This window comes from Myotis nattereri, assembly GCF_964212035.1.
Source record: "Myotis nattereri genome assembly, chromosome: 10".
In the NCBI taxonomy this organism is placed as follows: Eukaryota; Metazoa; Chordata; class Mammalia; order Chiroptera; family Vespertilionidae; genus Myotis; species Myotis nattereri.
The window spans coordinates 81998014-82068500 of NC_138085.1; the positions used below are offsets into that span (position 1 = coordinate 81998014).

At 53.5% G+C, this 70487-nt stretch overlaps 2 protein-coding genes across 2 annotated transcripts in view; both read right to left on the reverse strand.

Moving 5' to 3' along the window:
• Positions 1–3298: 3298 nt before the first annotated feature.
• GRHL1 (grainyhead like transcription factor 1) lies at positions 3299–40864 on the reverse strand. Its single transcript, XM_081101582.1, has 16 exons — positions 40724–40864; positions 37252–37438; positions 34406–34476; positions 32358–32748; positions 31257–31333; positions 29635–29791; positions 29337–29448; positions 28355–28449; positions 15043–15201; positions 12284–12335; positions 9960–10099; positions 8735–8772; positions 7065–7156; positions 6676–6761; positions 5940–6004; positions 3299–4951 (listed from the first exon to the last, which is right to left on the reverse strand). Exons 1-16 carry the CDS (start codon positions 40741–40743, stop codon positions 4837–4839), a joined length of 1857 nt encoding a protein of 618 aa, XP_080957708.1. The 5' UTR covers positions 40744–40864; the 3' UTR covers positions 3299–4836.
• A 7377-nt stretch (positions 40865–48241) lies between these two features.
• TAF1B (TATA-box binding protein associated factor, RNA polymerase I subunit B) overlaps positions 48242–70487 on the reverse strand; it is a 37660-nt gene continuing 15414 nt past the window's right edge. The window contains exons 9-15 of the mRNA XM_081101606.1: positions 59758–59905; positions 57119–57296; positions 56545–56591; positions 54128–54218; positions 52448–52518; positions 51714–51936; positions 48242–49833 (exon numbers count right to left, since the gene is read on the reverse strand). Of these exons, the coding sequence (XP_080957732.1) occupies positions 49632–49833; positions 51714–51936; positions 52448–52518; positions 54128–54218; positions 56545–56591; positions 57119–57296; positions 59758–59905 (960 nt within the window). The 3' untranslated portion in view covers positions 48242–49631. The remainder of the gene's footprint in view (positions 49834–51713; positions 51937–52447; positions 52519–54127; positions 54219–56544; positions 56592–57118; positions 57297–59757; positions 59906–70487) is intronic.

The following is a 70487-nucleotide window of genomic DNA, read 5'->3' on the forward strand; positions in this document are numbered from 1 at the left end:
CTCTGAGCGGGGCACACTCTGCTTGAGGAGAGACTGCACTGAGAATGAAGGTGGAAGGGAGTCAGCTACTGGGAGTGGGTGGAACTGGGAGGGATAACCTGTCTTCAGGCAGCCAATGCCCTGCGGCGCTGAGATGGCTTCCAGGCGGCCAGCTCGGCCTCTGCTGCTGTGTGATCTGGGGCAGCCGCAGAGCCTCTCTGAGCCGTTGGCTTTTTTTGAAGGGGAGATAATGACCCCAGCCCTCCCACTTCACACAGTGAATCACAAGAGCAGAACCTCCTCTCCCACGGCCGCTCCCCAGGGTCCTCCTGAAGAGGGGCCACCCCACTCCAGTCCTGCATGGCTTGCAGGATGTTTGCTTACTCTGATCACAGCCGACAGGCAGCCAGAGCTGAAGGGCTCCGTGTGGCACCTGGTAACCGGCCTGCGTGGCTGCCAGGCTCACCTCGTGCTCCCTCTGCAGCCGAGGGACAAGGCGTCCACTGCCCGCTCTGTTCTGGGACACGGACGGGGGAGGGTGAGATGGGGAAACCTGGCCTCTGGAAGTGGGGGCTGCAGCGTGAGCCCGGCTGGCCTCTGTGCCCACCTGGGCCACCCTCCCTGCACGGCTGAGTCCAAGCTCTGGGCAAGCAGGCCCCCCACATCGCCCAGCTTGGGAATAGGGTCACCCCCAGACGCTGCCCAGAGCTGGGGAGCTGGACAGGCGGCCTGCACCCCACCCCCAAAAGGAGCACTCTTTGATCTTGGGCTCAGATACCCCAGTCAGGAGGGGAGGGCGGCTGGGCTCCCAGGCCCCCAGCCGTTCCCAGGGGCCTCAGACAGGAGAGAGTGAGTCTGTGTCTTAGTGTGAGAACAAACATTTTTATCAGGATTCACTTTCCTAGAGTCGTTTTAGGTTCATAGAGAAGCACAGTCTACACCCCGCGGCCCCCACCCGTGCACATTCTCCCCCAGGAGCACCCCGCGCCACAGTCGGCGTCTGGCACGACACCCAAAGCCGAGTTCACACCAGGGCTCATGGGGTGCTGCGCGGTCTCCGGTGTGGGGACCTGAGATGGTCAGAGACAGAGCTCGGTGAACGCGGTGGGAGGCCGGTTCGCCTGGCCTGCGGCGCTTAAGACACGGGACATTGGGACCACGAACAGGTGACTTCTTCAAGGATATAAACCCAGCGCTCGCAGAAAATCGAGTACAAACGGCCCCTGCTCGCAAAGTCTCACTTCCCATCACCAGAGACGCTCAGGTCCAGGCAGGACGTGGAGGACGGCGCCTGCTCGGTGGGTAGGATTGTGAGCCGGTTTGCTTTGGACGGCCATGTGGCCCCGTCTGCGAAATCCGTACTGAGTGTGTTCCGACGCGGCCTTCTCCCCCCGGGGAGCTCGCCCGTGCTTTTCCGGGACAAACAGGTAGGACAGCGCCACCGGCCCCCGCCCGCCCGCATCGGCGGCAGGGTCAGAAGATGCTATCGACATGATGGTCGCGTTCAAAGCAGTCGTTCAAAAGCAAGCCCGCCTGGAGGACAGAGAGAAGTGACAACATCGCAAAGATAAAAACCAGCAGGCCCCGGCTTGCCAAACAGGGTCCTCAGAGGCTCCGCCCGCAGGAAGGCCTCGGTGTCTGAGACCCTGCCCGGGGTGACCCGTGGGGAGGCCGTGGGGGAGGAGGGTCCTCTGCGGACTCGTCTGGAGCCCTCGCTCTTACCCCAAAGGCTACGCTTTTGCCTTCGCGTGGGTCACCGTCACAATAAAATCAACAGAACCTGACTCGGAGGTTTGAAGGAGGTGATGGCTAAAGGAGTTCAGGACCGTGTGTGTGTGTGTGTGTGTGTGTGTGCGCGCGCATGTGTGTGCGTGGTGTGTATGTGTGCGCGTGTGGTGCATGTGCAGTGTGCATGGTGTGTATGGTGTGCGGAGTGTGGGGTGTGTGTGCGGAGCGTGGGGTGTGTGTGCGGAGTGTGGTGTGTATGCGCGTGCATGGTGTGTGCGTGCGGTGTGTGCGTGCATGTGTGTATGTGTAAGGCAGAACCTGAACCGAGGAGAAACCCATGGCTATTCCGACCTGTGGTGACCGTCCCTGGGCGAGGGGCTGGGAGGCAGGGGGAGGGGGTGTGATGCCACTGACTGAGGACGGCGGCCCCGGTGCTGCTGGTTGGTGGGAGACGCGGATCTTGCTGCGATTGGAGGACACGGCCACGCGCCCTCACTGGGAAGTCACGGAGGTGAGGGGCGCGCACCCTGCGGTCCCACGAGGCTTCCTGGCCCCGGAACCAGCCTTTGTGAGCGGCGTCTGAGGGACTGCGCCGGACCCACCGCTGCCAAGTGAAACAGGCCTCGGTCCAGCCAAGACTCATCTCTGAGCTTCTCACAGACGACCCCCTGGCCGAGGCCTCGCAAGTGCCCGGTCTCCTCCCTGGCACCCGCTGGTCGCCTACGGCGAAGTCGCTAACAGCCTTGGCTCTGGAACCGGCTCTGGGCTGGGCCGGGGAGACGGGTGGGAGGGGTGGAGGGGCTGGAGATGGGTGGGAGGGGGCTGGCAGGGTTCCTTGCGGGGCTGGAGGGGCTGGCAGGGTTTGGATCACACCTGGAGCACAGTGCTGGCTGGAGAAGGAAGCTGGGGTCACCCACCGGGGAGACCGCGGGAGCCCTCACTCAGGGGAGCCAAGTGCTGCGACAGAAGGAAAAGCCGCAGCACGTGGGGGCAGAGGGCCTGAGGGACCCCGGAGCGCCCTGCGGCCGTGGCAGCGGCAGAGTCCAGGCCCTGGAGGTGGAGTCGGCCCTAAGGATCCCGACTGGAGGCCGAGGATGAGGGTGAAGGTGCAGTGTCGCGGGACTGTACTGGGAGCGTCCGTCATTCACGTGACGGCGTGGCTGTTCGAGTGTATTTCTGCGTTTGTCACAGGGAGGCCCAGCTACTGGAATATGCGCACAGCAGCTGTTTGATTTAGGAATCCTGAAGAACTGAAACGTTACTGGTAGATTTTAAGCCAAACCCTTTCTGTGCCGCTTTTAAAAACCAAGAACACTAAAATCTTAGGCCTAAAGGCTCACCTGCGGCTCTCGCGCTGACACCTGGTTCACAGGTTAAACTTATTGTTACTTAGGGCCTCACGGAACCATTACTGGGACTGTCGCAGAGCCTGGAGGGACATGCAGACGGGGACGAGGCCGAGGACGCGCGCTGGGCACCAGCAGAAACTGCGCGGGAGGCGCCCCGGCTCTGCCGCTAAGATCTCCCGTCCTGCCGGCTGCCTGCCTCAGGACAGGCACAGTCAAACGGAAGAACAGGAAGTGACGTCATATGAGAGAGGCACAGACATTTAATCCCGTTGGCTTAAAACACATCTTCAATGATACAATTAAAACAGTAAACAAGACAAAATCAATGTCATAAAACACAATAGAAAATATCGCCATATGACCCGTGTCCCTTATCTTATTTTAGAAAACCAGCAATTCAGTTCACATACTTCATTAGGATATTTTAACGCAAGAATGCAACTACCCATCCTACTTCTACAAACTAGTTCCCTGACCCGACAGATACCCGTGATTTTATCTGTTGTAAAACGACTGTGTAGTCTTCCCAGATACTTAAACATGTACAGGACGTCCCCTGCCCGTGAGTCTCATAAACCCGTGACCGCTTCTACACGGCGGGTGCACAGGTAATCGAGGCGCGAGGCTCTGGACGCCGTAGGACGCCCTCCCGCTGGCAGGGAGGCCGGAAGGTCAGAGCTGCGCCGGCCGCATCGCTGTCTGTCGCGCCGAGGCCACGGGGCTGACGTTCGCACACACCACGCGCGGAGGAGCCACCGCGGGCGTCTTCCCTTTACTTCATGTGTAAACAGTGCAGATCCGATGACAGCAGCTCGAGGGCGAGCCGCGGCCGAGCAGGCCTGTTCGCTCGGGAAGACTGCGTGCTCTGGATTCCGCCGAGCAGGGTTCTGTCCGCTCGGCTGACGTGAATGATCAAAATAACTCAGCCTCCCGTCAGGCCAAGTCTCTCGGGCCGCCGTCATCGCATCTCTCCGTGTATGCCCACGGCGCCGCGTGCATATATTACCTATCTGTATAGACACGTATGTACACATTTACAGACGCGGGCTTGGGAACTGTATTGCACTCACGCACACTGTGGCGCTAGCTTGCCACCGCCCCCCGGGCCCCCGGTCTTCATGAGAAAGGCAGCGGGTGCTTCAAGTGAGTCGAGACGGGCGGTTCCTGTAACGCGCTCTGCAGGAGTAAACATGAACGGGGGGGGGGGGGGGGGCGCGGGGGGGAGGCCACGGGAGAGGGTGGATCCTTTGTTCTTGAGACGGGGCTCCCACTACCCTGAGGCAGGTAGTGACACCGAAGCCTTAAGCCACACCCACCGCCTTTTCTGACTTGCACTGGGCAGGCCGCTAACACTGAAGACGCAGGGGGAGAGCCCAACAGTTGTATAGTCTGGCCACTGCTACACACCTGGAACTAATACCACATAATATTGAATTGAACCTGTAATAAAAAATACTTTTATAAATAACATAGCAGATATCCTAAAGGTTCCCAGAGAGTATTAGATCTTGGAACAGAGTTCTCACTTTTATCCTTAAGTATTTATATCAGAAAAGGCAAGCGTAATAATAGTATATGGATTCCTCATCTGAGAAGCGCTGGTGCAATATACTCCACGCCACCTCCAAGCCGCGTGCGGCCCCATCTCCAACGCGAAAGGAGTCCCTTCCACCGACATCGCGCGTGGTTGGCAGGAGGCTGGCCAGCGGCCTGCGGCTCGGCAGGCAGCAAGGCCGAGGCAACGCCTTCGTTGAGCTGCGGGGCTGGGGGCCAGGGCGCCTCAGAGCTCAGTGAGGGTGAGCCTGTACGACCCCCCCACCTCCTCCATCTGCAGCTGGAAGGTGTCCTCATTGGAGTAGTGCTTCACGATGTTGTCGTCCATGTTCACCAGGATCCTGGGGGGAGGGCGAGACGGACGCTCAGGCTGCCCCTGAGATCGGGGCGTCCGAGTGCAGCCGGCTCTGCCGCTTACTCGCTGTGGCACGCGAGGCCAATCGCTTAAGGCCCTAACCCTAGACCCCCCAGCTGTGCGACGGGATGACAGTGCCCGTCTCGGCTCAGTGGGCACTCAAGCAAAGCACTCGTCACAGTGCAGGGCACGCGCTCCACAGAACACGCGCTTCTTTCTTGTTACCTCAGCGTGCAGTGACCACGCGATCAACTGTTCTAACGCACACAGCAAGGCCACGGCAGGGCCCTGCACGGTCTGGCCTCAGCGAGCAGACCAGTCAGGTCACCTGCGGGAGCTGAAGCCACAGTCCTGACGAAGGCTCTCCCCGGCCAGTTACCCTCAGCGTTTAACGGCATCAGCAGTAAGTCCGCCCTCCCCGCCGGGCCCCTCTGCACAGTTCCCATGGGGGTGTGCTTTAGAATTCTCTGCCCCGCTGACCCTGCCCAGCAACAGACACTCCAACTAAAATACCGCTTTCTGGACAAGGACGCCCTGCTCTGTGGTTGCAAGCACGGCCCAGGGCAGGGAGGGAGGGGCAGCAGCAAAGGCGGGGCCTCGGTCAACACTCACGGGGACCCCTGGCCTTGGTCAGGGCAGGTCTCCCGCTCTGTGCCTCTAACCTGCACAGGAACAGCCAGCTCAGAGGGTCACGTGAACAGTGAGCCACATGGGAAGCGCCCGACCCAGCCTGGCCCTTGACGGGCTCTGCAATGGAGCAGGAACCCTCAGTGGGCTCTGCTCCAAGGAGAAGAGCAGAACCCCACGAGGAGGTCGAGAAAGGGAGCTGGGCTGCATGTGGGTCATTTCAGGAAAAGCACATCCTGCCAGTCATGCTTCTGTAAGGTTTCTGGACTGGGCCCGAGTGCGCGTGAGCAGCAGTCACGCTGAATAAATTATCTCAGGCGCTGGAATGCCAGGGAATGAATGCTCACCCTTTTTTACATTTCTTGAATATTTTTCCAATCTTGTCATGGGGAACATCATATTTGTCTGAGATCTAAAAGAGAAGAGCAGTGAAAAAGAATAAAATGGCATTTTCTGGCTTTAAGAAACAACTATGTAAATAGTGGGACAATCACTCAACTTTGATTTTCAAAATGCTTATGTCTTTACAGCCGGGAGGGAGGGAGGGGGGCGCCTCCCTGTGGAGGGAGCTGGGACAGGAGCTCTATTCCCTGAGCGTACAGATGTCCGTAAATGTATTATGTGTCAGTTCTTTTATTATTGAAGTTTCTGATTGCTGACGGGTCAGTGTTTAAGATTTCACAGAGCAGTTTTCAGCCCGGAGAAAAGCTGGCAGAAACAGAGTTGCTCCCCCAGGTACCAGCTATGAATTAACCTCTCACATCAGTGCCTGCACTTGTCACAGGCAACGAGCTACAAGGTTACGAATTCAAGTCCACCGTGTTCACTGCGTCCCGTGTTGTACACTCACGGGTTTTGACAAATGCACAGAGACACACACCCACACACCCACACATATTCCGAGCAAGTGTACAAAGGCCTTGCTTTGGGGTCAGACGATTCGAATCAGTTGCAAGCCCCACACTGGGGATCTAGCCTGGGAATGTGACCCCCTGGTTCCTAAGTTGATGCCCAACTACTGAGCCACGCCGGCCAGGCAGCTTTCCCTTGTTAAGGAGCATTATTGCAAAGCACACTACTCACGGCCTCCATCAAGCCCTTCAAGGATGGAGTCTTGAGCATCAGGGCGTCAAAGACTTCCTCTGCCTCCTTCCGCACGTAGAGCAGCACTAGCCCCCATTGGGAGGTGAGAGAGGAAAAAGGGCACGGTTCATGCATATGCGCAAAATGGGAAAGCAGAGCCTGGCACCGGCTAAAATAAAGAGGCGTCCACACCCCGGACACCAGCAGGAACCAGCCCACCACGCCCTGAGGGCACAGCTTCCGGCTGCTCTTAACCCGCCGTTCCTTTAAGCTCACGCCAGGACCAGGATGTCAAACCGGACAAGGCTGGTTTGAGCGCCTGATGCTTTTGGTGGACTGAGACCTCACTTCCCATGTAAAACTCCCGCTAAGACATGAGGCCAACACACCTCTCTTCGGCTCTTCGATCCGGGTCAGCTTAGCAGGCGGGGGGACCACAAAATCGTCCTCGGATCCGTACGGCCCCCTCTTCAAGCTCGAGCTGCGGAAACGAAGGGACAGTGAGTGACTTCCACCCCAGGCGCCTGCGAAACCAGCCGGCCTCAGGCAGGGCCCCGAGCTCAGACTTGGGGTGACCTTCACTCCTGAAGCTCCAGCCTCCTTATCTTGTGGACACAAACAGGAGGCTCCGGAAAGAGACGGACTGAACAGGTGTGTGTGGGAGGCAGCCAGTCTCTGTGTTTCTCTCACATGGATGTCTCTCTGTGTCTCTCCCCTTCCTCTGCCTCTCTCTAAAAATCAATGGAAAACTATCCTTAGGTGAGATTAACAACAACAAAAAATAAAGGGGGAATAAGGGGGGAAGCCAGAGAAAGAAGTGAAAAGGTTGGCGGGACTGGCTGTCAAAAGCATGTTATGGGTGTGAACATTGTGAGGTTCAGAGTGGGTGAGCGAAAAACCAGTAAAGTGACTGGAAATGAAGAGAGCGAGTGCTTGGCTTTGAGCAGAATCATCGCTTCAAGAACAGGGTTGGGTTTTAAACCGTCTGTCCCAGCGTCAGGAACCTACGAGGCCTCCTAGGAAAGCAGGCGCAGCGCTAGGTCTGAGCACAGCAGAGGCAGAGAGGCCACCGCAGGCACCATGGGCGGGGCCCAGAGAGGGCCCCCCCCCACGAGGAGCACCGGGCAGGAGGCTGCCAGGTGGCAGTCAGGACCCAGAGGCTCAGGAGGTGCCCACTGTGGGGGGGCGGCCACACCTCAATGGCTGCGCGCACACCCAGCGCCCAGCCGGGTCTGAGCCATTCACCACGCGGAGCGGGGTCCGGGGAGCAGGGAAGCACGGTGCCCGGAACAGCTGCCCGAGGTGGGGGAGTGCCAGGCCCCGGGGATGGGGGGTGGGGAGGGCCTGTCGGAGGGTCTGGGAGCAACTGGGGGCCTTTGCTGGCCTTGGGGACAAGCTGAGCAGATAAGCGACAGTGCTGGGCTACAGCTTACTGAACACAACGGGAAACCGCGAGCCATGCTGACAGAAATAAGGGAGTGAGTTGAAAGTGTGATGAGGGAGGAGGGGCTTACAAAGCTACAAAGCGCCTTCCCCACAAAGCACTTATCACAGGAGAGAGGAGCCTGGTGACACCCCTGCGTCAGGCAGCAGCAGGCTGTGTGCCGCCGGACGGCCTCCGGGGAAGGCAGCAGGGTCGGGCCTTCCTGCCCAGGGGCACGATCCCGTCTAACCAGGAGGCCACACTGGGGGCAGTCCACCGAACAGCTGGAACCTGCCAGGGTGTTGGCTCAGGGACTGGAGGAGAGATGGGTGCCGGACTGTGGGCGTGGAGGAATGACAGCTAAGGGCACCGGTCCAAAGGCCGGACTGCAACACCTGGCGAGACCCGAGTGGGGCGAGTGCCGCCTGGGCCCGTGTCTGTGTCACTGTCCTGTCACGCGGGGGCAGGTCCTCGTCCCCAGATGCAGGAGGCACACTCGGTGCTGAGCAGTGACGGTCACCAGGTCAAAGGGCTCAGGAAAACCTGAGTTCTTTCTATCAGACTTGCAATTTTTCTCGACGTTTGAGATTGTTCCAAAATAAAGAGAACTTATTAGAACAGAACACATAATCTTACCCTTCCCCCTCCAGTTCTTCCGAGGCCATGGAAAGGACCTGCAGACAAGACAACGGGTGCTTTTCAAGGACCTGCGCACAGCAGTTCAGACCACAAGTAAGTTATTCCTCAAATGGACGCGACCTTGAATCTGACCCAGCGAACACACAACCTTTCGCCTCATTTTTCATCGACCAGATTCTCGGAGACATGCGGGGCTCCTCCACCTCGGGCGGCAGCGAGCCTGGCCCGCGGGCGAGGACAGAAAGCGCTTGCTGGCCCGCGGCCTGCGGGGCTGTGACGCCTGCCGGGGCTCTACAAGCCGCGGTGCCGTCGTCCCAGCAGAGACCGGACGGCCACAAACACCTACATGTTTATCACTTGGCCCTTGTCAGAAAACGTTTGCCAAAGCTTCTCATTAGAACCGAATACACTAGCAATGGCTTCCCCCGAGACTCTAAAAACCACGAGTCCGCACGAACCTAAGTGTGCCTGCCACGCGCGCAGAGCGCCTTCCCGCGTGCATCTGAGCTCAGGGCGGACAGCGCGCTCCACTCTGCTCACGCTCTCGCCACCAGCCTCTGGCCGCCGAGACACGGCTGTCCGCGCACAATGGCAACCCAGTGCCCGAAACCGTGCTCTTCATGCCGTGAGGCTGCCTGACCCCATGAACCCCCTGGCTCCTCCCTCCTGTCCAGACCCACAGAAGTTAAGTCCACGAGATCAAAGACTCCAACTCCAACTTATGTGACTATGCTAGCACCTTGGAAATGAGCTAAAATCGGAATAAACAGAACCTGGCCCTCGCTTGGCTCTGTGTATGGAGTGTTGGCTCGCAGACAGGAGGATCCCGGGTTTGATTCCAATCGAGGATGCATACCTGAGATAAGGCTCGAGCCCCAGCCCTGGCCTGGGCGTGTGTGGCAACCAATGGATGTGTCTCTCACATCGATGTTTCTGTCTCTCCCCCTCCCTCCCACTCTCCCTAAAAAATCAATGGGAAAATATCCTCGGGTGAGGATCACCAACCACCACCACCACCAAGCGGATTTAGGTGACGGGTCTGGCACTGCGTGTCCAACGGCGCTCACACAGCCCAACTGCGAGGGCATCCCGTCACCCACGGACACTCCTTGCGCCGACCTGGGCGCGGGCACGCCTCACTCAGTTTTGGCTTCTGTTTACAAAGCCTTCCTTGCGGTTGAGCCTCCCGTCCCTGCAGCCGCCCTGGGACCCTGCTACGTACGTGAGTGCCCCGCTGAAGGTTGGCGAAGTGCACGTCAGGAATGAAGAGCACAGGCTGCGTGTCCAGGTCCACAAAGGGCTTGAAGACCGTGATATCCATGCGTTTGTGAGTGGGAAGCAGCGGCACCTTAACATCAGAAACTGAAAGAGGAGGACACCAGTCAGCAGCTCGTGTGCGCGGACCGGGCGCAGGGAGCAGGCTCCTCAGTGGTCAGAAGCTTCAGCCGTGGCACCGAGGGCGGCAGGCCCCGCCCCGGACCTTGGAGGAGGCGGTTTGTGTGAGGGAGTGTGCTGCTGGGGTGTCGCACACTAAAAGCAATCGAACGTCTTATCAAAATCAGAGGAGAAGGCACCTGTAAACACACACACACACACACACACACACAGACATAGACACACACATAGACACGCGCGCACACAGACACACACACACACACAGACACACACATAGACAGACACGCGCGCACACACACAGACACGCGCGCGCACACACAGACACACACACAGACACACACAGACATAGACAGACACGCGCGCACACACACAGACACGCGCGCACACAGACACACACACAGACACACAGACATAGACACACACAGACATAGACACACACAGACACATGCTCACACACAGACACACACACAGACACGCACACACAATCAGGAACAGACGCAAAGCACTGCTCTGTCTGGAAGGCTCAAAGATGGGAAGTGCATGGACAGAACTCAGTGGGATTCACCATAGCTGCCCAAATGGAGGAATTCACATTCTAACACAAGCCTCTTCGACACCCCTCCCTGCTCCTTCCTTTCAGCGAGGCTGGGCACCACGGTCCGACTTCTCCTTTATGAGGCTGTAGGGTGCCCCTCCCCGCCCTGGAGGCCTCAGCGACAGCTTTCCCAGCCAGCAGCTGCTCCCGGGAGGGGCGTCGGGCACCCCGAGGCTGCAGGGGCCCCTGTCTAGTGCGCCAAGGGGCGAATGTCCGCCGAGCCATGCTGGGGTCCAACCCCAGCAGGTCCAGGGGTCCCCAAAGGCGTGGACGGAGTCGGCGAAGAAGGAAGGACACGGAGACAGTGTTCAGTTGATCAGCAGCCTAGCCAGGATCTCCAGCCAAGTTCTGGTCTGGATCTCCAGAGAGGTTCTGTTCAGGATCTCCAGCCAGGTTCTGTGTCCATGTTCTCTTGCTAGGTTCTCCAGGTTCTCCAGTCAGGTTCTGTAGCCATGTTCCCTCGCTAGGTTCTCCAGCCAGGTTCAGTCACCAGGTTCTAGTCAGGTTCTCTTGCCAATTTCTGTAGTCAGGTTCAGTCCAGGATCTTTTGCCATGTTCTCTCCAGCGAAGTTCTTCTATCTGTAGGTTCTGTGTAGGTTCTGTCTTCTTAGTTCTGTGTTCTAAACTCTGTCTTCTAAGTTCTGAGTCTTGCTGTCTTGTTACATCTGTATTTATACCAGTTGATTCAATCCTATCAATCTCTATTCCAAAGGTTAGGGCGTTTCTTATCTCCATTCCAGGGAGTAAAGATTATGTAGCTTAAGCATGATTGTTCGTAGTTAAAGTGATTAATTACCCGCCTGGCACTTAGTTGAGGGGTTTTATTCCCTCCCTAACTTCAGGGGAAAATCCCTACCTGGGGAAACAACCTTTCTCAGAGACCTTGGTTAAAACACATAGTGCCAAGAAGGTGAGCAAACATATTAAGAACAGTATGCCATATATGCCAGGTCCTTTGAAACAGCAAGGATGGACCGGCTCCCGGCAGAGCCAGCCACCGCTCGGAGAACAGGTGCAGCGCCCACGCCCTGCGGAGGGAACCGCTGGCAAAGAGCAGTTTTCCCTCATGGCGAGAGAGGGTTTTGTGAGTGTGAATATCGGTCACATTAAAAAGAGAAAGGCTTTCCTGGCGAGATGTCCAAACTGAGGCTCTGTAGATTCTGCAAACGTTAGAATGAGAGAGGAAAGCTGCTCATCTGGAATGAAGACACCCTGAGCTCTCAGGGGTGTTATTATTCATAAAAACCCAGGCAAGTCCCGAGTTTGTCATCAGCTATTCACCAGGCTGGCACCAGCGGCTGCGCAGGAAGTGACAGCCAAAACGCGGGCAGAGTCAGGAGCCCGCCTGCGCCCTCCATCGCCCCTGGGGAGACCACCCTGAGCCACCCTCCGCCTCAGCTGGTGGTGGGAGCCGGGCCTCCATCACAGCAGGGAAGCAGCCAGCTGGCTCCCGCGTGAAAGCCCAGGCTGGCTGGGCTCCGAAAGGAAAGGGGCTGAGCCCGGAGGCCGCGTCCTGCTCACGGGCATTCACCTGGGAGCGGGGCCAGGGCACTTGCCTTTTCTTTTGCTTTGTTTTCGTTCTTCGTCCCTGATTTTCCGTTCGGCTCCCTGTAGGTCAAGACAAAACAAGAGAAAACATGATCCTATTTATCTGATCCTCTTTAAATATGTGACTCTCCCCCGCAGCGGTGGGGGTGGGGACAGCTCCTCTTGGAAATGGGCCCATTGCCTCTTACGTTCCTAGAGCTTATCACGCAGTTTCCTCTAAAAAGCCTATTTTTTTAAAAAATATTTTTATTGATTTCAGAGGGAAGGGAGAGGGATAGAAACACCAACGATGAGAGAGAATCATGGATCGGCTGCCTCCTGCACGTCCCCACTGGGGATCGAGCCCACAACCCGGGCATGTACCCTGACTCAGAATCGAACCGTGACCTCCTGGTTCCTAGGTCGATGCTCAACCACTGAGCCACACCCGCCGGGCTGAAAAGCCTATTCTTAAAACGATGTTTAACTCTATGGAATCACAGGGAAACAGCAGTAACTTCCCCTCCACAGTGGCTGTGGCCAGGCTGCATGAAGCTGGCAAGCCGCTGGCCTGTCACTGCCTTCACGGACGCAGTGAGCCCAGTCACAGCCACAGTGGCCGAGACGCGGGTGAGGGAGCAAACTGACGTGGGAAGCAGTGTCAGGACAGACTGCGTGTGCCTGAGCTCAGAGAGGGGGGATGCCAGGCTTCCACCGTCAGCCACCCAACTTGTCCCCATTTTCTCTGAAAAAGCACTAAATTGTTGCTGTTTCTGAAATAAGAGAAAATTCTATTTGCCAAACTAATTAAGCAACTCACAGTAAAGTACTGATAACACTTCTTGGGAGACCTGCAAGCGCCTCTGAAGGGTACAAAAGGCGCCTTCGCTTTAGTGTCTGATTAAAGGTCGACCAAACTCCTAGATGTGAGAGCTTGAGAGCCAGCAGCGGGACATGAGCAGACCGGCGCCAAGTGCCACGGGAATCGAACCTCAGAAAGAGGAGAATCAGGAGGCAGGCGGGATGCTGCACAGAGAGAGGAGCAGAGGATGAACCCAGACGAGAAGAGCCACCTCGACTGTAAGCAAGGACAGACCTAGGACCACGATGGGGGTGGCACACAGGAGGTGGCATGTGGCTGAAAAGTTCAAAGACTGAAAATTAACGACACAAAACACATACATAATATTTTCTTCTCGTGCAGGATTTTTATATGATCCATGACAGCCCTGAGATTAAAAACGGGATGATTTAAAAAAAAACAAATCAACAAAAACAAAAACAGAAAGTGGGGATGAGAACGAACAGTGTGTAACTGCACCTTCCGTGTCCCCGGGCACCCGGCTATGATACGACGCTTCTGACCACCCGTGTGTCACAGGTCTGAACGCAGGAGGACGCAGCAACTCCCGCCTGCACGGTCGCTGCCCCGGCAAGCAGGGCAACCAGAGGGTGTTTGTAAGGGATTTACAGAGGCAGCCCCCGCCATGAAGGCCGAGGGGATCCGGCAGAGCCCGTCTCTCCGTGCTGTGGGGCTGCCTTTCTCACCGCACAGCGCTTACACCCATCATGGACCAGCACCCGACTCGGCCTGAGCACCTGACCTGCGATCCAGGACCCGGGACAGATGCTGCCTTGCAGGTGACCTACACGAACACACAGGCAGCAGTGACACCGGAAGAGGGTTCGGTGTTGTCCCAACCACTCCCAGTTCCGCAGCCTCGGGGAAAAGGCCTCTGCTCCCCAAACCCGTCAGCACGCACTCACACGGCAGAGCGGCCGCTGATTCATAAAATAACCGGGCAGTTCGTGAGCTTCTCTGCGTTTCCGTCTCTAAGTCAGCTACCGACACAGGAGCTTCCTTCAAGGTCTTGATGTTGAAACCAAATGTGTTTAAGAGCATGAATTGGTCCTGGCCTTTCTCCCGGCAGCTGCCTGCTCAGTTTTTACTGCCGGACACGGAAACCTTCAGTTCGTGCTAACTCGTGCTGACGCCTCTAATACAGCAAAACCCAAAGTGTGACCGTGGACGAGCCTCAGTCCACAGCCTGCTGTGGTCTGCGTGAAAACACACCAGAAATTGAGAAGGCATTTGGGAAGCAATTAGATAGGACACGTTCAAGTCTGCTGAGTCAGTCATTAAAAATGGGGCTTGCAGCTTGTATAACTTTGTTTCATTTTCCCAGCAATTCATATGCATTGTTATTGTCATTTACAGAAGTGTAAGTTCATGCGGATTAGAAATAGAAATCATGGTCCGTCACCAAAGGTAAAGTGAGACACGGCTTTAAGAGAGCGGCACTGCCTACAAACCGGTAGGCTGGGGGGCCACCGAGGATGGAGCACAGCCCGCGTGACTCTATCAGACACACCCAATTAAATGCCATTTTTCCGCCCAGCCAGTGTGGCTCTGTGGTTTAGCTTTGACCCATGAACCAGGAGGTCATGGTTCAATTCCCCGTCAGGGCACATGCCCAGGGTTGCGGGCTGGATCCCCAGTAGGGGGCGTGCAGGAGGCAGCCGATCGATGATTCTCTCTCATTGATGTTTCTCTCTCTCTCCCTCCTCCCCCTGAAATCAATAAAAACATATTTTTAGAAAAGCAATTTTCCATAAAAACAAGATTCTTCTCTTCCCTCTCTAATGTGTCCCTGACGGCTGAAACAGTGACTGCTACCCCTCCTTTACATGAACAGCAGTACGTGACACCAAGCTTAACATGGGAAGGCCCTGCCCTTCTCCCGAGGGTGGCCTGCCCTTGCCGTGCTCCTGCCCCGCCGCAGCCCACCTTGTCGCAGAAGACCTTGATCTGGCAGTAGGCCCGGTGCACGGGCTTGTTGCTGCGGTTGTTGTAGCTGTAGGTGTCGATCTGGATGTTCAGCGGCAGGCCCTTCACGCCCTTCTGGGAGGAGAAGTCCGTGCTCAGGCAGTTCACAGAGATGAACACCTGCAAGGAAAGGCCCGTGAGCTACGGCCCCGACGGCAACCGCAGCTCAGCCGGCGAGACGCCGACGGCACGGAAACGACCAGGTTGTTCTAAATGAGAGCGCAGCTTCTCACCAAAAAGAAATTTTTAAAAAAGGGTTTATTTTAGAACCACCTTTGGTCAGAGCAACGGCAGCCTCCGACGGGAAAGGCAGCCCGGAGCTCTGACCACCTGTCGGAACACGTACTTAACGTCGCACAGGGACGAGCTGGCGTCTTGCTGTCACTTTAGACGTCACCAACAGCACAGGTTTGCTCTGCAGCTGCCAGACAGCTTCGTACGAGCGCTCTGGGACCCTGCCTGCATGTCTGTCCGCACCTCGCTGAGGACAGCCTGCAGCACCTGACGCCTGAATGTTCTGGAATGTGTGACATCAGTGAGTGGCATCTGAAAGTGGTACTTAGCGAGTCCCAGGCAAAGCTTCTTCGACACATGAGCATGCTCCCTTTCCCTCCTGTTTTTGTGATTCTGGATTCTAGCCTCCCACACGTGGTCACCACGTTTCCTGAGCTCTCTTTCCACAAGTCTTAGAATTCATTTCTGATGCGTGAGCACCACACAGTGGATGTTACTGGAATGACAGGTTTTAAAAACCAGGCACATTTCAAAGACCAAAGACCCTGGCCTGTGTTCCTTCCAGTCCACAGGTGACAGTCCCTCAGCCCCAACCACCAAGAGCAGGTCTACCCGGTACGGTGGGCGCCTGGCTGCACCCAGGCCCAGACAGGGATAAGAGGAAGCTAGGAAAGGGGAAACCCTATGAGAACGGAGGTGAGAGAAGGGAGTGGGGAGACGGCAAAGAGAGAGAAAAATGACAGCCCCCATGACCAAGAATGCTCCCCAGAAAGTACCCAAAACGCTGAGATAGAGTCTTTATTCTCCCTCGAGTCCATATACTGGTCCTAAGTAGGACAAGACCAAAGCATCCTAGAAGACTGAGAGCTTGTCCAAGGTAACAGGTTTAAAGCCACCGCCCATCCTGTCCCCCCACCAGCTCTCCACGCGGACTGGTCTCCTCGCCGTACCCCGAGCACCTTGGGGAGCTGGCTCCGGCCTCACCTCCCTGTGCTTGTCCTTCCTCCCCGTCCTGCTCCCCTCGGGGCCTCCACGGGGCTCTGCCCGTCCACATGTGAGTCCCACCTCCACGGAGGCTGCGCCACAGCAGTGACGCCACTCGCTGAGCACCGATGCGTCAGACGGGGCTGGCACGTCTCCCACGGGGTCTCCTTCCTTCGTCCCCACAGCCCGGAGAGGCAGTCCTAGCCTCTTGTTTACAAGGAAAGGGGAGACTTTCAAATTGTCCCCCAGGCAGAGGGCACGGGACTGGGGCTCATAGTCAGGACGCCCCTCTACATGCTGCCTCTGTCCCAAACCAGCTGTGTGTGTGTGTGTGTGTGTGTGAGTTTTTTCTATTGCTTTTCAGAGAGTGTGGACGGGAGGGAGGAGGAAGAGAGGGAGAGAGAAACATTGATGTGAGAGACACATCGACTGGCTGCCTCCTGCATGCGCCCCAACCAGGGCCAGGGATCGAACCTGCAGCCCTTTGGTGTGCGGGCCAGCCTGCTGGCCAGGGCCCAAATGGACTTTTATCCCAATCCCCTGGCTTTTCTCCACCACCTGAAACGCCTGCCATTTCCCCATGTGCCCGTTCCCGTCCCCAACTGGACTGTAAATACGTGGTGGCGGGTCCACGTTCTCTGCCGTGTGCCTCTCGGTACTGAGCACCGTGCCTGGCCTGGGACGGCCCTGCCTTGCCCACTGTGACTTTCCTTTCCATTCTGCTCATTCTTAGCAAACAAGCAAACAGATTTAACTTTAAATACCTAAATCCAGACATACAGGCAGAAAGCGGTACACAGGAATTTCAAGTCCATTATGGAAACTTCGTGCTCTGACTGTGTATTTTTGGAAAACACTGCATATACAATCCATAAGTTCGAGTTAAGGAGGCAGTCTCTGGAACCGGTGAGAGAAAAACAGACGCAGACAGAAACACACAGGCAGGACAGCGACAGAAAGACAGCAGTCTATGAAACAATGGAGCACATAGAGGAATGAAACCACTGTCTTCTTCTTCTCACAACCCATGGAAAACCTTAACTTTTCCCTGTCATCCCAGGCTGCGGCAGCTCACCTACTCACAGAACGAGGCAAAACCCGGTACAATGTGCTGACTGTCTCCTCTAACGACAGCAGTCAGACCTGTGAGCTCTGGCAAGTCAGCCTCACTTGTGGGGAAACCACCATCTCACTCACGGAAAGAGCAAGAGCCAAGCTCTTGGAGCCCAGCCCTGGTAAGGAAGGGTGCATGTGGGAGGCAACTAATTGAGGTGTCTTTCTCACCTCAATGTTTCTCCCTCCCTCCCTCCCTCCCTTCCACTCCCTGGAAATCATTGGGAAAAATATCCTCAGGTGAGGATTAAAAACAAACAAAAACAAAGCACCTGGAATTTGTCAGTCAAGTTACCAAAATTACAAGTAGTTGGGTCAGAAGCTAAATGATGAACCTGACTAACTTACGTACACAACACTAGGTTACTTTTCAAGAACTAAAAGGCTGATCCTTTTAAAAATTTATCAAGACAGTAATAGTCGTGCTATATTATTATCCATGTACACAAGAGAAGAACCCAACATCCAGATACAGTCTTAATTTGTTTTCCCACTGAGAGATTTAGGTAGAATTTCGCATGTTTTCATGACATCGCTACTATAATACTGAAAATGACTTCTTTTGTCTTTCATATGGGTTTTTCAATGAGTAGAATAAAATTATTTCAAAATGTGCACCTTTAGCCCAGCTGGCATGGCTCAGTGATTGAGCATCGACCTATGAACCAGGAGGTCAGGGTTCAATTCCCGGTCAGAGCACAAGCCCGGGTTGCAGGCTTGATCTCCAGTGTGGGGCGTGCAGGAGGCAGCCGATTGGTGATTCTCTCTCATCGTTGATGTTTCTGTCTCTCTCTCTCTCCCCCACTCCCTTCCTCTCGGAAATCAATAAAAAAAAATATTTTTAAAAGACGTGAACCTTTAGACCCTCTAAGAATAATATGAACCACCCTTATGACAGTTTGGATAAATTTTTCTTTTTAATTGAGTTTTTAATTAAGGGATGAAGCGTTCTTCTTAAGGGATTTGGTTTTTAAACTAAAATAGAGTAACAAAGTGATTCGCTCCTAAGAGTGGCAGACTCTGAGCTTCTACTTCAAGTGAAGGGCCACACCACCCACGTCCGAGGTCAGGGGAGGGAGCCAATGAGCGCCCGGACACACCACCTGTGCATCACCTGTCCCTGTCACACTGCCTCCCTTGATGGCAGCGGTTACATGTTACTTTACTTCTTAAGTTTCTTCCAGTGTTGAGTACATTTCCCCCCAATGCCTAGGACTAAATGGTGCTGAATTAAAGGCTGGTAATAAGAGACAGGAAAACGATGGCTATAAAAAAACCTACATGTTATCTCCAAATATTTTTTAATATGTTTTTATTGATTTTTAGAGAGAGAAGGAGGGAGAGGGATAGAGGTAGAAACATCGATGGAAGAGAAACATCACTAATCGGCTGCTATTGGGGGATCGAGCCAGGACCCCGGGCATGTGCCCAGACTGGGGATCAAACCAGCAACCTCCTCAGAGCATTTGCTATGGCCGGTATCCTTACATAGAGAGAAAAATCTTTTCTGAGGACAGGCTTTCTGTTTGAATCATTTTTTTTTATTCTCAGTGAGAAGTCCAGTGAGTAATTTGCTGAATGAATGAAGAGTTAAGGAAGTCAGCTCCTTGCAACATGACTTCTTAAGCCAGTCCTTCCACATAACTGAACTAACAGATTAATTTCCTTGCATACAATTTCCTACAAAGATGTTAGAATGAGTTAAATTGATCAATAACGACAGAAAGACACAATACACCGACGACAACGGAGACAAAGCCAGGTCCCGTGCCTCCCGCTCTAAGCTCAATGCTCTCGAAACCACACAAAGCAGCACGTCAGCCGGAGAAGCACCCAACGGACAAGCTATTCAGTGAAGCAGGAAAATGGGAAGGAGGGACCACCCGCACCCCGGCCCACCCCACCCACCCCCGCCCATGGCTGTGAGCAGGAGGGGGTCTGACCATGAGGCATGAAATGGAGTAGGGCGTGTACATCAAGTTCGTTTAACTTCACTCAGGTCACGGGCTCAGGTGACGACGGGACCTCACAGGGACGGTGGTGGCATCTCGGACACAGGCCCAGCTGCCTCTGGGAGTCCTCAGCCTTTCAACCCATTTGGCATTAGATGCGACTTAGTGGCATGCAGATATAACTGCCACAACGTCACTCCTAGAATGTAACTGATCTACTGAACTGAAAGCAGAAACCCCAGAACAAATTTTAACTTAACTCTCTTCTGCATCAGACAGAAAGGTCATCTAACCACTTCTAAGTAGCTCTGCTTCGTCAGAAACCTCCTGAAGAACGAAAAATGCGAGGTCGGTAACACAGCTTCTTCTCCCCACAAATCCATCCCCATGAGGTAAACAGAAGGAAATCACCATTTTCCAATGTGTTTATATGAAGTGATAAGTGTCAACGGAAGCCAATGGAAAACAGCTTTTTTAATATATTATTTTTATTATTATTATTGATTTCAGAGAGGGAGAGGGAGAGAGAGATAGAAACATCAATGATGAGAGAGAATCATGGATCAGCTGCCTCCTGCACGCCCCACACTGGGGATCAGGCATGTGCCCTGACCGGGAATCGACCGTGACCTCTTGGTTCATAGATCGGTGCTCAACCCCTGAGCCATGCCAGCAGGTGGTGGGAAACAGTTTAAGAACTCAAGATCCAGCTCTTGGCTGAAGTCTCCCAGACAGGAACAGTGACCGAGCACTGCACAGCAGACACCTAGTCCTGACCAGTATTCCTCCCCCGTCCCCCGCCAAAACGTAACCCTGGTCACATCAGTTCTGTAGGAGCCGTGTGCTCACTCCATATGCACGGGCCTGACACAGGAATTAAGCCCCACAGATACCAAAGGCTGAGTCAGACACAGGAGGAGGATCCAGTTTCGCACTAACTCATCGGACAATCCGAGGGGTCACGCCTCCCGCAGCTCAGGTGGCGGGAGGTGATTAAGAAACCCCACCGCAGCCCTAGCTGGTCTGGCTCAGTGGATAGAGCGTTGGCCTGAGGACTGAAGGGGTTCGATTCCAGTCAAGGGCACTGGGTTCAATTCCTGTCAAGGGCACATGCCTGGGTTATGGGCTCAATCTCCAGTAGGGGGCGTGCAGGAGGCAACAAGTGATTCTCTCTCATCATTGATGTTTCTTTCTCTCTCTCTTCCTCTCTGGGATCAGTAAAAACATATCAGAAAGGAAAAGGCAGCCCCACCCCAGAGAGATGTCAGCACGGACTGAAAGCCTTCAATGTGCAACTAGGACTTGTGTCATTTCTCTCACGAGCCAATGACCGGCCGAAGAGGAAAGATAAAGAGCTGGCAGGCGGGGGCGGGCGGGGAGGGGTGTGGGAAAGGCAAAGCCCTAACTCGGGATCTTCTCACATCGCCGTGGGCGTTTCCCTGAAGAAGAAACAAGGACGGAGTCATGCCCTCGCTGTTGCCACAGTGCCGCCTGCCCACACGGCCCCCGCCCTCCCGCCCCGGTTTCTGCACCGGCTGCAGAGCCAGGGGGAGCCACGGCGAGAGGGGCGGGCGAGGAGCGGGCAGACACTGACTGGCTGGCGCTGGAGGCCCTGCGGGGCCTTCCCGGTCACACCCGATGAGCAGGGCCCCGTGAACTTGAGGACACTTGGCAGATGCAGGGAGCCGGCACCTGTTGGCCCACATAAGTATCATGTTTGTTCTGAAATATGCAGAACGGGGTGCAGGTGCCACCGGCCGGCACAGACCACATTCCAAGCCCGGCCCCGAGGACAGGGGAGCGCCCGCATCACACGGGGCCTCGGCAGGCACGCTGACTTCCAATCAGCACGTCTACATGTGAGAGGGTTTCCACTCTAAAAAGGGCAAGAAAAAGCCCTACGTGGGTGGTGAAGGTAGAGTGCGCTTCCATTTTTCCTAAAGGGTCTGCAGTCGGGGTGCCATCTGCAAGAAGCCTGGCCGTCAGCCCGCACAGCCCTGCCATCTCCATTCCGGGGACATTCGGTTACTACGGAAACTGTCAGGCCAAAGGGAAAGCTCTGGGTTTAGCTCACAAGCAGCAAAACTGGTTGAAATGACTGATTCAGAAAGCCACTCGGAGGGCATTTCCAGGAAGGAGGAGGAGGGGGAGGAGGGGGAGGGGGAGGAGGGGGAGGAGGGGGAGGAGAGGGGGGAGGGGGAGGAGGGCACCATGACAGGCTGTCAAGGACCGAGCTCCACAGAGCAGCCATTGTTTGACGGTGGCGGGTGGAGGAAGGAGAATTTCACACAAAAAGAATGAAAAGAGAATTGAAGTGACAGCACACGTCGTGGCTAAATGGACAGGGCGCTTCAAACCCGTTTCACAAGACGCCGGTTTCACTACCACCCAGGCTCTCTTCCTGCCAAGTCTCCCGTCCAATCGGGGCCGGGCCTCCCCCTCGGGCTGAGCCGAGATAAATGGGCGCTATTGTTGCCTCGAGCGGAGGCTCCGGTCGGTGCATTTATTTTACATCTGGACGAACCTCCTGCGTAGACACGCAAGCATATTCCCTGTGAAGTGCTTTAACACCAACGTCTAACAAATCTTGCTAAAAAAGTAAGAAGTTTCAACGAGAAACTTTCTCGCAATCAGAACTGGAACAGGTTTTTCAATTTCCAAGGAAAGCATGTATTCCTGCCAGCGGAGTAGAGGCATTCTCCACGAATTTCCCATCAAGAAAAATATCTTCCATTTCCGATACGCACCCAACTATTCCTAGAAGGAATATGACTATCGTCTGGCACCAAGCTATTGTCTTATTTTTCACTTGGATAAACTGCACGAAGGGAAACCCCAGGAGTGGAACGAGTGTCATCCGGAAGCCTCCAGGGCCACCCGAGCGTCCATCCCGAGGGGTCCAGCTCATCAAGTGAGCCGCGCCCGCCTCCGTGACCGTCTCTCCTCCTGGGCTTAAAGGAACAAAGCTCCCTGACTTCTCTTCCACTGCGGCAGGGAGTAAACACTTTTGTTTTAAATTCAATCTGCCCACACTTAATTGCAATGACAAGATGCCTGACTCACCGCTCTCCCTCCGCCCCCCAGTCACACTGGAAACTTCAGGTTGGGAAGCAAACCCGCCCTGCCCCCGCCTCCTGCGCCCAGACAGGCCACACCCGCCTCCCTGCGCTTGGCGGATGCTCCCCAGGACGGAATCCCTGCAGAGGCCCGCGATGCGCTCAGTCCAAACTGGAAACTCCTCTCACCATGAGCTCCAAATAGGACGTGCGGACCAGACAGCAAACTCTGTTCAACAAGTACACCTGCCTCCCGCACGCGCGCACACACACACACGCGCACACACACACACGCACACACGCACACACACACATAGAGTCTTCCGTTCCAGTCGCAGGAGGGGCCCCGCCCCCGCCCGAATGAGCCCTGGGCGCCCGGGAGCCCTCAGCGACCACCCCTCAGCGACAGGCCTGTGCCTCCCTGCGACAAGAGGGCGAAGGCTCCATCCAGACACCACCTGCCAGTGGCGAGGCTTCTGGGCCCCGAGAGGCTCTGCACTGTTCTAACCTCTTTCCTTCTGAAACAAGCGCCTCAAGGCGACAGGTGAGACAGGGGCTCAGGGGCCAGCCTCAGCGCTGACAGAGCAGAGGAAAAGGGGAGGAGAGCTCTCTGCCGGGCTGGCCTCTGGGGACAGACGCTCTGGTTTGGTCACATCTCTGCCTGCCCCTCCCCCTCGCCACGGGCCAAGCACCAGGCTGAAGGCGAAAAGCGAAAAGCGAGAGGAGCCACCAGGACACACAGTGTGAGGAGCCGGCTGTCAGCCCCGGGGAGAAGAGCACGCCCCCAGGAAGGGACGCAGGGCCACCTGTCTGCCAGGGGATCACATCATCGCGTCTCCCTGCTGAGGGCCGTGAGGTCAGAGAGCAAGCGGTTCCTCTCAGCCCCATCTCGCTCCTCGGACGGACGGACGGACGGACAGACGGGCGGACAGATGGACGGCGCGGGAGCCAGCAGGCGCTTTAATGTATGAACGAGCTGTGTGGACGGCAGTGGGCAGTGCACAGTGGCCAGCGTTCTAGCCCAGCCGTGGGCAAACTACGGCCCGCGGGCCGGATCGGGGCCCGTTTGAAATGAATAAAACTAAAAAAAAAAAGACCGTACCCTTTTATGTAATGATGTTTACTTTGAATTTATGTTAGTTCACACAAACACTCCATCCATGCGTTTGTTCCGGCCCTCCGGTCCAGTTTAAGAGCCCACTGTGGCCCTCGAGTCAAAAAGTTTGCCCTCCCCTGGTCCAGCCTAAGGACTTAGCCGTCTCTATGGGGAAGCCGTGGGGTAGTTATACCCTAGGGGTCAGCACATCTTTAAAAGGTCTGCTTAGCCGGAACCGGTTTGGCTCAGTGGATAGAGCGTCGGCCTGCGGACTGCAGGGTCCTGGGTTCGATTCCGGTCAAGGGCATGTACCTTGGTTGAGGGCACACCCCCAGTAGGGGGCATGCAGGAGGCAGCTGATCCATGTTTCTCTCTCATCGATGTTTCTAACTCTCTATCCCTCTTCCTTCCTCTCTGTAAAAAATCAATAAAAAATATATAAATAAAATAAAAGGTCTGCTTAATCCTCGTGGAGGTCATGCTGCCCGTGGACCAGAGAGAGACTGAGCTCTGCTGTGAGCGGCGGCGGCTTCCCTGTCGGCCGCCCAGCTGGTGAACTGAGGTCAGGCATGCTCCCACCCCACCCCCACCAGTGCCGCCCAGGGGGAGGGGGACAGGCTCCCTCCGATGTGGCTGCCAGCTCTCACTCGATTCCACACAACTGTGCTTTGGTCTCTAATTCCCACTCCTCCGTGGCTGAACGACACTCATCCGCCACCACGGAACGCGCCTTCTTGTAGCAGGGTGCTCTCCCCGAGGGCTTCCCTGAGCCCCTCAGGGCTGCTCCGCTGGGGAGAAGGCTGAGCCTTAAACATTCTCCCGTCAGGCACTGTCTCTCCATGCGAGGCCCAGGCCCCGCCTCCCCGGGTGGCCGCATTCCGATGACCACGCAGCGACACGCTCCCACCTGCAGACCCGAGCGCTTCTGTGGGCGCTGAGCAGGGGGACTGCCCTGTAAGTGTGAGCACAGATGAGGTGCCCACCACAGCGCCCGCACGAAACAGCCAGCCAAAGGAGTTCGTGCTCTCTCAGTAACTGTTTTTCCCTCTATTTAGCTTAAATCCTAACTATTTTTATTGATTTCAAAGAAGAAGGGAGAGGGAGAGAGAGAAAAACATGGATGAAAGAGAATCATTGACCGGCTGCCTCCTGCACGCCTCATACTAGGGATCGAACCTGCAACCTGGGCATGTGCCCTGACCAGGAATCGAACCGTGACCTCCTGGTTCATAGGTCGACGCTCAACCCCTGAGCCACGCCGGCCGGGCTCCTCTATTTATTTCAGATCCCGAGGCTTTGGGGAGGCCCTTCGCTAACCAAACCTCAACCCTGTTATGAACTCAGGTTTAAATCCCCAGCCCAGAGGTGCGGCCTTTCCTGAATTTCTCACTGGGTTTTGGAACAACCACAATGAGCAGAACAAAGAAGCCGATTTATAAATTATGTGTCTCCGACGTGCATTTGTACGGTGGTACAGAAGCACACTTTCCTTAGAAATCAGGATGTTGCATGGAGGGTCTCAGGCTAGCCCACAAAAGCCTGTTTAACCCACATACACTGAACACAGCGCCAGTGTTTCCGCCGGGACCTGCCACGATGCTTGGACAGAGCAGGCACTCAGAGACCTGCTGGACGAGGCTCTGCATCCCTGCCTGCGGGGCAGGCGCACAGCGGGCTCTGGGGAGAGCTCTACGGGGGTCCCGTGGAGGCTCAGCTTCCTCCCAGCCGCCTTCATGCAGCCCCTCCTCCCTCAGTGGCCGTGCCCTCCTCCCTCACAGATTCTGGTGGTGGCACCGGAGCGCCATCTTTCACCGTCTCAAACGGAGCTGCTTCTTCCTGCCCAGCTCCCCTCCAGCAGCTGATCTCGCCGCACACACAGGAGGCCGACACCATTAAGTTATTTCACAATGAAATGCGAGTGTCTGACCACCGGCAACTCGTCCAGAGGTGCCTGACTCCAGGAGATGCCTGACGACCCAAACAGACCCACTCTGCGTGGAGCACAGAAGCATGAACACACAGAGAAGCAGGCTACCCAGTGGAGGTCAGTGCTCCCGGGACCGTTTCCAAAATCCTTCTGCCTTTCTCAACGTCCTCCCCCCCAGCACCCTGAAAACGAGCGATGTTTTACACGGGCCAGTCGCGCTTCAGGTTTCCATGGTAACGGAGGTCGGATTACGCTGATGGAGGTGTACGGGGCAGTAGGAGTCTAGCCTTGAGAGCACTTTCCCCAAATCAGAACGGAAGCCCAGGGTTCAAGACTCAACCTGTCGTGAGCAGAGGCGGCAGGGGGGACCGTGTCATCGCGGGACCAGAATTCTGGTTTTCCTCATCCTCAGTTCCCTTTAAATAGCAGTGGGAGCGGGAGGGGGAACGCCACCATCTCCAATAAACCCTCGTGTTTGTGGGGGGAGAATAACCTGGAGTTGAGAATCAACACGCGGATCCTAAATTAGAACAAGAGAGCGGATACTTTCAGGAAAAGAAGTAAAAACAACCCTACAGGATTCTGCACGTCCATGTGCGCACTTGATCGCCCTAAGGCACCAATTACTTTAAGTGTAAAAACAGAAAACATCAGCCTGGCCAGAAACCCAGGCCTCCCTGACAGGCATGCCTGACACCAGCTTCAAACGGCAGCGGCCTCATTAAGAAACGGCACCTCCCCTCCCTGTCAGTCAGCGCTGGGGGTCTGCACGGGAAATGGAGCCGAGGTTGGCTGCGCCAATTAACAATGTGATTAAGGCCGCTGAGGGCCCGCCTCCAACAGTGTCTCCCTTCAACACAAACACGAAGGCTTCCAAACAGAAGGAGCCATTACCCCACCTGTCACCAGCTTTCCTGCCTCCTCCCTGAGTGACACAGCCAACAAACAGCACCCGCCCAGCGCCGGCCGCACTGACAAGTGGGTCAGTCCCGACCACCTTCCACGGGACGGGACGGGAGCGGCCCCCGAGCCCCTTTACGTTCCTGGGCCAAAGGGGAGGAAAGGAAGCTGGTGGACCAGAGGGCTAACTCAAGGTCACAAGTCCGAACCGTGACCTCGGACCGGTGTGCTTCCTCAGCTCCTCCAGCTTCTCAGCTGGTCCCTACATGGCCGTATTGCTCTAGTTTTCAGGGAGGGCCCTGGACCAGCCCTTCTCTTAAAGGCTGTTAGGAGCCAGCACAGTCCTATTATATTTAATTTCAAAATGACTGCAACAACAATTATAGGAGATGGAAAGTTTACTCTTCCCCCTCACAGCTCCTCTGCAGTGAATTCAACGCCTAACCAAGCACCAGGCTTTGGACTGAGCAGCCTGAGGACGCATGTGCAGGACCGAGGTGGTCCCAGCAACATGCGTGTGCAGGACCGAGGTGGTCCCAGCAACACGTGTGTGCAGGACCAAGGTGGTCCCAGCAGCGACTGGTCACATCCGCAGTCTTAAAGACACATCTGCCTTCAACCGACGCCACAGGAAGGAAGGAAGGAAGGAAGGAAGGAAGGAAGGAAGGAAGGAAGGAAGGAAGGCGATTACTCACAACTTCACGAGGTTCTCAAATCCAGCCGTGGGATTTTTTAGAAGAAACCCTAGGCCAGCCGTGGGCAAACTACAGCCCGCAGGCCGGATCTGGCCCGTTTGAAATGAATAAAACTATTGAAAAAAAAGACCGTACCCTTTTATGTAATGATGTTTACTTTGAATTTATATTAGTTCACACAAACACTCCATCCATGCTTTTGTTCCGGCCCTCCGGTCCAGTTTAAGAACCCATTGTGGCCCTCGAGTCAAAAAGTTTGCCCACCCCTGGAAGGCAGTGAAAAGTAAAACTCCGCAGTAGGTTAGCATCTAATACAATGTACTTAAATGAATGACATAAATACCAGAACTCTAATCGTTTAGTGAAGAGAGGAATTCCTACTGCAAGGAAAGGCAGAAATGACCTAAGAATATGCTGACTTTTTCTTAAAAGGCACTAGAAATTCCCATTATCCACATGACCCTCTGAACTGGGGGCGCCCCTTCACTTGTAAAAGCCTGTGATGACGCTTAAGTGACTCTTCAACGACGGTCTTCAAAGGTGACAAGGGAACCAACCACTGCCACCGATACGTGTATCAGGGGCTTTCTGAAGACGCACCACCAGCCTCAGCCTCGGCCTCGCTCCGCAACCCGCCCGGCCCGGAAGGAGGGAGGAGATGCGAGGGAACGCAGCGCAGTGAAGGGGAGGCGGTCGCAGGCCGCCCGCAGGTGGCAGCCCCCATCTCTGCGCTGGCCCCGCACACACCGCACTCCTGGGAAGTGGGTTGACAAACTGGGTTGGAGGAAGGAGAGGATAGACAAGGGAGAAGGGAGTTCCATGGCGTCTGGGAAAGAGCTGTACTTCCAGAAAACGTGACATCGTGAGAGAGAAGATGGGACGGCCAGCGGGCGCGGGTCCGGGCAGAAAGCACAGCCTGCGCAGTCACAGCTGCTCTCTCCCCGAGGCCCGGCCGTTTCCAGGCGCCTCACCCTACGGCCCCACCTGTCCTCTTGGCCGAGCTGGTCTCCCGACTCCTCAGCAAAGACACGAACACAGGCGGGCCCTGGCCGGGTGGCTCCGCGGTTGGAGCGTCATCCCGATAGGCCAAGGCTGCAGGTTCGATCCCTGGTTGGGGCACTTACAAGAACCAACCCGTAAATGCATAAATAAGTGGAACAACCCATCGATGTTTCTCTCTTTCTCTAAAAACCGATATATTTTTTAAAAAGAAACAAAAACACGCAGAACTGTGAAAACGTCAGCTGTCAGATCATTAAGCCCCTCCCACCCCACCCCCAGGGGCGGCGGCACCGGGTCCCGGCTGCACGGCCTACCTTCGCCTCGTCGTTGATGTCCCAGGTGAAAGAAATGGCGTTGTAGGCGATCTCCTCAATGTTGCTGATGGTGTTGAAGCTTTCTTTGTAGTCGGCTACGAGGGACAAACAGAAAAGGCAGCTGTGACTTCTCAGTCCAACGGGACATGATCGCAGGTCACAGTGACAGCCAGTGTTTCACACGGTCACCCCTGGGCACCTTAAATTAACACTTTGTTGAGCTGAAAGAAGTTTAAAACACGAAGAAAAATCATCTCTGTAACAGAGGCAGCTTAGATATCTCTAATGGCATCTCGTTATGTAAAAGGAGGCCAGACAGGCCTGCAAATGGGTAAACCGTTGTCCCGAGGTCACAACACGACTCCAGAGAGCCAAGGGGGGGACGCAGTTCTTCCAATTCCTTTGAGAGAGACCATGATCATCACCAGAGGCGGAGGACAGGAGTAATGCTAAGGTCAGGGACCGTCATGCGACAATGGCTCTACATGAAAATGTGACACGCGGCAGGAATGGGGTTTTCGCAAAGCGACTGCACGACGGACGTGGCGCCGCTGCTCTGCCCGGCGAGGCCTCTCTGGGTCTGTGCGCAGACAGGAGCCCAGCGTGCAGCCCAGCGGCAGGTGGGAGCCTGCCAGGGAGCGGCCGCCAGCAGCACGGTCTTTCGCGGGGTGACTGCTTTTCCCGCTCCCTTACTATCGCTCCAGAAGGTCAGAATCCCGTCACGCAGCGCCCTTCCGGAAGCCTGCAGATGGAAAAGCGGACACCGGCCCGGCGCCACACGGAAAGCTGCAGGGGCACAGTCCCCAAGAAGGAAGCAACGTGAAGAGCGGATTCCAGGAGGCCGAGGACAGCTCTGGAACGGGGCAGTCGCTGGCACACACATTCAAATGCTTTCGGCAGGAAGCTGATCGCTGCCAACAATAACTGGACGGGAGCGCTGGCTGCTGCGCCTGGGGAACAAGCGCGGCTCGGAGCTACGTACCGATGTCAATGCACCTTTGTTTGGCCGTGTGCTGCCGGGAGTGCCAGTACTTCCAGTGCCTCAGCTGATCCTCCCTGCTCTTGTCCTCCGCAAACACCACCATGATCACACTCTAGGAGAGAGAACGCATTTTAACGGAAGGCAAGGGGGGGTGGGCCGGGGGGGGGGGGGTGGGGTACCGCTGGGACAGCGCCTTCAGCATCAGGTCTCACAGGTGAGGCTCCAGCTGCCGTTTGAGATCTGGACCCGCCCCAGACCTGGCAACGGCGAGCGCCGAGAGCTTGCGGGGGGGACTCACCCGCACTTTGCTGATGGGGTGGTGGATCCCCTCGTTGCTGCTCACTTCCTTCAGGGTGACGGGGTAGAACTGGCCTTTGTTCAGGTAGGTCATGGTGCTGTCTCCCGGCTTCTGGCGAAGCGATTTGGAGGCCTCCAGCGTGTACTCAAAGTTGTTCCTGAAGCAGAGAAAGCCGCAGGTCTCGGACCCTCCCTCGGAAGCGCCCCCCACGCTTTAGCTCAGCCTCGAAGCGCTGCGGGCGGGTGTGGGAAACAGCAGGCCCCCCACACGGCCAGCTGACCACGCCCTCTGAGCCAGAGCAGTGGCCGCTTTTCCCCTGGTAAATCTAATCTGAGCAACAAGAAAGCCTCAAGTTTCACCCACGGGGGACTACAGGGTCCTGTGGAAATGCCAGAGTGATGCTCAGAGGGGGAAGCTGGAGGCGGAGAATATTCCAGACGCTCATACGTGAAAAGGACTCTGGAAGGAAGCCTCGCAGGACAGGCCGCCAGGCTGGTCGTCGCCAGCAGAGGCGCCAGCAGGTGGCCGGCAGCGCCCCGACCGCATTCGCTTTGCTCTGCACAGCACTTCTGGCTGTTCTTGCTGCCATTAAGGCCCTCAGACGGGCACTCCCTGTGCCCTGCATTTCCTGTTACCTTCGAGCACCATCCCCAGGGCCCCTGCAGTTGTCTCATCACCTGTCTAGGTCTGGGGTTGGCAAATTACACCCGTTTTTATGAATAAAGTAAACCTGTTTTTGTAAGTAAGAGGTAAAATGGATGGAAGACAGCCACGCCCTCGGGTTCGAGTCATCGGCAGCTGCTTTTGTGCTGCAGCAGCAGAGCCAGGCCTTGCGACAGGGCCGCACGGAGAGCCTGGAGCGCTATCTGATCGCGCAGACCAGACCGGCCCACCCCTGGCCTGGACCCTGGAGGCATGTGAGTCTGATTCCTGCCCCTTGAGGCAGGCCTTTACGGGAAGTCTCAATTCCCATCAAATCTTAGACTTTAATATTTTTTTAAAATCCTCGACTTTTAAATACAAAATTTTTAACGTCAAAACATATACACACAAAAAATACATGAAGCAAAATTATAAAATGAAATCTTATACTCTTTCAGAAAAATCCGAAGGTGTTGATATATGTTCATAATTAACTTGGGAAATACCCATATTCCCAGTGTGAGATGCCCGGTGATGAGATTAAAGAGGCCATCAGGTCAGGAAAAAGCTGGCTTATTTACATTCTCCTGAGCGAGGCTCATTAAAGCGTGGAAGCCGTTAGCCACCTGGTGTCATTCCCAAATCCTCCCGAATGACGCCTCTGGAAGCAGATCTGGCACCTCAGCTCTACCTGAAGCCCTCCCTCTCCTCTCAGCTCCACCGACCATGACCACCGTCACAGAGGACACCCAGGGAGGAGAAGCACGACACCGAGAAGGAGGGGCATGGCCGCAGCCCGCGGCCCCCACAGAAAGCGCCAAGCACCGTCCTCAGCAGAGAAAGGCATTCCTGCCCGGGAACTGCAGGGAGCGCAGGAGAAAGCCCGCGAAAGCCACCTCTGATTTTCCAAGATCAGATCATCAAAAAGGAAATGTCACAAAAGCTGAAAGTTAAAAACCAAATGAAAAGACAACTATTACCCAGAAACACTGTCAAAAACATAGTCCTCTGAGTTCATGCCAGGCATCCGCAGACTGAGGTCCGAGGGGAAGAAAACCTGAAATATCAAGGTGATGAGCCACAGCTCTTACCCGGTGCCAGGCTGCCCGGAGGCCAGCGCCTGGGACAGCGTAAGAGCCTGTGGCTTACAGCAACCCACTACTCGTTCCACATTCGCTTGAAAATCAAAGTTTTACCTCTATGAAAATTTAAAAGAGAAAATTAAAAAGAAAAATATCCACTTTATATGCCCTCCAATTAAGTTAAAACCATCTATGTAAGTAACCCACAGTGTTCTACTGATTCCCCTCCCGTCTTCCCCACACACCCTAGGTCTGTTCAAATTCAAGAACCTGCAACCCATGTCTCAGGACCCTTAGGAGTCAGCGCCAGCGTGGCACCAAGTTCAGACAGGGCGTCAAGTTCACACAGGCTGGGGGACTTTCTCAGGAGCGTTCCTCCTCCACTCCCCTCTCCGTGAGCAGAGGCACCCAGCCCCCACTCCCTGCCCCACCGTTAAACACAGTTCCAAACACCCTCAGTGCCTAACTTTTACCTGAGCGCGACGTTCATCACCCTCAACCCTCAGAAGTATTTGCAGTTCATTTGTAAATTTCACACAACACACTTGCCATCGAGATCCACCTGCCTCCCTGACAAGACTACCAACCCAGCAACCACCAAACAAATAAATACACGAGAACCCATTTTACACGAAGACCAGTTGCAGGGAGCTGGTTCTGGTCTAGGACAAAAGCCGAAAACACACTAGGGATCTCTCTGTTGTTGATGAAAAACCGCGTGTGGGGTTTCTCTTTCTCCTTCTCCAGCAAATCACGTAGCTGAAATCATAATTGTTAACTCAGCTGCTGGTAAGATTAGCCATGTGCCCCTGATGATAATGCCTGGTTTTATAGGTTTCGTTTACAAACTACAGCCAGGGGCCTTTTCTCTTTTAAAAAAAACCACCACTTTTGTTCCTAATCCATGCACTTCAGGCTGAGTTTCAGGCTTACATAACAAGGAAGAGGTGGAACCCGATACTTATACAAACACAGGGCCATCCCAGGAAGATGCGGTACCTCCTGCACGCCCTCCTTGAAGGTCTCTGAGAAAGTCGAGTCTGGCGTTCGCCTCTGAGCATTTGGGGGCTGAGCCGCAGAGCTGAACTGGTCGGTGCTGAGGTTCCGGTCGAAAACCACCACCCGCTCAGTGGGCTCGGGATGGTACACGGCCGGAGGGATCCCCACAGCAAAGCCGTGCGGCTGCGTCTCTGTCTTGATGGAGTGGGGAGGCATCGTCGCTATGGAGACGGTGACGGTTGTGTCCGGAACGGTTAGATGGCCTCTCTTATCGATGCCCAGCTGGTTGCCGTGGGGAAGGACAATGTTAAACGGCACATTTTTCAGAACCTGCACTCTGTTTTCTCCGGCAGAAAGGAGGGGCTGCTCAGTCACGCTCGGCATGCTGCTTCTGTAAGGAGAGAACCTGTTTCACTGCCAATACAGCACTTGGACAACTTGTATTACTTATTTACTCATTCATTCATTCATTCATTCATTCATTCATTCAAAATCGTCACCTGAGGCTATGTTTATGTTGTTGTTTGTTTATAAACATATATATTTTTATTTCAGAGAGGAAGGGAGAGGGCTATAGAGATAGAAATATCAATGATGAGAGAGTCATTGACTGGCTGCCTCCTGCACCCTCCTACTGGGGATCTAGCCTGCCACCCAGGCAAGTGCCCTGACTGGGAATCAAAACCTGATCTCCTGGTTCTTGGGTCAACGCTCAATCACTGAGCCACACTGGCCAGGTAGGTATGTTTTTATTGATTTTAGAGACAGAGAGGAAGGGAGGGAGAGAGAGAAAAAACAACACATCGATGTAAGAGAGAAACATCGATCGGTTGCCTCGCATACACCCCCTGATGTTTCTCTTCCTCTCTCTGAAATAAAAAAATGATTTTGAAAAAAGCTGAAGAAGACAAGAGTAGATTAAACAAGAGGAATTATGTTGGTAACTGTTCCAACATAATGGTATGTGTGGGTTTATAGTATTTCTCTATTTTTGCTGTTTGAAAATTCCCATAATAAAAAGTAAAAATAAAAGCCATAAGCCCTTTGCCAAGGGGTAATTATGAAGATTAAAACAGCAACATGGAAAATACTAAGTAGAAGAATGCTTACTACCAAATGCTATCTGTAACTACAATCACGACCACATACAATACGCATGCAGACCAAAGGGTAAACAGACTCCGTCAGCACAGTGGGGTTCCGAGTGGGCATTCTTTCTCTAAAAATGTTCTATTCCTTTATTACTAATAGGACACAGGGCAATTTTTAATGTTTTAAAAATTTTAACCTTCACCCGAGGATGTTTTTCTACTGATTTTTAGAGAGAGCGGAAGGGAGCGAGAGAAACAGGGAGAGAGAAACATCAATTGGTTGCCTCCCACACATACCCCAACCAGGGCTGGGGATGGAGCCTGCAACCGAGGTACGTGCCTTTGACCAGAATTGAACCAGGGACCCTTCAGTATGCAGGTCAACCCTCTACCCACTGAGCCACACCGGCTGGGGCAAACACAGGGCAATTTTAAAGGTACATTTAAAAATTTTTTTATGGCTACAACATGAAGCCTTAATTTAATTTCCTGAAAGTTTTAACCTAAAACATTTTTTAAAATAACTTGAATAGGAGTTTAAAATACAGTCGAATTTACTATTAAGTTTTGCTTAATTAACTATTTTAAGAATTTACTATTAAGTTGTTCAAGATCGTTGGTGCTCCATGTTTTTAATGCCCCCCCCCGCCCCCCCGCCGTATTGCTGTAAGCCACATCCTTCTGAGAGAACATCCAAGACAAATAAGCAAACACTCGTGTTGGTACGAAAAACGCTCCTTTGGAGGAAAGGCACCCCCCACAGGAGCTGGTACCTTCCTGAGCGCGGAGCACCCCTGGTGAGAGGCGAGCCAGCGAGGACACCTGAATGCAGACATTCAGGGCCCAGCGCGCCCGTCTCTTCCACTTGCACCTGTTCATTTAACAAACGCTCGTCTCGCTTCCGCAGACGCCGGCATTTCTCAAGAGAACCGCTTCGTGCTCTCCAGCAGACATTACCTTTTGCTGTGATCTGCCTCCGGGTGCTCACCGTCGGCCTTGGCTGCGGATGACCGTCTCTCTCTTGGAACCTGAGATAGTGACACACGTGACAACAGTTCAGTCCTTACTCCGTGAAGTGTAGGCACAGCCTCCTTCAGCCTCCCCACCGCCAGGCTCCGGGGGAAGGAGGAACGGGCAGCGTCTGCCCCCCAGAGCGTCCCTTCGCTCACCGGGTGGATACGGAAAAGCCAACTCTTGCTTCGCTGCCCAACAAACTCAGGGGTCACACGTCTACTGCCCGAGTGTGGGTTCACCTCTTAGAAGGAATACCGCTGGCCTGGTTTTATCCACTGATCGACATAATGTAATGGACGGGAAGCTACTGAAAACACACGGGGCTTTCAACGTTCTCGCTGCTGCTCTTCCTTTCAGATGGAATGTCAAATCAAAGGGATCGGGCACGTTAGCAGTGCCTCCCAAGAGCCAAAGGCTGGCTTCGCGTGATCGTTTCCTTAGATACTTTGGGATGATCATGGTCCATTACCCAGAGGACAAATCAAACCCAGTTTGCTCTATTCTTTTGTTACTGTTGTTATTAATCCTCACCAGAGGATATTTTCCTATTGATTTTTAGGGAGAGTGGAAGAGAGAGGGAGAGACAGAGAGAAACGTGGATGTGAGAGACACACATCGATGGGCTGCCTCCTGCACGCGCCCCGACCAGGGCCTGGGCCGGGGAGGAGCCTGCAACCAAGGTACGTGTCCTCGACCAGAATCGAACCCAGGACCTTCTGGTCCACAGACTGACGCTCAGTCCACTGAGCCAAACCGGCCAGGGCTATTCTTTTTTCGATCCTGCTCTTCTCGCATAGGCGGTGAAAGCGGGCAAATGTTCCTGGGAGTACTGCAGACATCAACCCACCTGCGACTTCCTCTCCACGTGCACTCCAGCACGGCTGAGATGCTTGAAACTTACTTTAGCTTTGAAGGAAAAAAAGGACTGTTTCCTGGATTGATAATGTGCTCTTAAAGCTTTACCAAAGCTGTTGTGTAAAAAGGACTGATGGTTACACTTAAAAAAATGAAGCAGGTAAGTCAGTCATTTAAAAACAAACAAAGAGCCCTACACCTGTCGAAAGCGGCTTGACACAGAGCACTACGAAGATGGTCTCCCTTAACGCGCAGACACGAAAGCTTATCTCCTCCTCGAACGTAAAATACGCTTAGGACTCTTTATTTAAAACACACACACACACACACACACACACACACGCGCGCGCGCGCGCGGCCACCGCCACTAGTATCATGGCATCAGTCTTCCTGGCACTCGCAGAAGTTTCAGTTATAAATATGTAACGTCAAACTTCATAATTAGCACGTAGGAACTTACGGCTTTTACAATGACCGAGTCAATAAAACAAGCCATCAAAAGAGCAGATTACATACTAAGTTCCACTTCAAGGCGACCCTTCGTGGCTACGCTGCCCAGACAAGGGTTCTCCCAGCATCATTAGTTACTACGTAAGTTCCATTCACAGTCAGAGAGAAAAATGCTGGCCTCACTCCCTGAAACACAGGCTGACCACATGACCTCACACCAGAAAGTAATGAAATCCTTTGTGTAGGCCCCACCCTAACTTTGATAATCACACTATCTTCTTTGCTTTCCCCTCCGAATCTCTTGTATTCGAGAAAAGAAACAGCCAGAATGTAACAGAAGGCGGGCAACTGGTCAACCAGGTGAAGCATTAAGGAGCGAATGACCCTGTTATTTTAAGCTTTCTATGGGTTTGGTAGTTTTCAAAACGAAATGATGGCAAAAATCACGTGTTGGTCAGAAAGAAGAATGGCCAAGTGAATCGGCAAGCACAGCGCTCCCCCGGGAGACGGCACGGCATACCGAGGAGGATCACTCTGGCACAAACCAGCCCAGGCCTGGAATCCTGGCTGCAGCACACACTAGGGTGTGACCTGAGAGCTTCAGTTTTCTCATCTGCAGACTGGGGGTAATGCCACATACGCTGCCGGGGTTCTGGGGGCCTCAGAGCAACACACAGTGTGAACACGACTGGCAGAGCCCAGGGGATCGGTGAGTGGCAGCGAGAGCTGCTAGGACAGGAGGGTGATACAGAGCAGTGGTGTCGCCCGGCTGGGCGTGGCTCAGGGGCTGAGCATCAACCTATGAACCAGGAGGTCGTGGTTCGAACAGGGCACAGGCCCAGGTTGCCAGCTCGATCCCCATCATTGATGTTTCTACCTCTCTCTCGCTCTTCCTTCCTCTCTGAAATCAATACAAATATATTTAAATAATAAAAAATAAAATAAAACCGTATGAAACTCTAGGCAGAGGACAGACTCTATTTAATTAAGACCCCTCCGAACCTCTAGAAACAGGAAACAAAATACAACCTGATCTGAGGACTAGGAAGTCCAAGACTAGAAAATGTTGTTTGTTTGTTTTTCATGAGTCCTACAACCAAACCAAATCCCATCGAAGGCTTTCTATAGCCCATTTCGGGAAAAGGAAATCACTTCGATGACGTCGGAATGAACGCTGCTGCTGACAGGAAGCCTCCGGTCAACGTTCCGTCCCAGTGAGACCCCCGCCATCTTCCTTCAGCGGCTTCCGCTTCAGAGAGCGCGGGCCGGCCGGCCACCCTCCCGGCCACCCTCCCGTCTGGAAACAGCCCTTTGTTCTAGGATCGGAGAGGCTCAGCTTTGAACCGCAGTAATTCAAAGCCCTCATTAAACTCTTTATAGTCACTAAGAAGCAACCTGCACGACATCCTCCCGGCAAATGACTGTTTTCGGTGCCGCCGAGCCAGGCGCACGGCGCTGTGGCGGGGGTGGGGGGGCGCGCCCACCTTGTAGTAGTCATAGAGCAGGCCCAGGGCGGCCGCGCTGTCCTCGTCGCCGTTGATGCTCATCATCGCCTTGGTGGCTGCGGTGAGCGGGTTCTCCAGGAAGGACTTCCAGGCCTCGTCCTCGCTGGTGTAGGAGCGCCGCTGCGGGTGCAGCGCCTCATTCTGAAGAACCAACACCGGCCGTTTGCTTCAGAGACATGAAGAAAACAAGCGTATGTACAGATCTCTACTGCAAGGCGCCATAGCGAACTGTTAAAGAACCAAACCACCAAGCCACTGATGTCCCCATAAAAGAGTCCATTGTTTCTTTAATAACCCGATTAAGTAAATTAAGACAAGACCAGAAGCTGGGCTGGGCCAGGCCGGCGTGGCTCAGTGGTTGAGAGTGGACCTATGAACCAGGGGGTCCTGGTTCGATCCCGGTCAGGGCACGTGCCGGATTGCAAGCTTGATCCCTGGCGTGGGGCGTGCAGGAAGCAGCTGATCCATGACTCTCTCTCACTGATGTTTCTCTCTCTCTCTCCCTCTCCCTTCCTCTCTGAAATCAATAATATATATGTGACAAGACCAGAAGACAGCCCACTTAGTTGCAGGCCGATGGGTCACCCAGGAAGATAGAAGGTATTTGGGCAGCCAGGCAAGCTGCAGCTAACCCATACGTGGGACCCAGGACGTATATACTCTGTGGCAGGGAAAAGAGATCCTCCAAGGAAATCCAGGCTATTCAAACACTTCAGAGAAGCAAAAACCAAGGACACCAAGCGAGGCAAAACAGAGCGCTGATTCTATTCAGAAACGCAATCAGGCCGTACCCTCTTAAAGAGGATATGTACGGTGCAGGCATCATGCTGCTACATGTTACTCCCTCCTTCTCCTGCTGAGGCCATGCCTTAAAAACTCTCCTACCGCCAAACAGAGGAGGAAGGGGCGGGAAGAAAAAGGGACACCACTCCGTTTAATCCTCCGGGGGATATGAGAGAAAATATTCTACTGATTACCCGCAGATTGAGCATGGAATGTGCCCAAAGGGGACTGTAAATCAATAAGCAGGCATAATTTTCTGGCATGGGAGTTAACTGTTTATCTTAGAGATAAACGCTTAAGAATCTACAACAATAAATGAAGCCACTGAACAGAAAGGTTTTTAAGAAAACAGGAGGGGGAATCTGGTTTTTAAAATCTTTACCGGGTTTCCACTCGGGGCGAGACCTGTTTCATTTTAACACTGTAGTTTGGTGGGGAAAAAATCCAGAGAAAATCAGCGTAGGTCTTAGTAAACTCTTATAGGAGATTTGATTAAGAGACTAAAGCAAACATGACTGACTTAAAAACTTGAAATGCAAACAGTCTCAACAACTGTGCAGTTGGCACTATTTAATCAGTCAATAAAGAGAAAAAGTGGAACACTCACTCCAGCCAAATGAAGTGTGTTGTTTTGTTTATTTAAGGGAAAAAAAATTAAAGTGTTCAGAACTACTCTGAACGATCACTATTCTAACAAGCAAACTTAAGGTCTCATTGCAACACACAAATGAAATACGTAAATTGCCTAAAGGTGACCTACCTACTCTAAAAGTGAATGCAGAAACGACTGATTATCTTTTCAAGCCATCAACAAAGGTTAGGGCTTGGCAACCACCCAGGCCCTTTAAAAACAGATACAGATTTTTAAAACAGGGAAACACCTTTGAAAAGGGGCGGGTGGGGGGAAATCCAACAACTTAATTTATCCTCAGTCGAAATTAGGTCTTATTTCAAAGCCAGTGTTTTTACTCATGTCTGGGCATAAAGGCATGGGCGCTTGTATTTGGTAGAAAAAGAAGTCTCGTGGTGGTGTACTATTTTAACACAAAACGAACACCAGGGGCTGTTTCGGAGAGAGAGGGAAGAAAGCCGCATACGGAGGGGGCATCCGCTGGGCCATCGGCACAGAGCACACCAGCCAGGGAGCCAGGGGTGCCTGGAGATGACTTTGCTGGTGCTCCTGCTAGGCCAGTGGTTCTCAACCTTGGCTGCCCATTAGAGTCACCTGGGAATCTTTTTAAAATCCTGATTTCTGGGTCTCATCCTCCGGAAATTCTGTTTCTTTGTTACTCATGTTGTGGCCCCACCCCATCACAAAGAAACAGAATTTCCAGAGGATGAGACCCAGAAATCAGGATTTTAAAAAGATTCCCAGGTGACTCTAATGTGCAGCCAAGGTTGAGAACCACTGCGCTAAGCTGTTATTAACAGTGTTAATAGCCACTTCCAACAGATCATGCCGGCACCTGGCGCGCTCCATTCCCATGGAGCTCGTTTCTCAGCTTCCCTTCTCCCACGCCCAGCCCACATGTGTAGAAGCCACAGAAAATGAAATGGTGTTTGCGAATGGTCTTGTGTGTGTGTGATCACCCTGACGGGGCCTCACACTTCCAAAATGTGCCCAAGGCAAAAATTCTGGCTTTGGAAATCTGCCTTATCCAAACGTAGATGTTAAGAAAGAACCGTGAACCCGGCCGCCTTGGTCCCCTTTCTCACAGGACACGCCATGGCTAGTCCTTGGGGCTCATCGCTCCCCTGGGGGAGTCCTCTCATCCATACGTCCCTTAAGAGATAATTCAGAAAAACCCAGAATAACCACATGCAAGTCCTACAAAAGAGGAACCTACTCAAGATCTATATTCCGCACTTAATTAGCTAACCTACTCACCCAGAAACACAGCACTTTAAAAAAAATTAAAATTTTTTTAAAAATTTTGGAACAACTTTATATTTACCTGCCAAGAAAAAGCTGCCAAGAAAACTCACCCCGTGTCCCCTAAACGTAAGCTCTTATGCCACCACCTCAAGCTGTCAAAATACTTGTTTGATCACAAACTCCGACAGGCGCCTTCGTCCACCCCCTACCCCCACCCCCGATTCCGAGGGTTCTGCGCGCTGATGGGAGCCCTTAACCGCCGCCCACGTCTCCACCTCCGTGTCCGCACTCGCAGGGGGACAGCGCAGGACCCGCGCGGCGCCGCTTCCCCGCGTCTCCCGGTGGAGTCTCCGGGCCCGCCCCGGACCCGGCGAGCGAGCGGCGGGGTTACCTGGAGGCTCCACCTGCGTCGCCAGGGGCTCCGCGGGCTCCATGGGGCAGAAGCAACCGAGGGCCACCCGGTGGGGACGCGGGGCGCGCGTTAGAGCCGCAGCCCTCGATGCCGCGCGCCCGGAGTCTCCTCCGCGCACCGGGCCACCCGGGAGCAGAGATGGGAGCGCGCCCGTGGGTGGTCCCCCCCCGACGAGGACGCTGAGGCGGGGGCGGGGAGGGGGCTCCACGGAGTTGTGTCCCAGGCCAGGGTCCCCCCAGGGGGCTTCGGTGGAACAATGGCGCCGAGGGACAGAGAGGAAAGCCGGCAACCGGACGCACGACCCCCGCTCGCCCCGCGCCGCGCCCGCCGGCCTCGCTCCGCCGGCCTCGCGGCAGGTGCGGCGGGCGGCGCGCACTCACTTGTCGTACTCCTGTGTCATCGCGCTCGCTCGCCGCTGCGGGCCGCCGAACTGGACTTTCGGGTTGGGACGGTGCACCCGATCCGGGGGGAGCGGCGGCGGGTCCGGAGCGGCAGCCCCGACGAGTTGGGTTCGCTTTTCTCGCTCTGAGCGGGTCCGCGCGGGCTGTGCGCACTGGGAGCCCGGGCCCGGCCGCCCATTGGCTGGCGCCGGCGGCTCGGGGCGGGGCCTCGGGGCCTGGCGGCCGGCGGCGCCTCCTGATTGGCCGGCGCGCGGGGCGCCCGAACTGGGGCGCCGGGGCCGAGTCGCGAGGGGGTGGCTCGCCGGGGCCTCCCGTCCGTCCCGCCTCGCGCGCACCTGCGGCCCCTCGTCGGCCTCCGCGCGCCCACCCCGGGCGGCCGGGCGCTGTGTCGCCGCTCGGCCCCGCCGGCGCGCCCTCGGCCGCCCACCTGGGGGCCGGGCCGGGCCTGGGCGCCGCCTTCCCGGGCGCGGGGCGCTCTGCCTTCGCCGCCCGCCGCCCACGCCCGCCGCCGCCGGGTGCTGGAGCCTCCCCGCCGGCCGCCGCACCCACCACGGCGCCCCGCAGCCCGCCGCTCGGTGCCTCGAGCACCTTCCCGCCTGGAGTCCCGGGAGCGCCGCGACCTCCCGCCCCTCACCGCTCGGTTCGGGAGGCCCCTGGCTGTGCGCCCAGGGAGCGCCCCCGCGACTCCTCGCCCGCCCCGCACACGCCCGGCGCCCCAGCCGCCGGCGCGCCCATCGCAGTGGTCCCCCACGTGACCGCCCCTGGACACGGCGACGGCCTCCTAACCGGTCCCCTCGGGGGAGGCCGGAGGGTCCCCGCGCCGCCCGGCACCGCGCCTGCCCTTCCCCTCTCCTGGACCCCCTCGCTGCTGGACCCCGCGGGCTCCCGCTTCCAACTCTGCCCGCCTCCCCCTGCGCCCTCGGGCCTGGGCCTCAGCCCCCCTCCCTGCGCGCCCCTCCCTCCAGTGCTCCTTCCGTCCGTCCGTCCGTCCGTCCTGCCCTCGCCCTCCGGCAGCCCTGGTGCAGCTCACCCTCACCCCCTGCCTCCATTCATCCCACCTGCCCTGGCCCAGCTGTCCTTCCTGCGGGTGAGCCCTGCCCATTCATCAAACGGACGTTTACTGTGAGGCCCGTATGCCGGGCGCTGATCTAGATGCTGGGGGTCAGCCAGCGAATGGGCAACATCCGTGCTTCTCCCAGCATCCTCCCCGCGGGGACAGACCTTAAAACAATAATAAGTTATATGGTGTGTTAGAAAGTGGGAGGTCAGACAGCGGAGCAGGCCGCTGAGGAGCAGGGTGGAGTCGGGTTAGATTGAGGGAGGGAGGCCTTAAGGAGGTGTGGGGGGGTCCAGGGGGGGGAAAGCTTTGCAGAAGGTGGGGCAGGAACAGCGGGGACCAGCCTGGCTGCAGGGGGCAGAGCAGCGGGAAAGGGGCACGTAGGCCTCTGTACGGACTTGGGCTTTTGCTGAGAGGTGGGGGTGCGTTGGAGGATTTGGATTCAGGCAGTGCTGTGGTCTCATGTCTTTTTTAAAAAAATGTATTTTTATTGATCAGAGAGGTAGGGATATAGAAACATCAACGAGAGAGAATCATTGATCGGCTGCCTCCTGCACACCTCATATTGGGGATGGAGCCCACAACCTGGGCACGTGCTCCTGACTGGAATTGAACCCAGGACCCTAACGTCCACAGGCCGACGCTCTATCCACTGAGCAAACCCGCTAGAGCTCGCTCATATCTTTAAATAACCTGGTTGCTGGGTGGTGGGAGGACAGAGGTGGGAACAGGGAAACCACCAGCCACGGTGTGAAGGGGGGTGGTTAGGTCAGATTCTGGGTCTACGCTGAAGGCGGCACCCACAAGGCATCCTGAAAACGGTGTGGGGGTGAGGAAAACGAGAGTCCAGGACGCTACAAGGGGTTCCTCTGGAAGCAGGGGGTGCTTGGCCGTCAGCGAGATGGAGACGGCTGCAGGCGTGGGTCTGGGAGGTCGGGGTTCCATTTTGTGTATAAGCTCAAAGTTTTTTTTATTAGAAATCCCAGGGGCTGTATCAGCAGACAGTTGACTGATCTGGAATCCAGGGAAGAGGTCTGGGCTGCGTGGACATCGGGAGGCATCAGTGCAGAGAAGGTGCTGGAAGCCTGCGACGGGATGAGTCTCCACAGCCAAGCGGGAAGAAAGCAGGACCAACACCTCCAACACAGGCTGGAGAGGAGGAGGGGGTGGAGGGGGGACCCGGAGGGGGGACCCGGCGGAGGGGGGACCCGGGGCGGAGGAGGTGGAGGGGGAATCGCCGCAGCAGGAGGAAATGGGAGCCGAGAGAAGAAATGAGACAGGAGCGCGGTGTGGCCGGCGGGTCACATGCTGCCAGGGGTCAAGTAAGATGAGGATTTTGCAACACGGAGGCCGCGGGGCCTTTATTCAGCCCCAGCCGCCGCTCATCTGCCCCCGGCAGCTTCCTGTCCCGGTGCTCCGGGCCCCTTGGGACCACAGACGCCTCTGACCGCCCCCTCCTGCCGTTCCGTTTCTGTCCCTCAGCCTGGACACGTCACAGAGCATGGAGCCTGTCCTTTCTTAGTCACTATGTTTTGTTTAAATTATATTCTTAAGTGATCTATTTTCTTCTCCACTTGACCCCAACATATATTTCTAAATGTGTGTCCCAGTCAAAAGCCCCCAGTGCCCTGGGCCCCGTCCCCGTGTTCCCCCGAGCACACCCTGCGATCTCAGGCCCCGGCGGCCACGCCATCCCTCTCTCCCCTCCCCACCCCACTCCTGCGTCTTCTCACAAGGCCCACCTCCATGCCTTCTCCTCCCGGAACCCTTGCCATCCCCTGGGAGTGGGCCTCCAGCGCCCAGCCCGCCTTATTCAGCCACTCTTCCCAAGGGGCTCTGCCTGTCAGCGAACTCAGTTCTGGGGTGACTTGCAGTCCATCAGACCTGGATTTGAGTCTCAGATCCGCCTGCTTTTACGTTAGGCCATCTGCCTCTCTGCCAGTCCTGAAAGTGTCATCTGTACGACGACGAAACCAGTGCCACGTTTCGTGGCATTGATTGAGAGGATGCAGTGGCGGGGGCGCAGTGCGGGCCACCGCGACACTCCACAGGGGACCTCCGTCCTCGGAGGAGCCAGGAGCCCGGGCCAGTTCCTCCGAGTGCTTGTCGGGTGGCCATGTGACTGAATCCTAACCTGACCAGCCACTTGCCTGCAGGGACCTCGCCCGATGAAACAGCGGCATCGGAGGCCCCGGAGTGGCTGCGGCACAATGGCGAGCCTGCACGCCTGGCATCCGAGAGTCCGTCCCACCCGGCTCACCAGAGCCGGCGAGTCTCTCGCTGTCTTGTCAGCGCCTGTTGTGAGCCGAAAGCCTCCACTCGGGAGACGTGGGTGTGGAGGGGAGAGCGTGGCACCCCACCCTCCTCGCAGCTCTGACTCAAAAGCTACTTAACGTCCGAGCCTCATTTCCTCAACTGGGGACTGTGGGGTGAACTCCTGTCACCCACAGTGTTGTTAGGTCTCTTGTTTCATGAAGTGTGTCAAACAATGCCAGACCTACTGGGGCTCAATCAGTATTAAATGTTTCACTGCCCTGTTTCTTCTTACAGTGAGGGACAGAAACTGCATCTCCTTCAAAAAAGTCGCTCGTAATCTGGCACAGGCATAAGCACATTATAGAGGATCGATAACTGTTATTCAGGATGGTGATGACACCAGTCTTCCTTCCGCAGCGTTCAGTGTGCAAAGTGGTCGCATACCTGAGCTCACTGGATTCTTAAAACAACCCTTTGAGCCCAACTGGCGTGGCTCCGTGGTTGAGCGTTGACCTATGAACCAGGAGGTCACGGTTCGATTCTGAGTCAGGGTACATGCCCGGGTTGTGGGCTCCATCCCCCGTGTGGCATGTGCAGGAGGCAGCCGATCCTTGATTCTCTCATCATTGATGTTTCTCTCTCTCTCTCTCTCTCTCTCTCTCTCTCTCTCTCTCTCTCCTCTCTCTCTCTCCTTCTCCCTTCCTGAGATCAATAAAAATGTATTTTAAAAATAAAATAATATCCATTTAAAATCGCTGAGATGTTACCCTCACTTTGTAGGTGGGAAACCAGTGACGAGGGTTAAGTCCCTCCCTGAACCTACATTTCACTGTAGCGATCCTTCGCCAGCTGGGTTTCCTTTGCTTGAAATTCGAGTGCTTTTGGACTTGCTTTTGCATGTTTCGAGTTACTCCTGTTGGTGACCACTGTTCAGAGAAAAGCTGGCAGTTAGACTCGAGGCAGGGACAAATCCGGAGGATTCTGCGGCGGAGAGACAGGGAGGGGAAGCGGCTTTCCCACGTGGGCTGGCTTCCCGCGAAGGGCGGGGACTGGTGGTGCCTGGTCTGGAACGCTCACTTGCTCACTCGCTCACTTGCTCACTCGTGGGCACGGGTCCCGCTGGGATCCTCTGGAAGCGGGAGGCGGGTGAGCATCCTTCCGACCCTTCACTAAAAGCTCCTCAAGGCAGCCCCACGCCCCAAGTGACACTGCCCCGGGGCCACGCGGTGGGATCAGCAGTGGAGACACTAACTCTGAGACTGGAAACCTTTTTTAAAAAAATATATTTTTTGTTGATTTCAGAGAGGAAGGGAGAGGGAGAGAGTTCATAGGTCGATGCTCAATCACTGAGCCAGGCTGGCCAGGCTGGAGATCTGTTAATCTGTTAAATGTAGCTGGGGGACCAGGCAAAGCGCACAGCAAATGCTGCTTAGCACGTGTCCGAGCTTCGGAAGCAGAGCGAGCGTAAGGCGCCTCGCTGAACGCACAGGCTGTCCCGCACACTCCCCCATGGGCCTGAGCTGCGGGGGGGCGAGTGCAATGAACCAGCCTCATGGCTACAGATCCGTGTGGGAAATGTCGCCTATATCGTCTGTCTCGGTCCTAAGGTCTCCTGTTTCTCAGCCTCCGAATCCCCCACCCAGCCCTCGGGTGCACACACACAGCTGAATCGGGGCCCAGCGCTCACGTTGTTGACCTGGAGGCCAAGGACTGGACGTAGCACACGTATTGCCAGGCCCCAGGGCGGTGTGTGCCTTGTGCTTTGGGAAGCACGGGCTCTGCCCGGGGCGAGGTGGGGTGGGGAGGGGACGGCGTTCCAGCCGGTCACGGTCACGGAGAATATGGTCTCCCGGGAGGGGGAGGCCATCTCCCACAGAGAGCACAGCGCGGCTTGTCCAGGAGCCCCCTTGCCTGAGATCGGGGGAGCAGGGCAAGGAGGCGACAATCTAATGGACCCCCGCCCCCCGGCCGCCAAGCCATTGGCTGTAGGACTTGGGGCTCACAGTGTTAGATCTATTTGGGGAAACTGGCTGGTAGAGGAATGACAGTCTTAGAAAGGAGAGCACTCTTGCCGCCCACAGGAGCCACATGCTGAGGGCGGAGCTGGGCAGTGTGTCTACAGAGCTGGAGCTGCCTGGGAGGTGAGTGACTGATGAGCTGCTGGGGTGACAGGTAGGGAGGGGCTGGCGGTGGGTGATTGGGCCACAGTGCTGTGATGAGAGGTTTGGGGTGGGGGTTTGGGGGGCGAGGATATACTCCAGCCATAGGTGCTAATGTTTCCTCCTTTGGAGTGAGTGGCACTGGGGTCCTTCCATTCCAGCCTGGCATGGCCGGGGCTGAGGTCTCCGAGGCTGGACGTGGGTGGGCACCAGAGGCTGGAGCGGGGCTGCCTGGCACCGACCGGCTGCTCCTTGTCTGTGAAATGACAGACCAGCACGGTGCTGACGTAAGCACTGTGCGGGTATTTGGGGAGCCCGTGGGCATGCAGGGCCACGCGTGATGCCCATTTCCCCCTCCAGTTTGAAAGCGCTCCAGTTTGATCCACCACCACCATTTGGAAGACAGCAACTGAGTTCATTCATTAAGTTAGTTCCTTCACTGCCCAGCAGCAACTGATGAGTAGGAAGCCTTATGAAATTCTCCCTTTTTACTGTCATCGCTACCATCAAAGATATTCATTGACCTTCGGTTGGATGGCGGCCCCCAGTCTCAAAGCCTTGCTGCGAGTTGGGAAAACAGACACAAATGTAGGTCGTAGGTCGTCCACAGGAAACGGGAGGTGGGTGCTGAGGAATGAAGATTGCAGGGAGATGTGCCCCCCCCCCGCAGCCCCTCCCTCTTGCCTGGGGCTGGGAGGCGGGGTGCCCTGTGGTCTGAGGCCACCACACCCACTCTGATCCTCAAGCCTGGGTGAGGAGGGGCCGGCACAGTGTTATGGGGGGGAGGGGAGGGGAGCAGCCCGACTTTGACGCAGGCCCTGGAGACACTGTGGGTAGATGGTGAGGCCTGACGGGTGGGTGGGGGCACTGTCTTTGGCAGGACTGACAGCCCAGGGCAGTGGGAGGCGGCCCCGCCCCCAGCCCCAGGAGGGGGACTGTCAAGGGGCCAAGCAGAGGACTTTCCCAGGAGACTTTCATTCTGGTGTGAATTGCTAAGGGGCAAGGTAAACAGAAGTAAACATGATTTATGTTTCCTGCCCCTCTGACATGGTAAAAAAACATTTTTTTTTCTACTTTTCACCTTGAGAGTTTTAAAATTCAGAGACCACCTTTTTCATTGTAGGTAATGTTTACCTTGATCTGAATTACTGTGGATGGCAATGGTGACAAAAGGTAATTACATTTAAGTGATATTTTAACTTAAACATTCCTTTGGGAATACCTGGGAGTCACCCAGTTCAATACAACTATCACCCAACATGCACGAGTTGTTCCAGAAGCAAACAGTGCTGCGGGGGGAGAGGGCCGCGCGGCTGCAAGACCGGGTCCCGAACCTCTAGTCCATAAAGGAACCCTTCCCGGCTCCTCACGCCCGTGCATCGCGGGCAAGCCTGGCACTGGCATCGCTTTGCCCTAAACACTTCACAGGGCACAACACGGGCAACGGAAGCTGAGCTTCTTGGAAAACATTCTGTGAGGACTTCATGCTGCGTGGATTTACTCAGCTCTCAGGAATGCAGAGGCATCTAAACGGAGGCAGTCGGCTGCGACCCGGGACACACACGCCCTTTCTATGCCTGCGGAACAGAGCAGCTCACTCTCCGCAGCCACACTGGGCGTCTGCTCAGGCTTCCTGAGACCCAGGAAGAGTGCTCCTCCTCCTCTAAGCAAAGCGTCCTTCTGGGGAAAGATGTGCAGGGCGGATTAATACTGGCTTTTTTCCCCTTCTTCTTAGGTGGCTTTGTGCCAATGGAAGAAAAAAACACCCAAAGATAACAAAGACCTGTAGACACCCCCAGCCCTGGGCTCGCCTCCTTTCTTTGGGCGTTAAAAGGCTCCCCTTCTGTGTGGCAATGACAGGCCTGCCCCCCCTCCGGTGAGATAAGGCGCCCTGGCTCAGCGCCCTGTTAGCCATCATTACATCCCTGTAATCCTGCTGCCTGACCTGATGGGCCAGGAGCCAGAGCTGGCAGGGAGCAGACACGCCCTGTGCATTTAAGTCTAACACAGACTCTCAAACTGCCTAAAGAAACCCGCTTTTTTATTTTTTCAAGGATTATGAGGGAAAAACCCCACACACATCAAAACTATGTTCAAAATGTATGAGATATCCCAGTAGATTAATGAGGCTTTGGGGCCAATGTTCTGTATTCTCATGGGAATAGACTCTCGTTTACATTCACTGATTTAATTTTTTAATTAAAAAATTTAAAAGCTTTTGTTTTAACCTACTGTGCCTAAACCTTTAATTGCTACAGTTGTAGGTAGATTTCTCTAGTTATATTAAATGAGAAAATATAATATTCAGTACAAGACAGGTGTGTAATAACCGTTTCACGTGATGTTCGGATGATCCAAATTTGATGCTAAGCCCACTAAAACCATGACATTTAACTCGACTTCTGCACATACCTGCACATACCTGCTATATTTGCATGGCTCTGAGCTGAGACGAACCACTGAGAGACCTGAAACATGTAAAGACTCTCTTCCCCCGGAAGGATCTCTGCCTTCTGTTCGCAGCCCCAGAAGCCTGACTTCGCGCTCTTACAATACTTACTGGGTCTGAGACCATGTGCAATCTCACCGCAGCGGTAAAATTAGGTTTCACTGCAGTGGCATGGAATTCAATTTAAAAAGATAGATGAGATTCGTTCATAAAAGAGATTCCACCCAAGTCAGCAAAGATCGCAAGTCTAGTGGCGAGTACGCCTGAGCCGCCCTGGAAGGACATGGCCGTCAGGTAGCGTGTCTCTGGAGCAGGCGTGAGGCTGGGCTTCCTGTTACCTTTTTTCAAAAGGCGATCTGTTCCTATCTCCTGCTCAGCCTGTCACACCGCTAGTGCTTTAAAAGGATTATTGATCCATTCAGGAAATCATTCCTTCAAACGCTACCAATTTCTCTTCCCAGTTTCCCACTTGCCTGTGACTGTAGTCACATGATCAATCTTGCCTTCTGCCTCTGGTTTTCAGGCTTAGAAAGTCCTTCACTGTCCCAAGATCACCAAAGCCTTCGGACTTGTTTTCTCCTAATACTTATAAATGATGAGAATGTTGTGACCTTTGATCCATCTGGGATTTCCTTTGGGACATAGAGAGTAAGGAAGTGATCTAGCTTAAAAAGCAAATTTAGCTCTCAAATACAATGAATAGAAATATCTGGATACCATTTATGTAACATTGCTTTTTAATTTTCTCAAAAATATTTTTAATTAAAAAAATAAACTCAAAGCTCATTTATATACACTTCATAAGCACAATCGACACATAGATGTACTATAGGTATGCATATCTATGTATGGATATATAGGCCAAAAAAATTCTATTTTCCACACTTCTCTGGAATGTTACATTACAATTTGACATTATTGTCACTATTCAAATATTTTCCCTAGGAAGTTTCTATTTTATTTTTCTCATTTTCTCACTTTCCTGGATCTTGAAGATTTTGTTTTTGCTGTACTGTATTTTGTTTTAAAAAGTCTCTTTTCAATTAAGCTCACTTCTTCGTGGAGGGAGTAGGTCTTTATTCTTAGCAGGAAGGAGAAGAGATTGATTATAAACTGGTAAGTCAGTGAGAAATTGGATTCTTCATAGGTTGTCACATGTTTACAGTAGCTGGAAGGGAGCAAAGGGAGATGTTATCTCTCCACGGCCAGCTGGAGAGCATGCCTCCACCCCCCGAACAGCTCCCAAGGAACCGAACAAGGAGATATGTTTAGGCTTAAAACAGTCACCTGAGTTGAAAGGAAACTTAGAACAATTTGGTAAAACTCCTTAATTTTACCAAGGGAAGAACTGTGGCCCTGCCCCCGGCCACATGCCAGGGACACACAGGCCGTGCTGGAGCCAGCTCTTCCCGCTCCTGGTTGGGGCTCTGCCACTCCTTCCCAGGATCCCCCGCTTCTTACCAGGATCGAGGTAAACAAAGCAGCAGGGAGAGATTCTGGACCCATTTTTAAAACAAACACAAGAAAGCAAATACTCCCCCACTCCCACTCAAACTAAGGCACAGACTTGAAGAGGGAGCCTCCAGTCCCGTGCGTATCACAGGAAGAATCTACACAGCAGCTCCACTTATTCTAAAGTAGCAGGCCCTGCATCTAATAAAACCTCTACCCACCACCACATCTCTCCTTCAAATCGCAATCTCTACCTCTGTCCCGAGGCAGGTGATCGGGGACACGGGACCGTGACACCATCTATATGATGCGGGAAGTTGTGCAGAACTCATGACTGCATTACTCAGCCAGTAAACGCAAGGGGCCAGAGGAGATAAAGGAGGAATTTACCAGCTAAACCCCTTAAGGGATATCTCAGCTACATCCAACGTATGGATCTCATTTGGATTCTGGGTTATTTAAAAAAGTACACAACAATTGGGAAAATCTAAAAGTGACTGCATGTTTGATAATATGAAGGAATTGTTATTAATTATTTTATGTCTGGTCATGGTATTATGGCTTTGCTTTAAAAATATATATTTTGCCCTAACCGGTTTGGCTCAGTGGATAGAGCGTCAGCCTGCGGACTAAAAGGTCCCAGGTTCGATTCCAGTTAAGGGCATGTACCTTGGCTGCAGGCACATCCCCAGTAGGGGGTGTGCAGGAGGCAGCTGATGGATGTTTCTTACTCATCGATGTTTCTAACTCTCTATCCCTCTCCCTTCCTCTCTGTAAAAAATCAATAATATATATATATATATATTTAAAATATATATATATATATTATAAAATATATATATAAAATATATATATATATAAATATATATATAAAATATATATATAAAAATATAATATAAAAATATATAATATAAAATAGAATATATTATATTTAATATAATATAATATTATAAAATATAATATAATATAAAAATATAATATAAAAAAAAATATATATGTATATGTATGTATTTCTTAGCCCGGCTGGTGTGGCTCAGTCAGTGGTTGAGCGTTGACCTAGGAACCAGGAGGTCACAGTTCTATTTCCGGTCAGGGCACATGCTTGGGTTGTGGGCTCGATCCCCGGTTTGGGGCGTGCAGGAGGCAGCTGATCAGTGATTCTCTCTCATCATTGATGTTTTTCTCTTTCCCTATCCCTTCCTCTCTGAAATCAATTTTTTTTTTAAATCCTTAGCCAAGGACATGGTTTTTTAAAAAATATTTTTATTTAAAAAAATTGTTTTTTTAAAATATATGTATGTATTGATTTAAGAGATGAAAGAAGAGGGAGAGAGAGATAGAAACATCAATGATGAGAGAGAATCATTGATCGGCTGCCTCCTGCATGCCCCACACTGGGGATCAAGCCCACAACTCAGGCATGTGCCCTGACCGGGAATCGAACCATGACCTCCTGGGTCATAGGCCAACGCTCAACCACTGAGCCATGCTGGCCAGGCTATATGTGACTTTTTTAATTAGAAAAAAATACTCCTTCAGGGAAAATTAGAGATCTTATCGTGTTTTCGATCCTTTACTTCCGCGAGTCCCACCTACCTTTTACAGAATTTCTGTGTACTGAGCCAGTAGAGTGAGTTCATGGTCGTCACCGACTGGCCTTTCTTGTACAGGATGCCCTGGAGGCTGTGTCCATGGAAACAGGTTCCTCCGGTGACTTCTTCAGTCCAGTTGAACTGAAAACTTGAAGGGCTGTTTTTTGGAGCAGTTGGTGTTGAGTCAACCAGTGTGCTAAACTGTTTTTGTAGATTCACCACCATCTCTGGAAATGGAGGAAAAGGAAAGAAATAAAACTAATGTTAAATTCCAATAAAATCTGTAGTTCACTTGATAGTAATGCACCAATGTTGGTTTCTTAGTATGACAGATGCATCGTCAATAACATTAGGGGAAACTGAAAGTGGGTGAGGGGTGTAGGGGAACTTCTTAAAAAGGCTGAGATGGTAAATTTTATTCTATATGTTTTACCACATTTATGAGTAAGACAACCTGAGGCAATTCTCCACACAGAGTTCTGGAAGCCATAGGAAGAGTGTTTAGATTTGGCGGGAGCCTCTGCTATTTGGGGAAGTAGCTTCCTGGGGGATTTCCTGCGGGGGGGTGGAGGGGCAATGTGGCCCTGGGGTCCTGCGGGGGGCGCGGGGGGGGGTTGATGTGGCCCCGGGGTCCTGCGGGGGGTGGGGGTTGATGTGGCCCTGGGGTCCCAAGAAGAATGTCGCGCACTCACTTTCCCAGCCAGGACCCAGGCATTAATGAGAGAAAAGGCAGCTTACCCCTTCGCTTATACACCACTGATCTGTCGATGGGTGAGTGGTAGAGTGGCTTCTTGCTTTTCCACACAAACCTGTGCGGGGCAGAAACACCGCTGGAGCAGGAGGAGAAAGGGCCGCACCCCGTGCCAGAGAGCGGCTCTGAGGAGGGCCTGCAACGCCTGCCCTTCGGGGTGAAAGCTCTGCCTCAGGCGCCCCTGACACAGGCTGCAGAGCGACGCCCTGCAGAGTGAAAGCGCCCAGCCCGGTGCACAGAACAAGCCCCGGCAGCTGTGCTCCTCCCAAGAGGCTCCAGGGCCAGAGACCCCAGCTGTGCTCCTCCCAAGAGGCTCCAGGGCCAGAGACCCCAGCTGTGCTCCTCCCAAGAGGCTCCAGGGCCAGAGACCCCAGCTGTGCTCCTCCCAAGAGCCTCCAGGGCAGAGACCCCAACCTCCCAACGACACGCAGAAGTGGAGGCGGTCCCGTGCCAGGAAGTGCCCGCTGCCCATCCCAGGGAGTGAAGCCACTGGTCCTGAGCGGAGGGTGAAGTCAGTGGTTCTGATTCCGATGCACAGACGCCTGGAGGCCAAGCCTACCCTGGTGAGGGGGAGGGGGGGTCTGGGTTCCAGCAGACACAGTCCTACCAGCCCCTGCGCTCACCCTCGGCACCTAGGCAGCCGGCCAGGGCGGTGCCGCTGTAAAGCGGAGGTACCGCAGTGCTCCCCCAAATACACACAGCGTCCCCTCCAGAGCAGAGACCCAGGGCGTGTGGGCCCTCCCGGGTCGGGGGCAGCCCAGGCAGGAGGCAGGGGCGACAGGCTCCATTCCGAGCTCTTCCCTACGGTGGACGGGTCTCCCGATTCACAGCAGGAAGAGACCTGCCTCCTTCGCGCCCAGGCCACGCTCTTCCTCTGAGACAGCGTGGCAGCAGGCAGGGGCCGGGCTCTGCCACCTCCACGCGTGACCGCAGGCGTCACATGTGACAGATGCTGGAGTTCCAAAGGCAGAGCCCGTCTCCTTCCCGGGCCCCCAGGCTGGCGGGAACGGCGCGTGGTGAGGACTCATTTAAGTGTCTGGTGAGGACTGACTGGACGAATAAATGAACAAACCAAGAGACTCAACATCTCCAAGTCTGCCCACCTTCACGGGCTGTTGTGAGGAAAAACCAAGGCCGTGCTGTAACCCTGCACCGCTGCAGGAAGCAGTTCCTACCCAGGCTGACGAAGTGTCTGGCTAGTAGACACTCAAGAAGTATCTGTGGATTTTCTACCAAAAAAAGCTGGTGAGGAATAGAGAGTCAGAAACAGAGGTACATGTACGAGCAAACTCAATCCCAGTGCACGGAGGCCACGGGGTTCAGAAACTTGCCCGCGGGCACAGAGCGAGGCTGCCCACAGGCAGGGCCCCGCGCGGCGGGCTCTCTCCCCTTCACCACAGGGACCCTCCTCGGCACAGAGTTCAACTCCAGGGAGACAGCCCGAAGCAGAGGCCCTTCGGCTTCCCTTTGTTGTGTTTTGGAGGGATCTCTATTTTGGGAGAACTTTCCAATTAAAGAAAAAGGTTATTAGAAAATAGCAGCTAATATTTCCAGAACAGAAGCGTGACAATGCTGATGAATCTATACTGATGACCCTTCATCTTCCAAATGTAAGTAACAGACTTGGAAAGAAGTAGGTGAATCTAAAACTAGCAGAGATGACGTACTTTGCCCTGGCTTCCTCCCATTTTTGTTTTTTCTCATCAAAAGACTTCTTCATAACTTGGTACCATTTTCTGAAATCAAAACATGGCTTATCTGAAAAAAAAAAGCATGATAATCAAATTAGTCACATTATAATAATATACATTATTCATCTGAATCTCCATTCGCTGACATAATTAAACATCTATACAACAGCTCTTGGAAATTACGGATGGAGTCAATTTTCTGGACTCTATTTGAGTCCTGAGCAATAGTCACTCCTCCTCTGAGTTCCTACCGATGTCGTAGCCCCAACTAGATGCCATGGAAGCTGCCTTTTGTGTGTCTGTTTATCGTAGATTGGACTCCCACCTCCCTGAGGACACAAGACATATTCCGTTTCCACTACCCACCAGGCTTCTTCCTCCCAGCCCAGCGCCCAGCAGGGCCTGGCCACAGCTGCCCTGTGTCGGAGGCCACACGAGGAAGGGACTGATGGCCGCTCCATGTGTGGATGGGCACGACAGCAGCTGAATCCAGAGCCTCTGGTTTCATCAGCTCCCACTCCCGTTCTTCCTACTCCGATTCCAAACCCAGAACTTCGGGGTAAGTGGGCAAGCGGACCGCCCCGCACAGCTGGCGTGTTCCGGATGTCAAGGTTAGAGCTATCGGGCTGCATGGAGTCCAGCTCAGGCACCCAGCGCTCTCTATTCACTCTACCTGGGGGTGGGACGAGCAGGGAGGGGAAATGAAAGGAAAGGAAAAGCAGAAAAGAGGATCCGAGTGAGGGAGTTAGAGGAAAGGAAGGCTGACAGGAGGAGGAAGAGGCTGCGTACGTCTAGTTTTCCACGTTCTCTCATGAAGACAGTCTCCCTCCAGGTCTAGTTACAATTCTTTTCAACCGGCCTAAATGGTCATCTCTCAACCCCACAGAGCCACCGGGAGCGGCAACTAGCGAAGAGCTAAAGACAGAGGGACACCTGCCAACAGAACACCAGGCCCTTTGACCCTAAGCAGTCAGAGCTTCTCTAAGGGCAAGTTCACTGATGATGTAGGGACGGTGGGCACCAGAGCAGAAGAATGGAGACGACCCTGCCCCAGCTCAGGCTCAGGGTCAGAGGAGGTAACACGTCCGAGTGCTCCGCCTGCTCCGCAGGGCTCCACAGGCTGGGGCAGCCCTGCAGCCGGGAGGGCGCCAGGAGCCGGCCTGGCCACGGCCACCCTCACTCTGTGCGGGACCAACGTGAGGCGGCTGCTGAGCGAAGCACTTGCGTGTGCTCTGGAGTCACACACACCAAGGGCCACGCACGTGGAACCTTAGGAAGTGAAGCTCGTAGGGAGAGAGATGTGGTCGCTAGGGCTGGGGCGGGGGGTCGGGACAGCTGGCCACAGGCACAGACTTTCAGCTCTAACATGAACAAGGTCTGAGGATCCGATGACAGAAAGGCAGTGACTGCAGTTGATAACACTGTACAGTATAGTTGACATTTGCTAAGAAAGTTAAACTTCAATGTTTTCACACACACACACACACACACACACACACACACACACGTTACATACGTGCGGGCATGAGTGTGTTAGCTGACTGGATGGCAGGAAGCCTTTGACATGGACATGCATCAAAGCACAAATGTACACTTTCAATGTCTTATATGTCAGCTATTCCTCAATAAAACTGAGAATTCAGGAAGGACAACCCACATGAATCCTATGAGGACACTGAGAAGCTGGAATTGCGTGTAGAGTTCGCGTATTTATCACATGTTACTGGGTCTCTCCGGCCAGTCACCATGGAGGGAGCACAGATCCGTTTCTTCTAGAACAGTAGGAAGGAGATGGCCCCGCCCTCTCGCCGCTCCCCACCTACTTGTCTGCTGTGATGTATGTAGTACCTATTGTAAGTCAAACGGGCTTCCACACACTTTACAAATACGGACAATCTACTAGGGACAGACGTGCTCAGTCCATTCAATGGGCTAAACATCTAATGGAAGTTGGGCGGGAGTGGCTGTGGCAGGAGCGATTAGTCCTGATTTGGAAAAGGGAGGGGGAGCAGGTGAGAAGAGACAGTGTTACAGCGCACCTTGAAGAGTGCAGAGGGACTTGCCAGGGCTGGAGGGGCTGGGGGGGGCTGGGGGCTGGGGGGGCTGGGGGGACAGGGGGCAAGGGAAGAGCACTTCAGGTAGGAGAACCAGAGTGAGCCAAGGCTGAAGGCATCGGAACAGCGGCCCAGCCATCACACTGCCCGGAGGTCACTGCCTGGCGTGGCTGCGAGCTGGCCTTGGCACACAGTAGGAGGGCACGGATGTTCCCGGTAGCCGAGAGCTATAACCAGATAACTATGTGAAAACAGAATCCGGTACAAGAAATCCCCACATTTATTGATCTTTTAACCCGCTGCTTATCTTTGAATGTGACTGATAAAAAAAGCAAGTACCTTCTTTGTTCTCTTCGTTGTATGTCTCAGCAACAGCAGACAAAGACCTGGAGACACCAACAGACAAATCAATTTATGTAGAAACCCCTCATCTGAAGAGTGAAATTTTGAAATCTTCGGAAAGAAAAGTACACGCAGTCCCTGACACTGAGGCGACTTCAGTGGAGAAGCCCTCCCTGCCACGGGGCGGAGGACACCACATATGCTGCCACTCCTTGCTGGTCTCCGGGAGGGTCTCAGTTTACAGTCCCTTTACTTCCCCAGGATCTGAGGCGCACGGTGCCAGGAGCCGCAGGCATGCAGAGGGAGGGGGAATGATTCTCTAGGACTCAGGAGCCAGTGGAACAATGAGAAACGTGTACCTACCCAGAAACTAGAAATAAAACACGATACAAAAAACGTACTAAAAACACACACGCACGAAGTCAGGATGACACCTGCCAACCGCCGCGTCCCTCCGGCGTCAGGAGGAAGTGCTTGCCCAGAGCCGCTGAGCTCGCTCTCCACGGGAGCGCATGGCGTTCACTCTGATGAGGTACAACAGCAGTTTCCCCGAGACAACTGACACACTCACCATTCTACGTTGTCATCCAACAAGAAGAGCAGCTTCAACACTGTCACAATGACGGCCACTGCCTGCACGTCGTACTTCACAGTCCTTCCCTTCCTGGCTATGGGGTCGAATGTCAGGAAGTCCACCTCTCCGATGCCAGCCATCTTCACCACCTGGCAGGTGAAATCGTACATTTCGTCTGTGGAAGGAAAGACAGTGCAATAGGAATAACAAAAACACTAACGTGTGTGTCTAGACAACGAGCTTTATCTCCAAACACCGTGCTGCCCAGCCAGTGTGGCTCAGTGGTTGCGCGTTGACCTCTGGGCCAGGAGGTCACGGTTTGATTCCCAGTCAGGGCACATGCCTGGGTTATAGAGGCACAGTCTCTTCTCACATAATTTAGAAATGGGAACCATGTTATTATTATAAAGAATGACATTTCTTGAAAACTATTTACTTTATTTTAAATTAATATCTTCAACTGCTTCTCTTACCAAAAGTACAGAGTAATAAGAAGGCAAATCGCCAAAACCGGTTTGGCTCAGTGGATAGAGTGTCGGCCTGCGGACTGAAAGGTCCCAGGTTCGATTCCGGTCGAGGGCATGTACCTGGGTTGCGGGCATATCCCCAGTAGGAGATGTGCAGGAGGCGGCTGATCAATGTTTCTCTCTCATCGATGTTTCTAACTCTCTATCTCTCTCCCTTCCTCTCTGTAAAAAAATCAATAAAATATATTTAAAAAAAAAAAAAAAAAAAGAAGGCAAATGGGCCCTGGCCAGCAGGGCTCAGGGCTGGGGCGTCAGCCTGTGCACCCAAGGTTCTCGGGTCTGATTCCAGGTCAAGGGCAAGTGCCTGATTGCAGGTTCAGTGCCCAGCCCCGGGTTGGGGCACATGCAGGAGGCAACCATTCGACGTGTCTCTCTCACATCAATGTTTCTCTCTCTCTCTCCCCCTCTTCCTCCCCTCCTCCTTTCCACTCTCTCTGAAAATCAACGGAAAACAAATATCCTTGGGTGAAGATTAAAAAAAAAGAAAAGAAAATGGAAGAAATCATGGGAAAGGAAGAGTAGGGGAAACTGAGGCATGCGGGCTCTGACCCAGAGCACAGCGTGGTGGACACTGGCTCTGGGACGTGAAGACCGGGTGCCAGTGTGTCCTCTGCCACCCGCCAGCCAGGCCCGGAGCCTCGCTAGCTCTCATGTTACTGAGGCACTGCACGTGGAAGTACGGGAAACGCTCAAGTTCCCCACAAAATACACACACGACGGTGAAAGCTGCCAGGAATTCTCTGGAGCGGCACCCAGCCCGGTATGAGGAACAAGACCAGAAAATGGGGTGGGAGCTCGTTCAGAGCCGGCAGAGCCAGTGCTGACTCAGCAGGGCGTGTGTGCTGGAGGACACCTCCCTGCTGCTCCGAGACCACGGGTCACACGGGCGGGCTCTGGGGCGGGCACTGCTGGCAGCGAGCTGACCACTGCGCTCAGCTCCTGGGCACCCGCGAGAGGGCCGCCAACATCCTAGAGTCTCCCTGCAATCCTATGGGTGGTGTGCAAACCAAGGCCACAGTTCAGACTCTAACCCCTGAGGCGCAGGGGGAGCACATCTTAATCTGCAGGCCATCTGTTTGTTGTTCCCCCACTACTATTAATACAGCCTCAGCACAGGACATTCATAAGACACGGGAAGGGAGAAGGAAGGAAAACGCATAACCATAACCTAGAATAGTTGGCACATTTACTCCTAATATTTTTATGAATACTTTCATGTTATGTAGCTGTAGTGATGTTATATATAATTTTGTAATTTGGGTCATTTCACTTTTTTATTGTATCACAAACATTTTATTGTAACACAAAAAGCTTAAATTATTTTTGTTCCTTTAAAAATATTTTTAAATTACAGACTTAATGTTTATACTTGTGTATATGTTACTAATATATTTAAATTATAATTAAAATACTGTACACAGTTTCACAAGCTGCTTTTCTCATATATTTCTTTTCCTTGTCTATTAAAAATATACTCGGTCACAACTTTGATACTCTAAGCAATAGTAGAGTCACCCCACGTTTACATTTTCTCCTAAAAATAAAAGTCCTGAACTCACATTTCTGGTTCAGCCAGAAATTCAAGGACTCTGTGGGCAGCCTGTGCCGGCGGTGAGCGCGTCTACGCGGCCCTGTGTCCGGTGTGGCTGCCTCCCGAGCTCACGTGCCAGCCACTTGTTTTAGGGACGGGAAGTAGCATTAGGTTTCCAAACCATAAACATGTCGTCTAATAAAAATTAGCTTCTGGGTTTTTTAAAATTAGGGTTCCTTATGCAATAATCCTGCTTCATACACATGAAGAAGTGCTGCTCTGGGGGCAGCGGGCACGGGTAACACGCCGGAAGCGTCTGTCCCGTTACCTGCACACAGCGACCTGACTGTCAACCCACTGTGTGCTCTCAGCACAGCCTCGCCCCGCAGAGCTCTTCACTCCCGAGCATCGCTCTGCCGCTGGGCCAGGTGGCCTGAGATGCCCTGGGAAGGGCTGTGAAATGAAGTTCCTGTTGCGACGGCCCTGCCGGGTGGTGCTGCTGGTCTGGGACCTGCGAGGACGCCCCATTGTGCTCATCAGGGTTCTAGAAGCTTCTCACCACCGATACCCTTTCTTACCGGGAAGGTTGACTTCCATCAAGTACTTCCGACACAGGATGTTCGGGTGGAGGTAGCAGTCCTCCGTGATGGCGGGGAAGCGAGGCAGGTCCAGGAAGGTGGCGACGTCAATCATCTGCCTGTAGACGTCCTCGTAGCTGGGCCACGACTGAAACAAAGTCCAGCAGCAGTTTCCGCACGTGAGTGAGTGTGACAGCGTCTTCTGACCTAAAGTCGCGTGTCCTCACTGAGCGAGGCTGGGGATGTGGGGGAGCACGCGGGAGAACAGGCACACATCCCACTGTCCTCGCTCAGCACTGTAGACGGGAGTACCACTGAATGAAAAGGGCACTGAGGTTCGATTTGGCTCAGAGGACCCTTCCTGGGCGACGTGGCGAAAGCCTGCCTTCCTGCCAATCACAGAAGAATCGGGGCGCAGACGACGCTGCGGGTCGGACCCCGTGGAGTGAGTGAGGTCAGGCCCGCTCTAACGCAGGCACCGCCTCACTACCCTTCCCGCTCACAGCTAACACGTGGAGGTCACGTTACATCCCATTCACGTGCTTCCACGGGACTCACACGGATGCTGGACCCCATGTTCACAGCAGCATGACTCGTGAGAGCCAAAAGGTGAACAGCGAAGTGTCCAGGAATGCCTGGCTCCCCAGACGGGCCTGTCCATGCCACAGCCTACGCGTCGGCCTCAAACAGGAACGCGACCGACATGGTGCACCGTGAGCCTCCGTTGGGAAGACGGGGAGGCCTGCAGGCGGACGGTGGTGATGGCGCCACGTAAATGCACTTAATGCTACTGAACCGCACACTTCAACGTGGTCTGCTATGTCATGTATATTTTACCACAATTTTAAGTAAGTATAAAAAAGGAAGCTAAACATCACCTAAAGGAAAATTACAAGCTAAAGATGTAAAAAATGCAAAGTACATAAATTCTACAAACATCTTAGCAAGAGAGGCATACATCTGGGGGGAGTTAATGATTAAACTGTAACTATTACACATACAGCATCAGGTATAGCGAGTGCCTTGCCCACAAGACCAAACACGCTGAGCACAAAGCAGCGGGCACGCGTCGGGCCCCCTGCTCTGGGTTCTCTGCCCAGAGGCCGTGCCGGGGACACTGGGCGCTCAGGACGAGGCTGGCAGCGATCGAGTGCCTCAGCTGAGGGAAGCCCCGCCCCTTCGGTCCCAGGGAGTCACCGGGACCAGCCACCTCCGGCCTCCGATATCACTTGAAATGGTGGCCCAACTGTCTCTGCACATCGGCTCCGATTCCCGCTGAGCCAGGCGACGGGGGCCGGCCCTGCGCGCTCCGCAGGGACCTAACTTGGCAGAGGCCGAGCACCGTCTGCAGCGCTGTTCTAGAGGCTCAGCCACAGTGAACCCTGTTTGCTTCTGTCCCACTGGCCTTGCCCAGGGAGGCGAGTCAGGCTCTAATTCTGACAAGATTCTAACACATGGAAAACTATCACGATAATTACAGCAAACGCTTAATGACTGCGTTAGAATGATCTTATTTTGACTTTTAGAACATGTGTTCGGGCATAGACCACGAAAGGGAAGGGCCTCCTAGAAGCTGCCAGGTAGTCACACCACATTTTCACTGGGAATCTCTGATGGACTAAGAAGAATGAGAGGCCGACCAGAATTCTGGGATAACAAGGTAGAATGGCATCTGTTCTATACTGGACTTTGGTTATCAGCTAATTAGTCTAATTCTACCTCAAATATTTCGTGGAACGAGCTGGAAAAATAAGAGGCAGAGAGATAAGACTGGTCTGTCCTGCTCAAAGCACCCTCTCTGTCAGAATCCTTTGCAAGATGCTTGTTAAAAAGGCGCCTTCCGTCCTGGCTGGGGTTGGTCAGTGGTTAGAGTGTCAGCCCTTGGACAGAAGGGTCGCGGGTTCGATTCCTGGCCAAGGGCATGCACCTGGGTTGCAGGTTCAATCCCTGGCCCTGGTTGGGGCAGGTGTGGGAGGCAACCAATAGATGTTTCTCTCTCTCTCCCTTACCTCCCTCCCTCCCTCCCTCCCTCCCTCCCACTCTCTCTGAAAATTCAAGAGAAAATCAAATACACATTCCTAGACCCCACACCAGACTTACTGCAGAACCTGACAGTGGGTCTAAGAATCGGGGTTTAGACAAGCTCTCCAGGATATTCTCATGCAAAATAAATGAAGTGAGATGAAGCACAGTGTTTCCCAACCTCGTCCCTGCCGCCTGAGGAGACCCTCTCATGGTTTACCCACAAGCCTGACGACAGAGCTGCGCCCACACATTCCAGGGGTGGGTGCGATGCTGTGGGAGGCCGGGAGGAAAGGAACCATCAGCTGGTTTCTCCTCCTGGGCCTGGCAGGAGGGAGGTGTGGGGGCGAGAACACCTGCTACCCTGACACTCACCTCGATTCCTCCCAGGAGGACCTCCAGCCTGTCCGAGTGTCACCCTAACAGGCTGCACAAACTACCCCCGGAGCTAGTGTGGCCTACAGAGCCACACGTGAGCACATGGGAGATTGTCCTGAAACTCATCCTGGAAGTGACTGACGGCCTCCGGGCCTCTCCCCGTCAGTCCATCAGCAGGGACCCAGTTTCACCTGGGCGAGACTGCTCCGGGCGGAGTGAGTCATCCTGGCAGCGTGCCCGTGCCCTCGGTGGGGCTGGCTGAACCAGTGACACCTTTTCTTTTTACTCATTCACAGAGATCAGAATGTTGTTGATCAACATTCAAAATCCTGGAGCAGTGCTGAGGGGACTCCCAACCCCCCCCCCCCGCCCCCCGCAGAGCGGGAGGGGTGACGGCAGGACGGCCTCCTCGAGGACTGGGAGACACTGCAGGGACCACGGCAGAGGCCTGCTCCAAAGGATCTGTTTAGAAATTGGTCTGTGGGTTGAGAACATACAAAAATGAAGCAAATCAAGGCTGAAAAGACAGAAGCAGCGCCAGTGGCAGGAAAGGCGGCATCTGTGGTAGAGACCGGTGTCCGGCCAGCCTCGGCGCCAGCAGTGACTGGGTATTCGGGCCTGCACAGGCCGGGTGTCCCCGAAAGAGACCAGATGTTCAGTTCTTTCCACCAGAACAACTACAAGATTTTTGCTGGAAGAAAATGATGCTTCGAATCAGTACCATACTCCAGAAACCTGAGTCAAAAATAAAACAGCAGATGAGGCAAAGGCAGATAAAGAAGGAGGTTGTCTTCAGATTAAATCAAAAACAAAAACAAAAAAGACAGAAAGAACGGCTACCGACCTGGAGTTGGGAATCACAAAGAAAAATACCAACCGTAATTAGCACCCCTGCCCGCCCCTGCGCTTCGCTCTCCGCCGAAAGGAAAACAACCCCCCACCTCTGCACGCTGTGCAGGCCCGGGTCTGAGGGCGCCTTGTCAGCTGTTTTTACCGGGACAGAGGGGCCCACTTAAATCCGAACAGAGCAGCTTAATGGAAAGAACAGTCCACGGGGATGAAGGTTTAGGGTCTTTAAAGAGCTCTCTTTTTCCGGCTTGTTTTTTAAGGTGTGCTCGGCTTGCTGGAATAACAAAAACAAACTAAAACCAAACACAGAAGGAAAACAGTCCCAGCAGCCCACACACACACTCCGCACCAGCTCCGCCGCCAGCGCCAGAACAATCGCACCTTTTGTCATTGCTGGTGGAGGCACAGCTGCCGGGGAGCCAGGCCCGGGAGAACGCGGAGGCATGGAAGGAGGGAGAAAATGCGTCCTTTGTTAGCGAAAAGCGTTTCCATTTAAAAGTTTCAACACACTGTGGAAGAGTGAACGCACTTCTGCGAGCAAAGGCACAGCATGCGGTGAGGAAAAGCTGCCTGTCGGTTACATAAACTGTCATTTGAACGTGAGAACCTCCCCCTTTTTCCTGAAAACCCAGGGGACAGGCAGGAGGGACTGTGGGCTCTAACCAGCTGAGGCTGAAGATGAGTCTACAGGGAACATACAGCCCTAGCCGGTTTGGCTCAGTGGTTAGAGCGTCGGCCTGCGGACCGTAGGTCCCGGGTTCCATTCCGGTCAAGGGCACGTACCTCGGTTGCAGGCTCCTCCCCAGCCGGGCCCTGGTGGGGCCTTGTGCAGGAGGCAACCAATCCATGTTCCTCTCACATGGATGTTTCTCTCTGTCTTTCCCTTTCTCTTCCACTCTCTCTAAAAATCATTGGGAAAATATCCTCAGGTGAGGATTAAAAAAATGTAACAAAAAAACAAAGGGTACGTCCATACAGAAAACATGACACACTGGGCTTGAGTGGTACAGATTCATTTCGTTACAAAAGTGAAAAGCCACACGGTGACATTTTCTGAAAGACCACGAGGCTATGACGAACTGTCCTCGCACGCATTAGAAACGGGTGCTGGGAAAGCTTTCTATTGAATTTCACAAATATTTCAGCGCGTTTATTTTCCTTCGTGAAGCAATGCCCTAGGACAGGTCGGGACACGCTGGAGTTTCTGTTGCACAACAGCGGCCTGTGAGAGCCGACTGCAATGCCTGTCAGAGGTGAGCGCCTGCGAGCCTCACCCTGCACTCACTGTTGTTCTGCAGCGCAGATGCGGCTGAGAAGCTAATGCTACCGGCACCTGCTAATCCCAACGTAAAGCCAGACTCTGTGTCCCGGAGCACAGCCAACAAGGAAGAAAAGCCGGTCAGCAGTGGTGACAAAGCTCCGCTCTGCGCTGTGTGCGGAGGGAGGGTATGAATTCCACACGCACTGTGAACCTCCGCAGTGCGCCTCGCATTTCCCGCCGCTAGGATTATCTTAATGGTTGTAAACCTACCAGTCGTCACAAAAAGTACTTTTCTATGTCAAAGTCTAGTCTGCTGGGCATCTGTGGCGAGCACATTGCTTTCTGTGAAATACAGTCCTGGTCCTGGGGGTGAGTTTAGAAATGGTGTCGGCGGCACAGACACATCTTATGAATAAACACAAATGTATGGCCCTGACCGGTTTGGCTCAGTGGCTAGAGCGTCGGCCTGCGGACTGGGGGGCTCCCAGGTTCGATTCCAGTTAACGGCATGTACCTTGGTTGCGGGCACATCCCCAGGGGCGGGTGTGCTGGAGGCGGCTGGTCGATGTTTCTCTCTCATCGATGTTTCTCTCTCATTGATGTTTCTAACTCTCTATCTCTCTCCCTTCCTCTCTGTAAAAAATCAATAAAATATATTTAAAAAATAAAAACAAACAAAACAAAACAAACCACATAATGTATGAACTGATGGCCAATGAAGACTTGCCAACAGCCCTAGCCAGTTTGGCTCAGTGGATAGAGCGTCGGCCTGTGGACCAAAGGGTCCCGGGTTCGATTCTGGTCAGGGGGATGTACCTTGGTTGCAGGCTCCTCCCCAGCCTGGGCCCTGGTTGGGGCGCATGCTGGAGGCAACCAATTGATGTGTTTCTCTCAAATCCATGTTTCTCTCTGTCTTTCCCTCCCTCTTTCACTCTCCCTAAAAATCAATGGAAAAATATCCTGGGGTGAAGATTCACATAAAAAAAAAAAAAAAAAGACTGCCAACAGAATGGGAGACAAGAATTTGTTTGGCCCCAGGATCAGAGGGAGGAAAAACCCACAGAATCCTCCTCCTCCTTTTTTTAAAAATATATTTTCATTGATTTCAGAGAGGAAGGGAGAGGGAAAGATAGAAATATCAGTGATGAGAATCACTGATCGCTGCCTCCTGCACATCCCCTACTGGGGATGGAGCCTGCAACCCGGGCATGTGCCCTGATTGGAATAGAACCTGGGACCCGTCAGTCCACAGGCCGCCACTCTATCCACTGAGCCACACCAGCCAGGGCGAGTCCTCCTTCTTAAGGGCCTCTACTCTCCAACTGTTCTGCTGATGCTGCAGGACTTGTTTGAACCCACATATCTGTGCTGCGGGCATGAGAGCTGGGATCCAGAAGAGCGGATAACCCCCAAATAAGTCTTATCTGGTCTCGGAGGGTTATGGGATTATCTTTGCAGCGATGCACCTATGTCATGACTCAGTCTCCCGTGGACTAGCACCCAGCCTGGCCCCTTCTCTGCTCCTGGAAGCAGAGGTGAGGGCGGACTGGGCTGAGCATGCCAGCTACTGGGAGGTACTGGCCTAGAATCAAACCAAATCACAGACAATCCACATTAAGACACTGGTTTCACTTAGCAAATCAGTGTAGCTCACACAGACATTTTCTGACCGGAGCAATTCACTCCTGGGTTCAGTATATTGGTAAAGAGCACAAATTAACTGATAAGATTATTTATTTCACACACTGGTTTTCATGAGTGATACTGACACACCCATAATTTGCATTGTTAATATCACTGCTTATAAGCAGAAATTATATCACTTAGATATTTATCAATAAAATATCAATAGAATGCTTTTTTATTTTGTCAATCAAATGCCACTATTTAATGGCCTCCCGATATGTTACATAATAAATACACCAGAAGCAGTCTGGAAGTTTCCTACTTACGTGGGAAAGCTCCCCCCAAATTTGCGATCTTCTAAAAATAAAGTATTTAAACGTATCCTGTTTTCTTTAGCTATTTCAAGTAACACAGACCGAGTCCTGACCATGTGTACAGAATGCATCAGGTCTATGGATAAGCAGTATTAATGTGGTCACTACTCTCAAAGAGTATAGGGGTGCAGGCATACAGAAATAAGCCCATGCATTACACACTGCCCTTACTCCTCTGGGTCAGAAATTCTATTTAGACAACACCTCTAGCTGCCTTTAAAACCTTGAAAAACACAGAAGAATACATGTAACATACTGTAAGCTATGTAATAAAACGAGTACCCATGGGATGAAATGTTAACAACAGTTGAATCTGGGCAAAGGACATATAGGTGTTCCTGGTACTTTTTTGTATTGTTTGTATTTCTGCGACTTTTCTGTAAATCTAAAATTTTTCCAAAATAAAGTTTACTTAAAAAAAGAAAAACTCTTCAAGATGTAAGTGAAAAGGGCAAGGTGCAATGGTTATTGTTACGAAGGCACAACATGCAATGGCATCCCAGAAAGATCCAGGGCGGACATTATTTCTTCAGTCTGTACTTTCTACCACAACGTCTGTAAGAAACTGCTCACCCATTTTACCCAGTCCCCGCACTCAAGATTAACTTAGAAACAGCCAACAAAAGAAATTATTACTAGGAAAAGAATTCTGTGTAAACAACAGCCCATAACCAATAACATGGTCAGCCGGGGGAAATGTTTAAAGCAAAGATTAGACTAGTGACAATATTCATGATAGAGATTGCAATTTTTTTAAAACCCAATAATAAATGAGCAATGAGATACTTTAGGCACTTAAGAAAAAAATCTGACTATTGACTCTACTTCCAAATAGACAATCAGAAACTGACAATCAGAGAACTGGAAGAAAACATATAAAATAACAGTTCCGGGCCTGGCCAGCAGGAAGCACAGGGCTAATCTCCGAGCAAACAAATGGGCCGTTTACTGCCGGGGGCGGTCCAAGCTGGCACAGGAGTGAGGGGCCCCGGGGTCTGGCTGAGCGGAGGAGACAGTCTCTGGAAGCTGCGTGGCTGTAAGTCGCAGGCAGAGCACCAGAGGTGTAATGAACAAATCAACAATGGAGAGAAATGAAACCAAAAAAACTTAATTCAAAAGAAAGAAGAAAAAGAGGGAGAAAAAGGAGTAACGACTAGATGGGACAAATAACACTAAGATGGTAGATGTAAACCCAACCAACTTTAGAATTCCATCAAATATAAATGCCGGAACGCTTTAATTAAAAGGCAGAGATTATAAGACTGGTTAAAAAATATCAAGACTTAACTACATATTATCTACCAAATACCCATTTTAAATATAAAGACCTAGGTTAAATACAAAAGACTGGAAAAAGATATCTATAATAATAAAAGCGTAATATGCAAATCGACCGAACAGCAAAGCAACCATCTGGACGACCACGCTATGACACACACTGTCGCCAGGCCAGCCAAGGTGGGTGCAATGCGACTGGTCAGGGGGCCACCATCACCCCATGATCGCCCCGCAGAGGGAGGCCCAGGCCAACGGCCAGCAGGGCAATTAATCTGGGGGGGGGAGGCCCGCGATTGCCCTGCAGAGGGAGGCCCAGGTCATCCTCTGCAGAGCGATTGATGCGGGGGGAGGGGGGTGGGGGGGATGCCCCCACCATTGATCAGCCTGCAGAGGGGGGCCCAGGAGATCGATGGGGGAGGGGGGCTCCATGATTGCCCCAAAGAAGGGCAATAAACAGTTTAGATTAGGTCCGTTACTGAGAACACAGTGTTTCAGGCTGGAACCCTGAGTCATCACCAGAAATACATGGGGCTGCAGCAGCTACAGGCACTGCTGGCCACACTGCCCGCGGAAGGCAGTGCCCAGCCTCCCTGAGCGCCTGGCAAGGCCCCTGAGGAGCGCGCCGTGCGGCTAGCACAGCACGGCCTGGGGACTCCGCCCCCGCCTGTCAGGCTGCAGTCATTACACATTGGCCTCAATGGGGCCCATTCCTATTGGAAAGGGTACAGAGCACACATCTTTAGAAACGTGAGTGTCCAGGAGCGTACATACAGAGTGAAACCAAAGGTCTGCATCCAAATGCACTACTGGTCAGGTACCAATCCCAAGCACGTAGCCCGAGTCCAGGAAGCACTACCCTTCGCAAGAAGCTGAATGATGGGAATCAAATGATGAGATGCCATAGCGAGAAGCAGAGTCACATCCCTAGGCTTCCCGGGACCTGCTTTGAGGAAATTTGGAAATGGGCACAAAGGTTTCATTTTCTTTTCATAGACTTTTAAAATGAAACTCTGCTTCCAGAAATGATACATTTTTCTCCTCCAAGCAGCTTGGTTACCCCCTGTATCCCCACCTTAGAGAAAAAGCTTTTCCAGCCGCGATATGCCTGCATTTTGAATCTATTATCGCCAATAATCCTCATTAGCACCCTGATGAAGCAGCACATTTCTTGTTAGGACAGTTTCCTTATTGGAAAAATGAGAAAAGTAAAGTAAATACTCTCCGTTTCCCCGGCCTTCATACTCCATAGCTGGACTGAAAGCGCTGGGGTCCCCCTGAGAAGCTGAACACCGTTAAAGACAACTCAGTAATAACTTCCGGCACCAGAAAGAGTACAGATCACCTCAGCCAAGCAAATTATCAACGTACTCAACTGAATGGTGAATGGCTCTGAGAAATCAGGTTAAACCCCAGGCAATTAGGATGTAAGATAAAGAACATACTAGGAATTTAGAGGAGAGAGAGAAGGGGAGAGGGACGAGGAGGGGGAGGGAGCCAGAGGAAAGACAGAATTTCTTATTAACCAAAACTAAGCTGGTAATTAACACAGAAAGGATAACTCGGTTCCCTTGGTTCCTCTAGGAAAGTGGAATAAATGGACAGACACACACCTGGAGTCACTGAGCCAGGCGTCTTTTCCTCCGAGCAGAGCGTTTAAACAGGGCTCAGATGGCCGGCCATGAACAATGTCTGGCAGCTAGGTTTAAAATTACTAATCAGTGAGCTATACAGACTTTAAAACCAATTCTTCTAAGAAAAGCTTCAACGCGACAGTTTTGGGGCAGCACCTGCAGTGCCCACACTTCTGTGGCCTTGACACAGACGCCGTTAGAAAAGGTGAAAACCCAACTGACCTTGAGTCCGGCTAGTTCCAAAACTCAGGGCCGGTGCTACGCTCCTCCCAGACGTGAGAGGCCTCCTGAGGGTCAGGTGCACCTGATACCCGGGCCTTCCTCCCCGACTCCAGCCACGTTCCACCACGTCGCTGACAAGCAGCTGGGGCCTGGAGTGCCGCCTGCAAGAGCAGACGGGTCCTCTGTCCCCAGTCCTTTAAGTCAGAGACCGCAGCCCTGCCCAGGCGAGAGGTAGAATAGCCGCCCTCCATAAGGTGCACCCTTCCGCAGGCTGCTCCAGCCAGCCGCCTGTGCCTCCTGCAGACGCAGGTACGCATCTCCCCCCCCACACACACCCCGTCCCTACTAACCAGCCCCCTCCGGCTGGCTCCTCCGCCCCCTGCTTTCTGTCCTGGCTGCCATCGCTGCCACAGGCCCGCCTCTTGGTTTCAGTAACCAGTTTGGAGCCCCCTTTTGGCCCCAACAGCCGCCTCCCATTCCTGCCCGTTGCTCCCTGCTCCGTCTCATTGCTTGGTATGGTCCCTCATTTCTGTCTCCTTCCACACTAGGGCTGCCTGAGCCATGCCAGACTACGCTCAGAGTGAGACCCCCAGGCAAGTCCCTAGGACCTCTGTCTGTGTCTGTAACACAGGGGTGACAATACTACTACGTACTTCAGAGGGTTGGTATGAATCACAAATGAGCTCACAGTCTTTGAAACAGGCCTGGCACATAACAAGCACTCCCATTACTAATGTATCTTTTGTTTTTCCAGGTCAAGAGGGGCTGCCGCTATACCCTCCTTCCTCGCGCTTCCCACGGTGGGCCAGGGCGAGCTCTGGGCACTGCCTTCTCTCTCCTGCGTCGAAGGGAACAGGACCATCCCCGGGAGCCCACCTCCGGCCAGCGCTGCGGCCCCGACTGCTTCACTCACGTTGTCCTGAGGGTAGAGCCCCCTGGTTTACAAATCTAAGGTTCTCTACATCACAAATTCAGGAACAAATCTAATGTTCTCTAAACCACTCACAGTGGCCAATATTCCAGTCCGATGCAGAATGCTGCTGGTATTTAACCACCTCAGGTGTAAAATGTTCAGCATCTTGCAACCTT

Bases quoted from the DNA above. Each gene is read 5' to 3' on its own strand.
- GRHL1 (XM_081101582.1), bottom strand. From the start codon at position 40,743: ATGACACAGGAGTACGACAA. The intron at 15,202-28,354 runs GTAGGCCGTGCA...CTTTCCTTGCAG, and splicing joins ACATCAACGACGAGGCGAAG to GTGTTCATCTCTGTGAACTG. The intron at 6,762-7,064 runs GTGTGTTGGCCT...AATGGGGGCTAG, and splicing joins GATCGAAGAGCCGAAGAGAG to TGCTGCTCTACGTGCGGAAG.